This window comes from Cucurbita pepo, chromosome 16 (assembly GCF_057944985.1).
Source record: "Cucurbita pepo subsp. pepo isolate OVF chromosome 16, ASM5794498v1, whole genome shotgun sequence".
Classification (NCBI taxonomy): domain Eukaryota; kingdom Viridiplantae; phylum Streptophyta; class Magnoliopsida; order Cucurbitales; family Cucurbitaceae; genus Cucurbita; species Cucurbita pepo.
Window position 1 is genome coordinate 1,807,115 of NC_141813.1, and position 70,167 is coordinate 1,877,281.

The window sequence follows — 70,167 nt, forward strand, 5'->3', positions numbered from 1 at the left end:
CATCGCATCCTATGACGTCGTCTCTTAACTCTATCCGTGCAATGGTTTGACTTTATATACTCAGTAACGTACTCTTTTATTGGAGTTAGATATTGCAAGATCCTACGTCAGTTGGAGAGAGGAACAAAACATTTCTTATAAAGGTATGAAAATCTCTTCTTAGGAGGTGCGTTTTAGAATCAAGTTTGAGATTTACAAATGGTATCAGAGTTAGACATCGGGCGGAGTGCCAACGAGGATGTTGGACCCTCAAGGGGGTGGATTTTGAGATCTCACATCGGTTGGAGAAGGAAACGAAACATTTCTTAGGAGAGTGTGAAAACTTCTCCCTAATAGACATGTTTTAAAATAGCGATACATAACGAGCTAAAGCTGACAATATCTGCTAGCAATAAGTTGAGTTGCAGCAATAATAACCAAAATTAAGGATCAATTTTTTTTTTTTTTTTTAGATCGGCCCCTTGCTCATAATTTGCTCCAAGTTAGGATTGTCTAACTTGACTCTAATTGGCACATAAGAGACACGACCACCTAATGTTGTGACAAAGAAGATGTGTGTTGCCGGTCTATTCACGACCTAGTCAAAATCTTTGTTTATGTTAGTTGTTGGTATAGTCACTACAAGTGCAGTCGGTAATCAGAAAGAGAGGAGGCGACATCTAGTCACCATTTGTATATGCTAGAATTAGCCGCTATGTAAATAATTTGTATCTTAAAGTAAATAATTTTTTTTTATAAAAAAAAATACATTAATAAAACACGATAGCTCTAGATTATCATCCATCAAAGAATAAATGAAGTCCCACTTAGAGTAGCACATTGTTGCATAAATGAAACTTGATTCTTCTTTAACGTGACATTTATTACAATTCGAGATTATGTAGTGATAATTTGAACAACATGTTTTTTTCATATCTTCCTTGAAATTCGTATTGTGTGATTGAGATATTTTGATTCATATGGGATCCCTCAATCTCCTCTCGCGGGGACTTGTTCCTTTCTCCATTGGATACGGGATCCCTTAATCCCTTCCTTTGGCGCTCAGTCTCCTCTTACTGGCGCTCGTTCCTTTCTCTAATCAATGTGGGATCCCCCAATTCACTCACTTTGGGGCTTAGCCTCCTCGCTGAAACATCGCCTGATAGATATAATTTGTGTAATAACCCAAGTCGACCGCTAGCAAATATTGTCTTGTTTGGACTTTTCATCAAGGCTTTAAAACCCGTGAAAAGGTTTCCACACCCTTATAAAAAATGTTTTGTTCACCTCCCCAACCGATATGGGATCTCACAATCCACCCCCTTTGAGGCCCAGTCTCCTTACTGGCACATCGCCTTGTGTCCACCTCTATTGAGGCATTTCGTTCTCCTCCCCGATTGATGTGGGATCTCACAATCCACCCCCTTTGGGGCTCAACCTCCTTGCTGACACATCGCTTTGTGTCCACCCCCTTTGGGGTCCAGCCTCCTCACTGGCACATTACCTCGTACCCACCCCTCCGGAGCTAGGCACATTCGCCGGCACAATCCACCCCCTTTGTGTCCCACCCCCTTCGGAGCTCAACCTCCCAGTTTCTAGCTCTGATACCATTTGTAATAGCCACCGCTGACACATAAGATATTGTTCTCCTTGGGCTTTCTCTTTCGTGTTTCCACTCAAGGACTTTAAAGTAATGTTTCCACATCTTTATAAGTAGTATTTTGTTCTCCACGATTGAAAATATTTAAATTAATAAAAATAGAGTAGAAAAAATAATGAAAACAAAAGACTCAAAATAATTATTTAAACAAGACATGCAAGGCCAAGGGTGACAAAGAGAGAGAGAGAGAGAGAGAGAAACAAAAAAACATCATTAATTTGTGTAACACTGAAGCTGAGAAACCGACCAGAGCTGAACCAGAACAACAACAGCAGCAACAACTTGAAATGAAGAAGCAAGAAGAACAAGAACAAGAAGAAGAAGGATGCGACATAGAAGCCATAGCAATATGCTACAAGATCCAAACCCATAACCCCAAATCCCCATTTCTCAACATCTTCTCCACCGCCAAACCCACCATCCGCCACCGCCACCGCCACCTCCTTTCCGATGTCAATTGCCAAGCCAAATCCGGACAAATCCTCGCCATCGTCGGCCCTAGCGGCGCCGGAAAATCCACCCTCCTCCAAATCCTCGCCGGAAAAACCACCCCACACGGCGGTTCCCTCCTCCTCAACCACCACCCCATCAACCCCTCCCATTTCAACACAATGTCCGGTTACGTCCCTCAAAACGACACCCTCTTCCCTCTCCTCACCGTCGAAGAAACCCTCTCTTTCACAGCCAAGCTCCGCCTCACCCTCCCTTCTTCCGATCTCACCGCCAAAGTAACCTCCCTAATCGACGAACTCGGACTAACCCACGTCGCCCATTCCCGCATTGGCGACGACAAACTCCGGGGAATCTCCGGCGGCGAAAGACGGCGAGTCTCCATCGGGGTAGAAGTCATCCACGACCCCAAAGTGTTGATTCTCGACGAACCCACTTCCGGACTCGACAGCACTTCCGCTTTTCAAATCATCGATATGCTGAAAACCACCATGGCTGAAGCTCGGCGAAGAACCATTGTTCTTAGCATCCATCAGCCTGGGTTCAGAATCGTGAAGCTTTTCGATTCCATTCTCCTTCTCTCCAATGGCTCTGTTTTGCACCATGGCTCTGTTGAACAGCTCGCTCTGAACCTCACTCTAATGGCTCTCCATCCTCCACTCCATGTCAACATCGTTGAATTCGCCATTGAAGCCATTGAAACCATTAAAAAAACCCCAAATCTTCAAACCCAAACAATCCCCCAATCCCAATTCAAATCCCACAAATTCACCCTCCAACAGCTCTTTCAACAATCCAAAGTCATCGACGAGGACACCATCAAGAACAGAGTCAAGAACAGAGTCAAGAACAGAGTCGAAATAACCCCACCCGATTTCGCCAATTCCAGACTCAAAGAAACCGCCATCCTAATGCACAGATTCTCCAAGAACATCATAAGAACAAAGGAGCTTTTCGCTTGCAGAACAGTTCAAATGTTCATATCCGGCCTCGTTCTGGGTTCAATTTTTTACAATCTCAAATTCGATTTAGTGGGTGCAGAAGAACGCGTGGGGTTATTCGCTTTCATATTAACCTTTCTATTAACAACATCAATCGAAGCCCTCCCAATTTTCTTACAAGAAAGGGAGATTCTAATGAAAGAAACCTCCTCCAGAAGCTACAGAGTATCCTCATACGCCATAGCCAATGGGTTAGTGTATATCCCATTTCTACTAATCCTAGCCATTTTATTCTCAATACCATTATATTGGCTGGTGGGGCTGAACAGAAACGTAATGGCGTTCATCCATTTCATGGTGCTAATATGGCTGATTCTGTATACGGCGAATTCAGTGGTGGTTTGTTTCAGTGCTTTGGTGCCGAATTTCATTGTGGGGAACTCGTTGATATCAGGGGTTATGGGTTCGTTCTTCTTGTTTTCTGGGTATTTCATATCGAACCATGAGATACCAAAGTATTGGATATTTATGCATTATATATCAGTGTTTAAGTACCCATTTGAAGGGTTTTTGATAAATGAGTTCTCGAGGTCGGGGAAGTGTCTGGAAATGATGTTTGGGGAATGTGTGGTGAGAGGAGAGGATGTGTTGAAGGAAGAAGGGTATGGGGAAGAAAGCAGGTGGAGGAATGTTATGGTGATGATGGGGTTTGTTTTGATTTACAGATTTGTTTCTTATGTTGTTTTGAGATTTCGATGCTCTCAGAAGAAATCTGGTTTTGTTTAGCAGAAATTAAGAACATGAAGAACAAGATGAAGAACATGAAGAACATGAAGAACAAGATGAAGAACATGAAGAACAAGAGGAATCTTCTCTCTCTTTCTCTCTCTCTCTCTTCACGAGCTGGGTTTGAAAGATGTCGTGTTCACGTGGTGGTTTGAAGTGTACCTAAGGATTATACTGACAAGTGCTTGTGTTTGTGGGCTTTTTTTGTTTTTTTTTGTTTTTTTTTTTTTTTTTTTCCTCTCTAACTATATGTAAGATTTCTCTTAAATTTAACAATTTGGTGTTGTGATTTTAAAACTTTTTCTAGTTTGATATTGTTGCATGTCGATCCTCGCTATCGCTACGATTTTCATCTTGTTAGGTGTTTGAAATCACCAACATTCACAATGGTATAATATTGTCCCCTCGAGAATATTGTTCCTTGTTGTAAATTGTCATAAGTTCCTACGTACGACTGATGAGTCCTATTTTATGGGACTTTAAGTTTGGCTGATATTTTTAGGTTCGACCAAAGGCTATATAATGTCAAAACATCAAGCTTTGTGTGTCACATTGTATTTCTTGAGTGACATATTGGTGAGAGTCTTTGTAGTATGATAGTGAGGTATTCACTTGTAACACTTTGTTTATTAGTGATTGGTTGCTACCCGTGGATGTAGGGAAACTTCTTCTCTCCGAACCACGTAAATATCTTGGTGTCTCTTTGTGTACTTTCGTTCATTGGTGTTGTGAGTACATTTGCTCCGCTTTCGACGCACAACATTCCTTACCTATAAATTCATGATTTTTCTCTTAATTAATCAAGGTGCGATTACTTCCTTCAATAATTCTCTGAAGCCTCATAAAGTCTTCATCAACATTGTGGGAAGTTTGTATAATCTAAATGGGTGTTTTTCCTCTCGGAAAAGGTCCACTCAACTCGACTCAAATAAGAAGAATTATATGTTGTTCAAAAGTTTTGAATGTGCATATGCACATGAGTTTGATTGGACTTACAATAGTACTTTGTGTAGCGTTGGGAGGTTTAAAGTGGAATCTTATTTCAACGATACCCTCTCGGATAAATAGGTTTGAATGAGTAATTTAGGGCATCTCATACGCTCTTTATAGCATGGAGATGCTATCTCTGTGAGTTTTGAGCTTTATTTACTTCTTTTGGCTTCATTACTTGAGATCTTTCCTAATTAGGTCACTTTGTCGTGTAATACTTTTTGTTTGATCTAATTGCTTGAAATCTAGAAATTATACAAATATACTTGCAAAAATTACCATTTAAAACCGTAGTCTAAAGAGAATTTAGGCTTTAGGTTGTTGATATTAGGTTCTAATTCTTTAGTATGATAATCTAGGAGGAAAATCTCACAAGTTTTGTGTTGAAACTCGACCAAGATTCGTGTCGGAATTGGAATTTTAGGACGTCTCAAATTTTGGTAAGAACGAATGTATTAAGAACTTTCAACGTGTCTATTAAGGTACGTGGTTGGTTAAATATTATAGAAAAGTTACTTTCAATTGTAGGATATGAGGTCTATAACTCTCGTGAAGGAAGTAATTTGTTCTGGGTTAAGAATCGAGAGTTAAGAAAATGTAAAGAGGTCTGAAATGGAAAATTTTGAAAAATCAACATATGGGTAACGGATGAGCAGCGGCTGAAAGCGCATCGACCAATGGCAGTAGGAGCGTGTCCCAACTGGTCGCGGACATGCATCACACCATTGCGCAGGAACGCATCCTCCCCTGAGCAGCGTCATGCGACACAGACCTCACCTGACCTGAGGACCCGCAACAATCTGAACTCATACCTGTGCCTACAATTCGCGTCCCACAATCTGACCCAACTCGTGCACCGACCTATGACCTGCAATTGCAACTTTGCCCGCATGTGATACGTGCATGTGAAACCTTCTCCCAACGCATGAAGGGCGCATGAGTTACTATTTTATGTTGTTTGACTCCCGTTTGTCAAATTTTCATCTTGATCCCAATACTAACCTATTTGGATGTGAATTATGTCCCACCAGAGGGAATTTGAAATTTTTGGACACCTCTTTAGCAAGAAATCTACTTGAGAAGGCTCACGACAAACCAATAAGTAACCATATGGATTCTAGAAGTAATACACGTAAGGATTGCTTGGAATTGCATGTAGGTTAATAAAATCAACCCTAGGTGGCTCAGTATAACCGATGCCTAGGAAGATTGATAATTGTGAGAACAGTCACACTAGTTGAAATATATGAATTGTACCCTATATGTTGTGTTGTACGGTTATTTTACTACTTGTACATAATTATGCAGAAATGGTGAATAAGATTTTGTGTATATGGGCTCCGAGTGCTTGATGGATAATATCATCCCATTGAGCATGTATGATAGTATGCATGATTGATTGTACAATAGCAACAGATGTTGAATGTGTGATTCTCCCGATAGAGGATAGTAATAGAAACAGTTAAAGACTAAGGTGAGAATGCCAGTTTGGCTAGACTGTGACCTAGGTTCAAGCACCTCAAGAAGTCTAAGCACAGAAGAATCGTGAGAGACAATTAGAGGGTGAGACCCCTTATGTTCCTCACTAATCCCGACTCAGAGAGTCAGAATCTAAGAAGCCTGGAGACATAAAGCCTCGTCAAGATCGCCAAACCACCCTAGAGACCTAGAAAACCGCCACTACATCTCGGAAGACAAAGGTAGCCTCCTATGCCGATAGTAGACAGCTTGATGTCTAAGAAGCTTCCATTTTCCTTTCAACTCTATACAGTACTGTCAAGTTAGGTGTGGCACTAATTAGGGTTGTAGTGGATAGATCAATTGCTTTGCATGATGCATTTATCTTGTGGTTGGGCGTTAATCACCTGGGTAGTTAAGTGGTTATCGTTGTCACATCTCCTCTAACGAATTTTTACTAAGGTGAAGTTTAAATCATGGATTCCATGCTTAGGTGATCAATAAGAATATCTCCCTAGCAAAAAATGCATGAGAGAACTTAGTTGAGACTAGGGCGCTACAACTAGTGCGGTTTACATGTTGACCCAAGTCAATATGTTTCCAGTAACCTTGCACCCGAAAATCATGAGTGATAAGAGCTTTAGACTTGTGTACACCGAGAGATTGGTTTACCCTAAGAAGCTAACCTCAAATGTTTTAGAAATGAGAGCTGAGAGTTAAACTACCTAGATGCCTCTAAGAACCTAGCAGACCTCCACAACATCCAAAAATGACAAAGGTAGCCTCCTAGGCTGATAGCAGCCGGCATAGTGTATGAGGACCCCCACTTCCCTTTCCACTCTAGTACGATACCGTTGAGCTAGGTGAGAGGCTGGTTAGGTATGTGTGACTCTATGGTTTGATAGATTACCATGTATGATAAATTCGTCCTATGGTAGGGCGTTGATCATGCGGGTAGTCAGTAGATTACCTTGCACGGTGGATCCGTCCTGTGGTAGAACATTGATCATGCAGGTAGTTAGTGATTGTCGAACACAACTCTCTGTGGGAACCACTCGCACACTTTATTAAGAACAATCATGAAGATATTTACAAAACACTTTGTATCAACTACTACTTTGTGTTGCTTGGGGATTTCTTGGGATGATGAACTAAATAGGATGGAGGGGTATTTAGTCAATCTATTCCTAAAATTTCTCAACCTTTCTTCTAAAATACCTAAATCATTTTCCTAAATTTATTCATAAAATCCCTAAATCATTTTCTAATTTATTTCTAAAATCCTAAATCATAAATATAATTACTCATACAATAGTTCGGCTTAACCCTATTGGACTAGTGATGAAATTTTAACACTCGCCCTCAGCACTAGTCCTCATTCGTTGCACCATGTTGAGCTGACAGCGAAAACTCTCATGTTTGTCAGTATTCAGTCCTTTTGTAAACAAGTCTGCCACTTGATCATCTGTCTTGATCTGCTGCATCTCGATTTCTTCCTTCAAGACTTTCTCTCTAATGAAATAGTAGTGTACCTCCACATGCTTTGTTCTAGCATGAAACACTGAATTTTCTGCTAGGCGAATCGCAGATTAGTTGTCACAATGAAGTGTTATTGGATAGTCAATTTTCTGGTGTCAATCTTCCATCAAAAGTTTTAACCATGTATTTTCCTGAGCTGCTCCAGTTGCTGCTCTGTACTCTGCTTCTCGAGTTGACAATGATATTGTTGGTTGTCTTTCGTTACACCAAAAAATTGTTCTCGGACCGAGCTTGAACACATATCCAGTGATTGATCTTCTGGTATTGTGGTCTCCTGCATAGTCGACATCACTATATCCAGCTAGCTTCCAATCTTGGCTTCTTTTGTATAAACGATTGTAATTGATTGTACCTTTGACATATCTCAAGGTCCGTCGAGCCGCATCCAAACGAGGCTTCTTTGGATTTTGCATATATTGATCAATGACTCCAACTTTATTTTCGAATTTCTTCGATTAGTCCATGTAAAACTCTCTGTTTAACTCTCCATGCAAAAAAGCATTATTCATATTCATCTGCCATAATTTCCAATCTTTATTTACCGCAAGTACTGGAGGAACTTGTACGATAATGATTTTTGCCACTGGACTAAACGTTTCATCATAGTCTAGTCCATATTATTGAGAGAATCCTAGATCTACAGTCTGAGTTTTGTATCTCACGATTGATCCATCCGGGGTACACTTTATTTTGTAAATCCACTTGCAAAAGATAGATTTAACGTCTCTTGATCTTGGCACTAGTTCCAAGTTTGATTTTGCTCCACGCCTATAATTTCTTCCTCAATCGCTTTCTGCCAAACCGAGTTTTGTGATACATCCTCATATATATTTGGCTTATTAACTCCGTCTTCTACAATAGTTGCGTTGACATACTCTAGACTTGGCTTTTGGATTATTTCTAACTGTCTTAGTTGTTGAGGTGCCATTTGTTTCTCACTAGGTTTGCTTGGTTGAATCACTTCTTACTTACCAACACTAGTGTCACTTGAATCTTCAACACATCAGCACTGAAGCAAATGTGTACAGTTTGCTCCCCCATCTTCTGTGGAAGAACCTCTTCAATTTGCTCTCCCGTCAGAAGGATTTCTTCAATTTGCTCAAGGCCTGGTACTACTTCCTTCTCTGAGGGCCACCCCTCTTCCATTGCACCACTTTGATCGTCAATCATGTGGTTTGAGTATCCTGAATCAATAATCCAATCATTCTCATAATCGATATGGTCTCCCATCATTGCCATGAGTGCTAGCTCATCTTCTCCTATAACATACAGTGGCGATCAACATCATCAAGGAGAAGACAACGTCAGATCTGTTGAAGGCGCTGTCGAATATGTACGAAAAAACGTCGACTATGAACAAGGTGTATTTGATGCAAAGATTGTTCAATCAACAGATATTTGAAGGTGAATCTGTTGTTGATCATATAAATGAATTCAATATGATTGTAAGTCCACTGAGTTCGGTGGAAATTAATTTCGAGGATGAAATTAAAGCATTGATTTTGATGTCATCTTTACCCTAGTCGTGGGATACTGTTGTTGCTGGCATCAGGAGTTCTCGAGGATTTGATAAACTGAAGTTTGATGAAATTCGATATGTAGTTCTCAGCGAAAGTATTCGCAAACGAGAAATTAGAAATTCATCTGGTAGTGCTCTCAGTGTTGACCAACAGGGAAGAAGTAAACTGATGGGCCCAAACAAAGGGCGATCAAAATCAAAGAACCGAGAAAAATCTCCAAATAGACCAAAAGTAACGTGTTGGAATTGTGGAGAAAAAGGTCACTTCCGGACAGATTGTACAAGACCAAAGAGGGAGTAGAATCACAAATCTGGAGATGATGATGAGTCTATAAATCTAGCAGAAGACATTGGGATGCTCTAATTCTCAGCGTGGATAGTTCGATTGAGTCCTGGATTTTGGATTCAAGTGCATCTTTTCAATCGTCTCCAAATAAAGAGTTGTTCCGAAATTTCAAGTTTGGAAATTTCGAGAAGGTGTATTTGGAGATTAAAGGAAAAGAGGATGTCAGATATATTCCTGGTCTCAAGAAGAACTTGATCTCTATTGGTCAGTTGGACAGCACAGGTTATGCAACAGAGTGAGAGAAGAGTTCGTGGTAGATTATGAAGGGTGCTACGGTGGTAGCACGTGGCATAAATTCTGGAACTTTATACACCACTGTAGGGTGTATGAACATGGTTGTTGTTGATGAGAGTGTTTCAAATTCAAGTCTATGGCACAATAGACTTGGACATATGAGTGTGAACGGAATGAAGATGCTGACTACGAAAGGAGTTTTAGAAGGTCTAAAATCTGTTAATGTGGGTCGTTGTGAGAACTGTGTTATGAGCAAGCAGAAACGAGTTAGCTTCACAAGGACTGCCAGAGAATTGAAGAAAGTGCAGTTGAAAATGATCCATATAGATGTGGAGCAAAGTTCCAACACCACAAAGCAAGTGGGAGTTGAGCTTGAGTTGCAGGGAAACTCACCTAGTGATGTTGTAGCAGATACTCATGAAACTCCTGAGACTACTGCTGAGGAACCAGATGTGAAGAAAGGTTCCAAGACCACGAAGCAAGTGGGAGTTGAGCTTGAGTTACAGGGAAACTCACCTAGTGATGTTGTAGCAGATACACATGAAACTCCTGAGACTACTGTTGAGGAACCAGATGGGGAGCAAGGTTCCAAGAAAACAAAGCAAGTGGGAGTTGAGGTTGAGTTGCGAAAAAAATCACCTAGTGATGTTGTAGCAGATACTCAAGAAACTCCTGAGACTGTTGTAGAGGAATCAGCGGTAGAGCAAGTGACACCTGAACCGGTGTTGAGAAGATCATCCAGTACTATCAGATACAAGATATGTATGTACCTTCCTTCCTTACACTATCTATTGCTAATGAAAGGGAACTAGAGTCCTTTGATGAGACCCTACAGTTCGAGGATACAACCAAGTGGGAGCAAACCATAGATGATGGGATGTCTAGGCTTCAAAAATGCATTGTACTGAGTACGTGACAATAAGTGAAGCTGAAAAGATGACGATGTGGATGACTGACTATTTGGAAGAATCAGGCAAGAAGCAGCACAAAAAGATTCTTTATAGAGATAGTCAGAGTGTCATAGAGTTGGTGAGGAACCCAGTCTATCATTTAAAGACAAAACACATAAGACGATACCATTTCACTCGCAGGTTAGTGAAAGATGGTGATGTGTTTGGAGAAGATAAAGGGTGCAAAAAATCCAGCAAAATGTGTTGATGTTGGAATATTGAGGTTGTGCAAAGCTTCAATTGGTATGGTGCCATGAAGATGCTCATGGTCATTTGAGAATGAAATTGTTGGTTGACTAGATCAGTCTCTAATTGGAAGAATTGTTAGGTTATGGAGTCTACTGGTTATTTATAACTTACTCAACGGTTATACATAGTAAAGTTGTATATGGTAGATGACATATAAAGTAAATTGTCATAAACAGCAAATAGCTATGTATAGTAAAAAGCTATATAGGGTAGATGGTTATATAGAGTAGATGGTTATATCTGGTAAAACTATATATATATATATAGTAAGCTCAATCATATATATATCTCCTCACGCAGAGCTTTGGAAATGTACTTTTTGTATTCTCTATATTCTCTCTTATTGTGCATGTATGAAGTTATCAATATAAACCTTTAATCAATATTCTCCTTGCATTTTCTCTATCCTGTTCTTTGTGTTCATCTAGATCGAGTGTGTGCGTTGTTGTGCGATCCTAACAATATCAACGGTAATGATCCTAGATTTCTGCTAACCTAAAGTCGCTACCATTATCATAATATACTCTCTTATGCAAAAATAATCCTTTAAGACATCTTTATTAAACAATGTCATGGGCTTACATGTTTTCAAATAAATGACTTAAAGCGACGCAAACGAAATATTAAATAAAACAAAGTAAATATTGAAAGCGAACATGCCCTATATTAACGTGTAGTCTAATAATTTAAATATCATTATCCTATACATATGCCATGGTCTTTACTTATGTTGTCGTCATCATTCATACGGGGGTACCTTGCCTTCACTTGAAAAATAGAAGTAATACAGCTTGAGTACTTTAAGAAATACTCAATAAGTGACCCCACTATTGAGGTTAGGGAATACAAACACATGCACCTCATGATTAGGGACCTATCGGTAAAACCATTATAGAGATGGCCTCCAATCCAGACAAAATTGGATATGTAGTACTTCTCTACACACGACCCATACGTGCGAGCGTGAGTCCCCAGGCAGTTCGCACCCCCTAGACCCATCATAGTCGGGCTAGTTGTCCGTAGCTAGACGTTTGAAGGTCAACAAATTCTCGAATATCATGCAAGGTCTGATCATCATCATCATCATCATCATAGTGTACCCCTTCGTACTCATCATCATAAATGGGGAAGTAACCAAATGTATATGAATACACAATTTGCATGAGGTTCTTATAGTTTTCATCTTAAATCGTTCTTATGACACAAGCCTATACATCATTCACATATTACTCTAGATAATATGCATGCATTTGGTTTCATGCGTTCATCATCATTAACATCATTTAGAGTTGTCTTAGAAACTCTTCATCATACTGTATCATGTCATTTAATACATACACATTATCTTAATATGTAATATTATCATATTAAGTCATAATCGTCATCTGCCTCTTACATCATGTTATCATGCATCATCATCATGTCATAATATCATGTAACACCCAAGAACTCAAAGATTTCCAAAAAGGGGTAGTTTATACTGGGTTGTACGAGGTTCGGAAAACAAGAAACAAAAAAAAATTGGAAAAGAAAATGAGAAAATGGAATTTTTCAATTTTTATTAAACTTCCTCCGTTTTTTACATTTTATTAAGATTTCCAAGATACTCACAGAGGAAAAATTAGTCAAGAGGAGGTATAGAAAATTGTAAATTTTTCAAGAAAAACAATATTTAAATAATAAAAATGACAAATTACCAAAATGCCTCTAAAAGAATGGATAATCACACAAAAATGCCACTCGAATCAAAATCAGAGTATCTACAGTGACCATCTGCACAAAATTCTTCGAAACTCAAATCTCAGCCGTTGGATCTCCTCCAAAATTGGATATGATCTAAAACACTCACAGATCATCACTTCCAACAGCTAGTATTCAAAACCAAGGTCGGTAGGACCCTGGTTGAAACAGATAATTTCAGCGAATGATCTAGAAAACTCAAGAATGGAATTGTGACGATTCTAGACGTTTCAATGGCAGTGGATCATTCCTCTACAAATTACGGAGTTTAGCAACTAATAGCTTAACACCACTTCTTAAATTTTAATTTTACCTAAGGAGTCCCACAATCATAACTTAGAATTCTATTTAATTTATCTATATTAAGTATGGTTAGGTTAATATTTATAATTAGTCTAAATAATTGATTTAGAATTTAAACCTAGGTATTTAATAAATTTTTAATTTTTTTCATTTAGATTTAATGTTTCTTTGAATATAAATATGCTTACTAAACATAAACATAAACATACCATTCATTAGATACTATAATTTAATAACGTACTTTATGTAAATAAAATATATGTTTATTATAACTATTTATTATAACATTATATTTCATCGACTCCTAACCATTTTTTTCCGGCCATGGATTGTGACGTGATTTTCTAAAATACGTAAATTATTTTTATATTTATTTTTCTAACCCAATTCAACTTAATTGTAACAAAATTGATGGGATTTCCATAAAAATGGAATTTGGAAATAGACTTACCCGAATGGATTCCAAAGACGATTCCTCCTTCATCGAGGTTGTGACGTCCAATAGAAACATTAATGATTCTGTCTGCGGGAAATTTAAGGTATAAGAGAGAGAGAAAGAACGGTGGGGAAATTAGGTTTTTAACCCAACTCAAATGGAAAATTGGATTTTTTTTTAACTCAACTCAATCTAATTCATGCCATAACTCCGAACAAGTTTTGAGTGATTTGGTAAGTCCATTGAAGAGTTGTTTCTCTAATAGTTTGGTAAGTTCGTTGCGGACGAGTATAACATAATTTCCTTTGCAAGAACTTTGTATCTAGTAAGTGAATGTCAAGCTCCACATGCTTGCTTCTTCAAAGGAAAATGGCTAGAGATTGTGCACTCAAGTTACCACACTAAACCCTAAACCCTAAACCCTAATTAGCATCCGACTAAGAATTAATTTGTAACCGATCTGATTTAGCTATACCGAAAATTCTTATCTATGATTGTAAACTAGTTCAACAAACTAAAGTGCATATTTTTTTTCATCATGAATAGCTAAATGAAAGAAATTGGGTATAAAAAGAGTAAAATTTTGAAGAACCTAAATGTGTTTTTGCATTTTTGTGAGAGAACGATAATTTTTACCCAAATTGCAGTAAAAATGTGCCTATAATATAAAATAACTATTAGGAATCACGACTCTGTATGATATTGTCCACTATGAGCATAAGCTCTCATGGCTTTGCTTTGGATTTCCCCAAAAGGCCTCCAATGGAGATAGTATTCATCACTTATAAACCCACTGATAAACCCATGATCTTCCACTAAATTAATCAACGTAGGACTCACTCTCAATAATTCTCAACAATCCTCCCCTCAAACAAAGTCCACTATAAGCCTCCCCTGAGGCTTATGGACCTCTCGAATAGCCTCTCCCCTGAGGCTTATGGCGCTCTCGAATAGCCTCCCCTTAATCGAGGCTCGACTCCTTTCTCTGGAGCCCTCGAACAAAATACACCCTTTGTTCAATACTTTAGTCACTTTTGACTACACCTTCGAGGCTCACAATTCTTTGTCCGATATTTGAGGATTCCATTGACATAGTTAAGTTTAGGGCGTGGCTCTGATACAATGTTAGGAATCATAACTCTCCACAATGGTATGATATTGTCCACTTTGAGCATAAGCTCTCATAGCTTTGCTTTGGGCTTCCCCAAAAGACCTCATACCAATGGAGATAGTATTCCTCACTTATAAACTCATGATCTTCTACTAAATTAACCAATGTGGAACTCACTCCCAATAATCCACGACCATAACTAAGACCAAATCCCTTTATTCACTGTAATAATGTTGAAGACAACTCCTCACAGATTTCAAAAGAAACTCTATGCCTTCAAGTCTGTAAAAGCTGGTAAATTAACTCTCTCTCTACCTCATAGCCCTGTTGCTTTGAAATGCACTCGAGAAGCCTAACATGGATGAATATAAAAATACTTCGTAAGTAGTCTCATTTGCTAGAACAAAGTGTTGTAAAGATTTAAGTCATGGACTCTTGATACTTAATACTCATTCGGCTCCAAACATTCATGCATAATAATTATCTTGAAACATAAAGGTCGCATTTCTAGGCCTAGCTAGTCTAGGTGTGCAACTAGCTATTTATTTGCTTAACCAACTTAGATACATATGTGGGATAATCATAAAAAAACTCGCTGCTACTACAAGTTAGTCAACGGCCCTCTAGAGCTTCATCATAGTAACCTCATAACATTATAAACACGAGGGCAATGACCTCGTACCTGAACCAACAAATAACTTCTAGCTACTTCAGGCTAGTTGGCATCCCTCTAGTAGTCTCATCCTAGTAAGCTAAAAAGACCATAAACATGAGGAGAGAGGTCACGTGTCAGTACCAACTAAGATAAATACGTGAGTTGTGTATAAATAACTCATCACTATTAAAGATTAGTTGACAACGTTCTAGCAGCCTCGTCATAACAACCTAATAACATAAAGAGGCACATACATAATCATAGCATAGTGGCAGGAAACAACAAAGCACGCTCATATCTAAGCTCTATATAGAAATTCATGTGTCATGCTACAAGGGTTTGAAGACGAATGATCAACAATAGATTTCATTCCTATATTTTCAATAGGGCAATAGATTGTTGGGCGTTGCTCGTTGCTAATCAACGCCAAGATTTCGGCTTTCCCTTCTCTCTCTTTTTTTTTTTTTTTTTTTTGGTACTACAATTTTTTTCCTCCTTAAAAGCTTTCATCCCTAAAAAAGTCTAGTTCTTAAACAACTTTGGGTAATTGGTCTTTATTTCATCTTCTCATTCTCAGGTTGCTTCAATAGATGTTCTCCCATAATACTTTTGCAGGTGTCATCTCCCTCTTATGCAAAGTCTTTATTTCTCTTGTACAAATTTATGTAGACCTTTCTGCATAACTCAGATCTTCCCTCAAGTGGAATAGATCCAAGTATATAATATGTGATGGGTATGCTATATATCTACATGACATAGAGACATGAAACACATCATGAAATGCAGCCATAGCTGCAGGCAGTATCAAACAATAAGCCAAAGGCCCAAGTCGCTTTAAAACCTCAAATGGTACGATAAATAGCGGGTTTAATTTTCTATTCTTCCCAAACCTTAATATCCCTTTCACAAGTGCTACCTTCAAGAACACGTGATCACCAACTATGAACTTTAAATTTTTTCTTCTTGAGTCAGCATAGTTCTTCTACCTACTCTATGCAGCTCACATTCTCATTCTGATGTTTTGCACCGCTTCGTTAGTAAGATGAACCAACTTGGGTCCTAAAAGTTTGTGCTTCCCCACTTCGTCCTAAAACACATACGTCCGACACCTCTTCCTATAAAGAGCCTCAAACGGTGTTATTTGAATAGTTTCCTGTTAACTATTGTTATAGACAAACTCTATCAACTACAAATGAATATCTCAACTACCTACAGAATCCAATGCATAGTCCCATGACATGTCCTTTATGATTTGATGAAGTTTTTACATGGCTCTAAGGATTGAATCATTTTTTTAATACAAAAAATGAAAAAGTAAGAAAATTTAAACCTCTGACCTAAAAAAAAAGTAATATATGTTAATTACTGCCAAGTTATACTCATTTAAGTTAATTACTATCTATTTATAGATAGCAAATAATACCAATTTGCAATCAATTCATGGATAGCAACAAGAGGTGCCCACATGAACTTCGTGATCCAAGAGGATCAACTTTGTAAAAGATGAGATTACTATTTATGAATGCAAATACTTCTATGAAAATGTAACCGATGAAGTCAATAGAATTTATTTGACCCATATTTTAGTGCCACCATAAATAACTTAGTGTAATTATATTTAATCAGAGAGAGAGAGGAATTACATTGACATTTAAGGTAAAATATAGAAATATTAAAAATTGTATACTAACTTTGCTTTTAAAAGTAATTTGAAACATCTAATAGTTCAATCTTTGGTTCATCATATTATTTTGTTGAACTGTAGTTTTAGATGAAACTGGTACACATCGAATTAATTAAACACTAACAAATTAGGTTGACACAAGAAAATACACAAGTTTCAAGTATAAAAATCTATTTTCTAAAATATAAGGGAATGATTTGAAAAAATGTAAGATAACTTGAATATAAGATGGCATGCAGTTAATCAAAACTCAAAATCAAAGAGGGAAACCTTGGATGCTTTTCTAAGAAAGCGGTGATCCATGCGCCACTCTCTCAAGTTGAAATTTGGTGACAAGTCCACTGCTTTAGCTGCGGCCATTGCTGATAAATATATAATGTCAATGTCAGTGTCGAAGGCATTTTTAGGAAGAAAGAAAGAAGAGAAAACAAACAAATAAAAAGCTTTTCTGCACAAAACATCACCTTTTTATACTTTTCATCAACCAAAGGATGTTGCAGAAAACCACCAAAGATGAATCACCGTTCCAACTATTAGGACTTTGAAGAGATTTTAGGATCTTCAATTTCCCTTCTGACAAATCAAGACAATAAAAATAAGAGAATTTGTAATAGAGATTTTTATGTATTTGGATCATCAATCATCATTCACTAGATTGTAATCTCGGTTGAGAAGATTATAATAAGAAAAGATCAATACAAATCTCATAAGCTTCCTTGAATGTATATCAACTCATCGAATAGATCATTTGTAAATTTACCTGTAACATGAGTTCCAATAGACTTCTTCTAACACCACGATGCTAGCCTCGGTGTCACACCACGATGCTAGCTTCAAGAACCTCTTCACTAACAGATTTATCTCGAGCTATAAGGCGAACTTGAAGGTATATCAACTCATCGAATAGATCATTTGTAATTTACCTGTAACATGAGTTCCAGTAGACTTCTTCTAACACCATGATGCTAGCCTCGATGTCCCACTGCAATGTTAGCTTCAAGGACCTCCTTCACTTGGACTTGTAACGGATTTATCACGAGCTCTAAGACAAACCTGAACTTGTGCTTAAATCAAACCTGATTAATCTTCAGACTCCACAAAAGCACAAACAGCCAACAAAAAGTATTCAATCAAATCCAGACATATGCAAATAAACTTCAAGAAGCCAAAATATTGTACCTGATAATATTTCATATGATATAATACTTGTCATAAGAAAGCGCGTAGTATATCAGAAGGTAATTGCCATAAAGCATATGACGTTACAGCCAATATATAGCGGTTGATATATTCATCAAGGTTAATTAGATGGAAGCTGAAAAGGAGTATAAAAACTTTCTTCATTATGTAACGAAATAATGCAACAACTGAATGATTTTACTATGGAACTAGATAATACAAAACTATATAATGCAATGTTATAATAATGTAACAAGAAAAACATCACTTGAAAGAGAGATGACAGTCACGAATAGTAAATACGCTTGATATAATCTGATTGTTTCGTTTTGATGAAACTTTGGACACTTTCCACATCACCATGCATGATGACTTTCCCATCTTCCATGTAGATAGCACCATCAGCATACTCGAGTTCTTCTAAGCGATGGGTCACCCATAATGCTGTAACATCTTCAGAATTGTGCAAAGAATTCCTAACTGCTTTGATCACCCCCATCTGATTTAGAAAAGAAAATGTTGAAAAAGGATAACAAAATAAGAGGATAGATACAACCTCAAAAAAGTAAATGGTTTGTTTAAATTTTATTTTGGTCCTCGGACTTTCCTACATATTTCATTTTGTCTCCTAAAATTTAAATGGTCTATTTTAGTTTCTCTATCTTTAAAATGTTCTATTTTAGTCTCCATACTACATGCAATTTATTTAGAAACTTGATACTACATTAATTTATCTTTAATAGTTTAACAAGAACTCTATTGTGCATAAAAAGGGCTATTTTACTCCTTATTAATTTGTCATAATAATAAGAACTTAAATTTGTTAGGAAGCTTTGATACTACATATGACTTCCAACCCTTGCTCGTGTACGAATTTAAGGATTAAGTAAATGAAGAAAACGTGTGTCTATATCAAGTTTCTAGTAAATAATTTATTATGCTCATGACCTACCCTACGAATCCCTAGAAAAGTTTAACCTATCTAATTGAGGTTTTGATTAATAAATTTTCGACCTTAAACCATGAACCAAATTTTGAAGGATATCTCTGAACATTCCAAGCCTATCACATTGGCCGCCTAGGGAGTGGGTGGAGACCAGATTATCAGCACAGCATGTCAAATTCTACCATTGGGATTATGTGATGGAACATTCACAAAATCTACTTGTATGATATGAAATACCTGATCCTTCTCATCGAGGAATGTGGTCAGTTCATCTAATAGAAGCACTTTACATGCTTCAGCCAAAGCACCAGCAATGGCAACCCTTTGCTTCTGACCACCACTCAGCGTTTGAACGGATCTCTGAGGAACAAGAATTAGGAACTTTCAAACTAATTTCAGCTGTTGTTTATAACTTCCTATTTTGATAAGCTACAAAACTATATGCCTTGCCTGAAGGTAGCTGGACATGCCAACCGAGCTCAGAGCTTCCAGAACCCTTGATTTAACTTCTTCATTGGTCAGATTTAACTTACCGAGGCCAAATGCAACGTCAGCTTCCACAGTAGGCATCACAACCTGGCAAACAAAAGAATTATTTGCAGCAAATGTTCCTTACAACAATACGAGCAAAAAGAAAGATGATAAACCTGTACAGCTTGTTTGTTTGCAAGAATGCATATGCATGTTTGAAATTCAATAGATTTTCTCAAGCCGGCAACTTTGTGCTTGCTGTTTCTACCATCTTCTAAGGATATATTTTAGGTCAAATTTCAAACCTAGTCCCTGAATTCAGTCGTGTTGATACTAAACTCTCAAAAGCTTCAATTGTATTCCTAAACTTTTTTTTTTATTGATTTATTAAGTTCATACCATTATTATTGGTACTAAAATATTAACATAACTTACAATTTGGATAACAAGTTGTAAATGACATGATAAAAGGAAATATGTCACCAGATAAAATAAGGATAAAGGGGCATAAAAATTTGGTGGGACGGGCAGGCTATAAATAAAAAAAAATTGACCCACCCAAACTTGTTTTATTCAACTAATCCACTCTCCCATGCTAATTTTTCCCACATCATGTTAAATAATTACTCCATTGTCCAGTCAACATGCCCAATCAACATTTAAGTACCAATGTCAACAACAAGAATTAATCAAACTCAAATTGACAGTTTAAGATGCAACACATCCTACGTTTTCAAAGATGAAAGTAATCATGTTGAATCAGTAATCAGTCATGTATTTCTTGCATTCATATCTCATAGTTACAGAGTTCAAACCCTACTTTTGCTGTACTTTATCTAACAAAGTCCATTCTTCAAATCAATGGCATTAGGCTTTGATGATGGTTTCACAAATAGAATACAGAAGTCCTCTAGAGGATGGATGAGCTGACTATAGCTAGTTAGTAGTAACTAACATAATAACTTTCAATGTGGCTCTGATGCAAAACCAACTACATCAAAATAACCCAACAATTACTTCAAGAGCAAAAGGCACACAGTTAAAGCAAAACATATTTACGTACTTTAAAAAGAGGAATTGTGCCATAACAGTAAATTCTCTTCCAAGGTGTTAAATTCAGCTGCAATTTTATCATATACCAACCGAAGGTTAAAACGATGAAGGAAGGTAACCTGATAATCGGGGTTTTGGAAGACAAAGCACTTTGGCTTCTTGACGTATACTGCACCAGTTGATGCATTCAAAAGACCAGCCAAGACCTACATAGGTGAACACATCGAGGACTTATAACTTGCATCATTTTGATCTATTGAACTACAAAAGTATGGTGAAATATTAGGGCCCATTTGATAGTGGTGTTAAATTTTGTACTATTTTGGATACTAAGAAATACGAGTCGTAAATCGCAATACCCAAAGAGTTGTCTCAATAAGAACTTGAAATGTAAGAAGATGCTTTCTGAAGTCGAAGGTTCAAGCCCCGGGCTATAAACATAATGCAATACATCCTTATTATCTCCCAAAGCTGGCATTAGAGTAGATGGAACCTCCACAGAGATTATTTTTATAGCATATTTTTCAAGTGACTTCACTATATTATGCAAAATACAAGACAGTAAGGATTTTCGGCATGTTTGACAAATCACGTTCAGATCAGAACAATTTTCTAATTTGTTTTCAAAACTGTTAATATGGAATTTGATTACGCTTTTATGGATTTCTGTTCTTCTCTTTATCAGTTTCATCAAATTTTCTGCTTCAGTTTGGTCAGTCTCTTCTGGTTTGTTTGGAATTTCTTTTCAGCCTCCAAAATCAATTTTCTTCAGATTCCCTTGGCTCCTCCCTCCTTCGATCTCTTTTGCTCGGAGCTCAGCATTCTCGACTTCTATTTCAGTGTTTTGTAGGATAATTTTTTTTCTTTTCTTTTTTGAGAAATGTTTTAGAATTTTTTGGATAATCCTACTTGGTTGCTTCTTTTTACTCCTTTGGGAAGCTTTCATTCTTTAAGCATTGGTCTCTTTTCATTAATTGAATGAACAATTTTCGTTTCTTATTAAAAAAAATGTTAGTGCAATGCACAGCGAAGTCACTATTTTCTCTTCTTTTGTTTTTCTTTTAGATAATAGTTACGAAACATGTATGGACTCAATTTTATTCTAAACAACAGAAAACTTCTTTCAAAGAGGGAAAAAAAAATGCTCAATCAGGCCTCTGTATCACAATCCAAATCCTTCAAATACAGATTACGGAAAGGGAAACGTGAATGAATCTGGATTGTACCTTCAAGAGAGTGGATTTTCCACAGCCATTAGGTCCAAGAAGCATCCAAAACTGTCCTGACGGAATCCGGAGTGAGCAATCCCTAAGAATAGGCACAATTTTGCCCTGCCGCGTCGTGATCGAGAAGGTGAGGTTACGGCCCTCAATGGCTATATTTTCAGTAAGATTTGCCCTGCATACACACAAACAGACACAAAAATCCAACAAAATAGAACGAGAGCAAATTAACGGAAAGAAAACGACTACAAGAACTGAAAATGGAATAGAATTAACACAATGAAAGAGAGAGTAAATTAAGAGAGTGATGGAACCTGGAAGGGGAGCCGGAGAAGAGAGGGGGAAGAAGAGGCGGCGAAGTCGGAACGGGATTGAAAATGGAACTCTTCAAAAGCATGCTGCTGCAAAAATGGTGGACAACAAATTCAATTGTTCGTAATGAAAGTCCTTGAAGATTGTAATCACCCTAAGAATTTTGTTGGACTCTCAATGGTAGAAGGAGCAGAACTTAGCCTCTACACCTTTATTTATTTTATTTATTTATTTATTTATTTATAAAATCATCCTCCTAATTGGGGAAGGGTAGAAATGTCCATCTTACCTGTGCTACCCGCCTCTAGCTACATTTAGAGAACGGGAGAGAAAGTGAGGAATTTTTTTTTTTTTTCAAGATGATTTTGCAGTCAAATTACCTTTGAGACACGGTCGTTAACTCAATCTTAAAAGTTGTTTTCTCGTTTTAGTATCATACCATATCCTCCGAAGATTGTACTAAGCTTAAAATATGGAAGAAAAAAAAATTACTCTTGTGGCAATGGGCAGGCGCCCGCGCCGGAGCACGCGGGCTGGACGAGGCGCGCGCACGGGAGGGAGAGGGTTGGGCGGGCATGCGCGCGGGAGAACGCGAGAGGGGCGGGGCGCGCGCTCTGGAGCACAAGGGCTGGGTGAGGGCGCACGCAGGAGCACGCGGGCGGGGCAGAGTGGGCGCGCGCGGGAACGTTCTGACACCGCCCCACCGTGCACGTTCCGCCACCGCGCCACCGCCGTCAAACGCCCTCAACCTCCGACCACCTAGAATATTCTTCATCACAGTCCCACTCTATTTAATATATATATATATATATATATATATATATATATATACGCGTCATTTTTTTCTATATTAAAAAAATAAATTAGTTAATTTTCATGCTTTTTATGATAATATTTGAATTAAAAATCCTCTCATACATATTTTAAAATTGTTAAAAGATTTCGGTGTAATATTAAAATTTGAATTTTAAATCGATAGAATATTTTATATATATATATTAATTTATTAATATTTTTATACCATTTTTAATGAAGGTTATATTTAGAATTGGAAGCTTTAAAATAGCTATTTTTTAAAAAAAATAATAAATGAGAAAAAAATTACACAGACGAGAAAATAAATGAGAAACTTCTGGATGATGAAAAATGAAATAGGTGGCAGAAATGGAGACAGAGAAACGTTTTCCCATCCACACCCTGTCCTATAAACATCCTTGCTCGTCAGTACTAAGAGGAAACTTAGTAGACTTTAGGGTTGATTCGGTTAACGTTGTCCGTAAACATAGTGGAAGCTCAAGAATCGGTAGGATCTAGAGTTGATCGAGCTCATGCTATCTAGAAACATAGAGGAAACTCAAAGATTAGTAAGCTCAATGATTGATCCAGTTGACGGTGTCCAAAAATATAGTAGCAGTTCAAGGATTGATAGGCTCTAGAGTTGTTCAAGTTGGCATTATCTAAAAACATGATGTTCAACATCATCGAGGAGAAAATCCACCGTCGTCAACCTGATCCAAAGACTACTGACCACTTCAACCAAAGGAAAAGGACCTGCAATGACAGAGACCACTGACTCTCTTCTTATTTCTTGTTTGGGACACCTAACAAGGATTAACGTTGCACAGTCGGGAATAGAGCGGTAACGGCTAATAGTTAGCCTATTCACTCAATCTTCTTTAACAGGCTCCCTTTTTTCATTTCCTTGTTTTGTCGGTTAGGTTCTCCATATTACGAGCATGGAAAGCCTTCTCCTTTATCTACACAATTTTCCCGTGATCCAATTTTATCAGCCCAAGTCACTGAGAGTTTGCCTTCGCGGGTCACTCGTTCTCAAAGACTAGCCTCGGCTCAAATGCCTTTGCCACCGAATTCTTGAAAGGAGTCGAAGTCCAGCCCCATCAGAAGAGAACTTTGTCTCCTAACCAAGGTCTACGTCAGAATCATCTGAAGCTGAAGTAGCTCATTCCCTAAACAACGTGGGCTAGGAGAAGAGTATTTCCCGCAATGACTACGACCGATTCATCTCGACGTCTCTTCTGTCATACACTTGAGTTTCTTTTTCGCATAATAATCCAAATGAGATATCCTAATGGAGCATCAACACGTTTCCATATCCAATTAATTACCTGCAAAGATAGATGATTTTAAATTAAAAACTGGTAATATATTATAAGAATGTAAATATATAAGAGCATAGAGACAGACCTAGAGGTTTAAGTAGAACTCAAAACAGTGGACAGATTACCGGCCACCAAGATTTTGTACACTGTAAACTATAGAAATTTAATGTGCAAAGGAAGGTCAAGTTTATCTGTCAATAAATTAACAAAGGGCCCGAGTATGAGATTTTGAAGGTGTGAGATCCCACGTTAGTTGGGGAGGAGAATGAAACATTATTTACGAAGGTGTTGAAACCTCTCACAAGCAAATGTCTTTTAAATACCGAGTTTTATAAAAACTTGTTCAAAATATTTGACCGTTTTAATGTTTACCATAGCTCCTAGATCAATATGTAGTACGAACGAGAAAATTCTTAATTATTTTAGAAATTTTTAACACTAAAATAGTGACACAAAATAGAACGATAAAAAATTAGTTTCAATTGATTTAAAGATTTTGTTATAAAATTGAGAGAAGTAAATTCTAATATATTTATTATCTATTTATTGCAACATTATTTTATCACAATTTATATATTTCTTTTATTTTTATAATAGTTTAAGACCCTATAAATCGTAGATAAATAAATTTTAAAATAAAATAAATTTTTTACCATCTGATAACCCAACTCGAAAATATCAGGTTAAGCTGGCTGGGTTGTGAAAATTTTCGGGTTGAGTTGGGTTACCAATCCAACAACCGGAACTTTTGGATTCCGTAAAAAAAAAAAAAAAAAAAAAAATCCCTCAACCCAACTCAACTTTTTTTCTTTTTTAATTAATCAATTAATTAATTTTGCATCATCTTATTATTATTTTCTAACAGCGAAGAGTTTAATTTATTTCTCTATGTATTTGTATATTTTACCAAACATTCATTTAAAATAATTTTAATATTTATAATATATATAATAAATTAGTTTTGTGCTAGATATAATTATAATTAAATATGTAAAAATATAAGTTTAAACTAATATTCTTTGTCCAATTTAGGGTAGGTTCCCGCGAATTAAATATACATTTTTAGTGTCTAAAGTAAAATGAATTATGGATAAAATTAATTTTTGACGGGCGAGTGAACAATTTTTTTTTTTTTTTTTTTGCCAAGTTTCGAGATGTTAATTATGACTTTCGTGTTTAATTTTAATTAGGTTCATAGAGTTAAAAAAAAAATTAATTTTAATTTTAATTATTAAGTTTTGAATTTAATTTTCATTTAGTCGTTTAATATTATTCTCATAATTTAATTTTAGAATTTTAAAATTAATTATAAAAACCTAGTTTATATTTTGAAAAAACCCAAAAAAAAAAAAATACAAAATAAATAAATTCCATTTAATTTTAGAAAAACCTAATTACTATTTCATTTTTTATTCTAAAAAATTAAGCTTATTATCTATTATATATATATATATATATAAACAAGCTGTTTTTTTTTTTTTTTTTTTAATTTAAAAATTGATAAGGAATTCACAATTAAATTAATTTTCATTTATTCTACATTGCAATACAAAAAATAATTTAAAAATTGGCATTTAAAAATAATTACTAAACTAGTGAGTATTAATGAAAAATAAATTAAAAATAAATTAAAAAAAAATTAAATTCATAAGAAAAAAATTAATATTTACAAAATTTAAAGTTCTAAAAATAGATGAGTTTTTGAATGAGTTGTTTCAAAAGAATTGGAGGGGGAAAAGAATCTGATTCTGTAATGCAATGATCATGTACTGTACATATTTTGAGGTTCTGATGGAGGATGTGGCCGCAAATTCGTGGATCTCAAGGTTTGGAAGGGCTCGTTTGGATCTTCTTCGTCTCCATGATCCCCCACCATTGCTGCTCCGAACTGTTGCACTACCAAAACTGAAGTCGTCGCTGCAAAATCCGACGAAGCTAACAAATCGCCGATTGCTCCAAGCTCTGGACATTCGCTCCAGTCTGTGAGTCCCGCGGTGAGAGGCGATATGTGAGATTCTCCTCTCCCCACGATGAACAGGTCGTGAGTATCATCCATTGTTCGTATGCCTGCTACTGTCTCCTCGCCGTTGTTCGAGACTTTCTCGTTGTAAGATATTGAATCGTTATTTGAGCTTTTTGTTCTGAATTCCTTTATGAGTTCTTCGTCCAGTTTCCTCTCTCTGTCGGCATCTGTTTCTGTAGTTGAAGCTATTGGTGTGTTATCTTCTTGGTTTGGTTCTGATGCTTCTTCTCCAGCGATGAATCGCATTACGGTTAAGCTTACTCGCGGATGTTCTGACATTCTCCATGCGTATGATAGGGCTTCTCTATCGTCTTGTCCACCGAAGAACAACATGGTTATGTTATAGTGACATTCCTTGTTCGATGCGACTCGATTCGAGCCGTTTAAGCCTCGATCCACTAGGATTCCGACGGAACAAGGGGCATTGGCTAACACATTTTGGTTTACCAATCTAAACGCTGGATTTGTGGCTTCCATTCCTCCATCCACTGTTTGTTGCTTGTGGAATGGGATGATTATGAAGGCCACACGTTTATCCTCGGCTAAATTGCAGATGTCTTCGTGCATTGTGGAGTAGGGGGAAATGGCTGTGAGCGGCTGAACTGAGATGCATTCGACGTGTTGCTCGTAGTTCTCGAATGCATTGATGATGTGATCTGATTGAGCTTGGGTTCGATTTAGGGCAGGGCGACCTGATTTTCTGGTGTTGTGGACAATGAGCATGGCAGAGGCTCGGCCTGTGAGTTCGACCAAGTGTAGAACGTAAATGCAAATTGGGGATCTTTTGGTTGGGTTTGAGGCATCAAGGAGGTTAATGATCGTTGGCACATTTCGAGGTGTGTGGATGCAAACTAATACTCTGAACTCTGAATCTGGTTTCGATGCTTGGATTGTTCGTTTCTTATACGGTAGAAACCTTCTTGTTGGCCTATAGATTATGGTAACTACAGGCGTTATTATCCCAGTCATAAAGAGGGCTACAATCACCATAACTGTGAACGTTTTATCATCCAACACCTGCACATTATGTTTACATTGATACTTTGGTGAGAATGGCATGAAAAGAGGCAAAGTTTATGACAAAGAAAAAGAAAAACAACCCAACTTCTTCTATCTGCAGAGAATTCCAGGTTAGTATGCATTCATTATTGTTGCTCATGTGCTTAATATCTAGGATAATGGGTGCGTGCGTGGTGGATAGCAAGAGAAAACTCAACCCAACTTATTAGATTTATAGGGAATTTCAGCTCAATGTATGTTGCTCGTGTTGGGAGGGACAGTATTGTTGAGGATTGTTGGAAGAGAAGTCCCACGTCCACTAATTAAGGGGTTGATCATGGGTTTATAAGAAAGGAATACATCTCCATTGGTACGAAGCCTTTTGGGGAAGCCAAAAGCAAAGCCACGAGAGCTTTTGCTCAAAGTGGACAATATCATACCATTGTTGAGTGTCGTGATTCCTAACAAAATATCATACTATTATGGAGGGTCGTGAATCCTAACAAAGTATTATACCATTGTGGAGGGTCGTGATTCCTAACAAAGTATCATACCATTGTGGAGGGTTGTGATTCCTAACATAAGACCATATCATTAGGGAGGGTCATGATTCCTAACAAAATATCACACCATTGCGGAAGGTCGTGATTCCTAACAAAATATTATACCATTGTGGAGGGTCATGATTCTCAACAAAATATCATACCATTATGGAGGGTCGTGATTCCTAACATAATACCATACCATTATGGAGGGTCATGATTCCTAACAAAATATCACACCATTGCGGACGGTTGTGATTCCTAACAAAATATTATACCATTGTGGAGGGTCATGATTCCTAACAAACTATCATACCATTATGGAGGATCGTGATTCCTAACAAGTATGTGTTGAGAGCGTTTACCTTTTGGTCCTTTCCGACGTTGAGGATGATCATTTCAATAAGGCCTTTGGTGTTCATAAGCAAGCCTAAGGTGACACCTTCTCGATAGGACATCTGATAACAAATGGAAGCAAGGAGAGTTCCAATGATTTTTCCAGCAAAAGCAAGGAGAGTGATTGATAGAATAGCTACCCAAGAGGTTGATCCTTCTATGCGATTCACATTAGTCTTAAGCCCACTTATTGCAAAGAAGAGAGGGAGAAGAAGCCCTGAAACAAAATCCTCAAGTTTCTCAATTAAAGCAACCCCAAGTGATCCATTTGGGATAACCAACCCGAACACAAAAGCCCCAAAAACCGAGTGTGTTCCAAGGGCATCTGTAACAAACCCTGAGATCATAACCCCTGTGAGGATCAAACATATATAGAACTCACTGATACTCTCACCTTCTGGAGTTTTTCGAATCATCCACGAGATCAAGGGTCGAACGATGAAGATACAAAACAAAACAAAGCCTGTACTTGACAATATAACCCATAAGGAAGCCATAGATGAGGTATCATTCTCGGATAAGGCTATGGCTATAGCTAAGAGAACCCAAGCACACATGTCATTGAAAAGGGCAGAGGCCATAGCCATCCTTCCAATCTCTGAGTTTATCAGTTTAAGCTCTGCAAGAATTCTAGCTAGCACTGGGAAAGCTGTCACGGAGAGTGCAATACCAAGAAACATAATGTAAGTGATGTTCAATTCCTCATCTGTTTTGTGCAACTGGAATGAAAAGGCAGCTCCTATGCTGAATGGAAGAATCATTCCTGCTACAGCTATTGCCATTGCCTTCGACCCAGTTCTACGAATCACTGACAGATCCATCTCCACACCAACCAAGAACAAAAAGTAGAGAAGCCCCACGTTGGCCATTGTTTCAAGCACCATTACACTTCTTAAAGGAAATACGGTGTTGGCAAAATCTGTACTCCTCCCTAGAACCGAAGGCCCCAAAATCACTCCGCCCTGTTACACACACAAACAAAGTTTAAAGCTGTTGAGGATTGTTAGTGGGGGAATCCTAGAATGATCATGGGTTTATAAGTACGAAATACATCTACATTGGTAATGAGTTGTTTAGGGAAGCCCAAAGCAAAACCACGAGAGCTTATGCTCAAAGCGGACAATATCATACTATTGTGAAGATCCGTGATTCTTAACATATATCAGAGGCATGCCCTTAACTTAGCCATGTCAATAAATTCCTCAAATGTCGAACAAAGAAGTTGTGAGCCTTGAACGTGTAGTCAAAAAGTGACTCAAGTGTCGAACAAAAGGGTGTACTTTGTTCGAGGGCTCGAAAGGAAGGAATCGAGCCTCAATTAAAGGGAGGCTGCTCGATGACTCCATAGGCATTCAGGGGAGGTTTTATGGTATACTTTGTTCGAGGAGAGGATTGTTGGTGGAGAGTCTCATATTAGCTAATTAAGAGGATGATCATGGGTTTATAAGTAAGAAATACATCTACAATGGTATGAAGCCTTTAGGGGAAATCCAAAGCAAAGCCACGAGAGTTTATGCTCAAAGTGGACAATATCATACCGTTGTGGAGATCCGTGATTCCTAACAGTTAGCGCAAGCCGTGAAAATAAAATGACAAGTACTTTAGATAAGAGATCTTAAACTCACCAAAATTTCAGAGATGACTCGAGGTTGACGTAAGGGTTTTAAGAGAAAAACCAAAGTGCGAGTCATCACAACCACCATTGTTAACTGTAAGATGAAGAGAGGGAGAGAATAATCAAGAGGGTTATCGCCTTGCCACACCCCATTTGTTGTGATCATGCTAGGCGCATAGCAAACGATTGTATCATCTGTGCTATTCGCTATCGAAGCCTGCTCATCCATGTCTTCTTCTCTTTTGCTAATCACCTCTCTTACAAACCCACCATTAACAGGTTCTCTTGATGAAACTTGTGGAAGCTATGCGAGGAAGAACGTGAAACTTTTGAAAGAAAAATGAACCAATGAACTGTAAATGCTTAGAGCTTCATTGGTTTGCTGTCTCTGTTACCAGCGAGGACCCAGCTTATCTGAATGGGTAAGGAGAAAACAGAACGAGAAATATCGAAATAATACTTGTGTTTTGAGAAGGTTGGTGATCTGTGGTCAATGATGGATTGACTATTTTCGTACCCCATATTCTTGGTGTGTTGAAAAAATAGGCCCTTTTTAGCAGTGCACATTATTAACCCATCGTTAGGGAATGGTGAGAGTTTTTTTTTTTTTTTTTTTTTTTTTTTTTTTTTTGTCCACGATTAATTATTAATTATAATTATAATTAATGTTCAATGTAAAAAAAAAAAATTATTTGTTTTAATTTTATTTGATTATATAATTTCTATAATAGTATATTAAATAATACTAATTTTGATTTATATGAGTTTATTTATTTATTTATTTATTTTGTCTCGAGAAAAAATAAATACAATGTCATGTTGCATGTGCTTGTATTTTTTACTCAAACAGCGGGATCACTTATTAGGTATTTGTATAATACTCAACACTTTCTAAAATATTTTATTTTTAAGTAATACAAGATCATCCTAGATGATCGACGATGATTGCTATACAGGCTATGGCTAGTCAGGTTCGAGTTAGTTTCGACATAGTTTTTCGTACTTTAGTTTTAAAGATCTTCTTTTATGCCAAATAAAAGCTTTAAAAATACTCAAGTCACGTGCTAACTTTATATTTCAAGTAAAGGCAAGATACCTTGCACGGTTAACAGCGACATCACATTAAAGACCATGAAACTTGCATAGGTTAGTTACATTTATTTGCGACCATGAAACTTGCATAGGTTAGTTACATTTATTTGCGACATCACATTAAAGACCATGAAACTTGCATAGGTTAGTTACATTTATTTTTCGTAGACTTTAGGTTAGTGTAGGTCATTCTTCTTCCAATATTTTATTTTAATTTACTTTAAATATTTCCTTTATTGTACTTTAAGACTCTATTTTAAATATATAAGTCCACGACAGTGTTTTATGAAATTATTTTAAATGAATTTTTCGTATAAAAGGATTATATCTTGTACATGGTAGCATCTCTAGTTCCCTTTGGAAATTAGGGTCGTTACATGTTATGACATGCTATGAGATACTTGAGATAGAAGATTTACGATGCACAACCCATAAGCTATGATTCAGGCGTGCTTTGGAATAAGCGATCTGTTACCGAGCCGTATTATTGGGAATAACAAAAGCATCTCTAAATACTCAAAGTTTCATATCGGAAGCAAGTTTTCAAGAAAATGCTCGAGTTTTAGCAAAAGCCGCCCTCCAAAGTCGTTTCGATTGGTTGAGAGGTCTGAAAGAGAACGTTGTTTTAGGAGGAATGATATCCGTTGGTACCGGAGTCAGAGAATTAGCGCACCGTTCGAGGCAACATAACAATATTCATTTAGAAACCCCTAAAAAAAAATTCGAGGGGGAAATGAGAGATATTTTGTTTCACCACAAAGAATTATTTTTTAAGGTTAGTTGTGTCATACAAATCATTTAAAGGTGAAAACTATAGGAACCTCATGCATTTTGTGTGTACATATACATCGGGTTACTTCTGCATTTATGATAATGCGTACGGACGTGTACAATATGATGATGATCATGCTTCGCATGACACTATCTAGACTAGCTCGACTATGATGGGTCTAGGGGGTGTGAACCACCTGGGGATCCATGCTCGTACATGTGGGTCGTGTGTAGAAAAGTATTACACATCCAATTTTGTCCGAACTGGAGGCCACCCCTACGATGATTTTAACGATTGGTCTCTAGATGATGTGTTGTATGTGTTTGCATTTCTTGACCTCAATAGTGAAGTCACTTAGCTCAGTATTTTTTAAAATACTCAAGCCGTGTGGTACTTTTATTTCAGGTAAAAGTAAGGTACCCCTATACGACTGACAACGACATCGTAAGTAAAGACCATGACACGTGCATTGGATAATAGTATTTCATTTTCTTACACTTACAATAGTATAGGGTGTTTTTACCTTTAATGTTTTAGTTGTTTTTATTTATTATTTCTTTATATTATTTTAAAGATGCTTTAACACGTAAGTCCATGACCGTGTTTTAAGATGAAGTTTTAAATGTTTATTCCACATAAAGAGTCTAGGTTATGACGACGATAGCGACTTCAGGTTAATAGAAATCTAGGGTCGTTACAAGAGCGGTACCTCTCCCAATAAAATAACGTTCAGGGACAAACGAAGACGGAAGCTAGTGGACATGTGATACCCGAGTAAAGGAGGGGTACATGAATGAACCGATACCACATTCAAATGAGAGCGAACTTAGGATAAGATAACTAAGAAAAGCTTAAAGGAAATGAAAGTTAGGGACGAACCAAGGTGGGAGCTGATGGGAATGTGACACCCAAATAAAAGAGGGATACATGAATGAACCCGAGACACATAATCAGAGCTATCTTGAGGATAGAATGACTAAGAAAGACTTACAATAATGACGGAGACTATTCATTTTATTTTTAAATATATTTTCACATTAATAATTAAAATTGATTTGTAGTTGGGCTTTTTCCCGGCCCGTAATAGTGGGCCTGGGCCTTTACAAAGTTCGGGTTCCTTATAAGTATCTAAAACCCTAATTTACAACCTACGAGATCGAAGTTCAGTTGCAGCAGCAGAGGGACGGGGGAACCAGCGCCATGGGGAGAAGTATTTTTCTTTCTTCTTCGTATAATGTCTTCATAGAATCCTGTGTGATTGCTTTTCATTGTTTTTGTTTTTGTATTTGATTTTGATTTTGATTTTGATTTTGATTTTGTAGGACCTGCTAGATGTTACCGCCAAATTAAGAACAAACCCTATCCCAAATCGCGATTTTGTCGCGGTGTCCCCGATCCCAAGATCAGGATATATGATGTTGGAATGAAGAAGAAGGGTGTTGATGAATTCCCATTCTGTGTGCACCTTGTGAGTTGGGAGAAAGAAAATGTGTCCAGTGAGGCTTTGGAAGCAGCTCGTATTGCATGTAATAAGTACATGTCGAAATTTGCTGGGAAGGATGCGTTCCATTTGAGGGTCAGAGTGCACCCCTTCCATGTTCTTCGAATTAACAAGATGCTTTCGTGTGCTGGGGCTGATAGGCTCCAAACTGGCATGAGAGGTGCTTTTGGTAAGCCACAAGGAACTTGTGCAAGAGTTGCCATCGGTCAGGTTCTTCTTTCGGTTCGATGCAAGGACAACAACAGCCAACATGCTCAGGAGGCCCTCCGCCGTGCTAAGTTCAAGTTCCCTGGTCGTCAGAAGATCATTGTTAGCAGGAAGTGGTATGCCCCTTGACTAGGATGTGTATTAAGTTTCGTGTGTAGTGTGTGCACTTTTCATATTCTTAGTTCTTTGACTGGGATCTGAGGAAACCTTTTTTTAGGGCCTAATTTGATTTAATGATGATTGTTCAACATTTTCTTTCTCAGGGGATTCACTAAATTCAGCCGAGCTGATTATCTTAAGTTCAAGTCAGAGAACAAGATCATGCCAGATGGTGTTAATGCAAAGGTATCTGATCGTATACTTTTTCACCGCTGTTCTAATTGTTGGGAGTGCCTTGATCTTTTTTGTTTATAAGCACAATAGGGGAATGAATCTAATCGTGGATAGGGGAGGCTACTTTCTCTTCCACTTAAAAGGAATTGCAGTGCATTAAACTAAAAAAATTACAAAGCATTTGATACAATGTCTAGTTGAAACTAAAGAAGCATAGGGCACGACTTTAAGGCCAACAGCATGGTTATTACCTTAGAATTCTTTGAATGGGGCTTCCTTCTTAGCCTGTAGGATCATATTTTCAAGTGTGTTCTAATATGTCTTGGTTGTTTATCACTTATAAGCCACAACCTCAGGATCGATATGTTTATATATTTCTGTAGTTTGTTTGGATTTGCATAGTTCTTACTTGTTATTTGTTAACTCATGATGTGGAAATTGGACTGTGCAGCTTCTTGGATGCCATGGACCCCTCGCTAACCGTCAGCCCGGAAGAGCTTTTCTATCCGAAGCTGCCTAAGTTAAGCTAGTTAATTTTCCGTTTTTAAATTTATATGGAATTAGTGTCAACATTTTTACCATTGTCTCTGTTTGAACTTTGTGAAATCAGCGATTTCCTATTTGCTGTGGCTTATTACTTTTTGAAATTTGAATGGAACTTTGTTTCTTTTGACCATATTAGCTCGTTATGCCTACAGTTTTGATTTAATACCAAGTTGCTTAACTGGGAAACTAGCCCATTTGCAAAGACTTTTTTTTCTTCTCTTGTGCAAAATCTGGGGCAGATTGGTTTCCTTTCTCTATACTCTTATTTGTTAGGTATGTTCCACTTCTCTTCTCATTTCAGTTTCAATTTCCACTGTCAGAGCATTTTTGAAACGCAACTCCTAACTAGAGATGTATTTAGATATCCGTTTCCTGTTCATGAAATGGTTAGTTCCAACTTTTGATCAAAATGAGGAGTCTTTCAGAACATAGAGTTCGGTGTCAAGTCCCAATGTTTATGCTGTTACTTTCTTTATGATTGGAGCTAGATACCTTTCCTGCTTGTTTCTCTTTCTTGCAAGTTCTTCTACCACTTGATTGATTCTTTTCTCCTTTCCTTTTGAGAATCTTGTTCATGTGGGTGCTTGTGATTTTCCCATCCATCTTTTGATTCTATTTCGTGTTCGTGCCCACTGTAGCCTTCAAAAACCATTCTGGGGACTTTTCCATTTTGATTTTCGCTCGGCATGGGTGGAGCCAATTAGTTTTTGGATGAAAAGTAACTATTCTATGTTCAATATTGCCCAGGAAAAGCATCATCTCTTAAAGACAGTATACAAAAAGGCTATTTTGTATTGAAGATGGTGTTATGAAAAACCATTATAGGTTAAAAATAGATTTATCAATACCAACATATTTTCAAGGTAATGGATAGATGCTTTATCTTCATACTCTTTTATAGTATTCGCTATTAGCTATACAATAAACAGGGGCTGTTAGAATTCGCACAAAAATGCTATAGAAGTAAATGATTATGGTAGCCATTTAAACTCCGTAGTCAAAACTTTTAAAGAGTGTCTTCAACCTAGGTGTTTTCTTAGAAGCTAACGTATTATTGTTGGTTGTTTTTGGCATGTTACGCATTATCGTTAGTTTCACGATTTTAAAAAAATGCGTCTATTAGGTAGAGAGTACGTTTTGTTCCTCTTTCTAGTCTGTGGGGTCCTCTCTCTAACTGATGAATGTTAGTAGATATTATTCACTTTGGCTTATTACGTATTGTCGCCCTCCTAATTGTAAAACACCTCTACTAGTAAGAGGTTTGCACATGTTTGTAACAATTGCTTCGTTTCTTCCTCCGATCGATGTGCGGTTCTGATACCATGTATGAAACTCAAACTCACTTTTAATAGATATTGTCCTCTTTTCAAGTTCTAACTCTTCATAATCCTTATAATCTATTTAGTACTTTTGTGATTCAAAGGATTCAAAGGGTCGGTATGTAGTACTTTTGTGATTCAAAGGGCTGGTATTTAGTACTTTTTGTGATTCAAAGAGCCAGTATTGAGGTTAGTTGTCTACCCTCGGAAAGTATATTATAGACACTCGGGTAGAAAGGTTTGGGAACCAACCGAAGACAAAGAGGGGAGGGATTCTCAATCTCATTAGAAGGCAAGTTAATATGGCAAGACTGTCATAAAGAGATCGGGAGTGGAACTTTTTTTTGTTTATATTCCCTTAAAAAGAGTCGGTGTTAATGGATTTATCCACCCTAAGGCTCATCCTCCCCTCGTTGGTTGACTAGACATCTTCAGTATCCCCCTCATTCTCATTCTAATAGAAAGGCCGAGAATGACCAGAGGTGCAAGGACGTTTACTCTGTATGCTTTTTTAGTCGAAGGCGTACATTGAATTGGAACCGTTTTATCTTAAAATATTTCAAAATTTAATATAATCAAGTTAAAAATAAAATATTTTTCTTTGTATAACTAAATTTAAAATTTAAAACACTTTTAAAAGTGCGGAATATTATTTTAACAAAAGATTAGAAGAAACATTTTTATTTAAAGGGAATATTCTCCACGCCACTCTCCAACTTTTACTCAAAGTATATATTATTATAAAAAAGAAATTAATTAATTAATTTTTTTTTTTAAAGTAACTTTTTGGTATTGAAGTAATGGCAAACTAAACTTCTTGGTTTGAGCCAAAGACCTCTTAACCTTGGGAAATCACTGCCGATCGGGTTAAATTTTACCCAATAATCATATTTATCTCGATATCGATCGAGATGTACACAACTGAGTTAGATTTAGATTAAAAAACCCTTTTGAACAAACTAACGGGAGCCACCTGAATTATAATTTTTCATTATTTTAAAAAATTATATTTATTCATAATTTATTCATAATATATGTTATATTAATAACTTAAATTTTAAAAATTATATTTATTCATAATATATGTTATATTAATAACTTAAATTTCATAAAACTCAAATATGGAGCCTTCCAAAGACACGATGTGTATATCAGTTACAAATATTAAATATTTTTAATTTTCATAATAATCTTAAAAGTATGGTAGGATTGGGTCGGGTGTAACCCTATTCTCGGTCGGGTGTAACCCTATTCTCGGTCGGGTTGACCCGTTAAAAAAATGAACCCATCAACCTACTCAAAATTTTCAATTTTCCAAAAATTCAACAAAGTACAAACCAAAAAAAAAAAAAAAAAAGAAAAAATCTAACCTAACTCGACCTTTGTGGTTTGGTTTAGGTAACCCAGATTGGCCTATCTCGTGTCATATGAATACTCTTAATTCTTGTAGTTTATTCACAAAATATCCTCGAACGTTGTAGCTAGCAGGATACTTCTAAACTTCAAAAAGTTAAATTTCAATCGATTTTACAGCTTAGACGTCACACTTGTTCCCCTCAAAAAAAAAAAAAAAAAAAAAAAAAAAAAAAAAAAAAAAAAAATCGAAATAAAATAATAAAATAAAGAGTAGAATACAAACGTATGCTTTATTCTTTTCCCTATGCTGCTGCTACCAACTTATTCCTTGCTTCTCCCCTAATGGAATTGGTACACAAATATAGCAACCTTAAGAATCCATATTCATCTAACAAACAACAACCAGGACGAGAACGAAAAGAAGAACAAGAACAAGAAGTATTCTTGAACGATGAATCATGCAACGGGGATCGTGCATGAACCTCCAAATGCCAAGTTTGAGTTCACTCCAACATGGATCGTCGCCGTTGTTTCCTCCATTATCGTTATCATTTCCTTCTCTCTTGAACGTGGCCTTCATCATCTTGGACAGGTTCGGGTTTCGTTTCATTTTGGTTCATATACTTTCAATAGCTTCTAAAACGAGCATTTTCATGTTAATTTTCAATCAAATAATACTAAATTCTACGTAAGTAAAGACGTCCTGTGAATATGTCTTCAAACATATATTTTCATTTTGTTGTCGAATATGTCGTTCTCACTAGTCATTTAGAAAAAAAAAGTCGAAATTTAGAGCTAAAAACAAAAACCGTTTAGACCCCATGTGACCCATCAACACCGTCAACCCTAAACTTTCACAATTGAATCAGTTTAGACCATGTGTGGCCCGTCAACACTGTCAACCCTAAACCTTTACAATTGTATCAGTTTAGACCCCATGTGGCCCGTCAATACTTTCAACCCTAAACACAATTGAATCAGTTTAGACTATGTGTGGCCCGTCAAAACTGTCAACCCTAAACCTTTACAATTGTATCAGTTTAGACCTCGTGTGGCCCGTCAATATTGTCAACCCTAAACTTTCACAATTGAATCAGTTTAGACCACGTGTGGCCTGTTAACACTGTCAACCCTAAATTTTCACAATTGAATCAATTTCGACCTCGTGTGGCCCGTCAACACTATCAACCTTAAACTTTCACAATTAAATCATTTAGACCCGTTATTAAAATTTCATTTAAAATCGTTAATGTATTACTTTCGCACACACGTGTATACTATAGCTACTAAGTATAATAAATCTATATAATTTCAACATATTCACGAGTCTTTTGAAGTTAATTTTTATCGTCTTTCGTTAAATAATAATAATAATATTCATCGGGAAATTTTAAATGGTTATTATTATTATTATTATTATTATTATTATTATGAGTTTTAAAAATAGGACTCGTTTATGAATGTTCATAATAAATTTAAAAAAAAATATAAATATAGAGATATTAAAATTGATAAATTAGATTATTAATGTATAATAAAAATAATATTTATATAATTTTTTTTTATCATATTTATTTTTTAAATATTAATTAATTAATTTTTTTTCTTTGATTGGTCAGTGGTTGAAACATAAAAAGCAGGATCAACTGAATCACGCCGTGCTGAAATTAAAGGAAGGTTCTTCCTCAAATTTATTATTTTTTTTTCGGATTTTTCTTTTAAATTAAAAAAAAAATGTTAAAAATAATTTTTTAATTTTGAATCGAAGAACGTCTGATATCAATCGCTCTTATTAACATACTTAATATCTTCTTATATAGTCTAACCAACGTGAGACGGTCCTAGCATTCCGAGCACTTACTCGACCCAAATTAGCTTTACTTCTACAAAGCTCGAAAAAACGTCGTTTTTTAAATTCAAATAATAAAGCTTATAACTTTATCATTAATTTTGGGGTTTTTTTTATGGGACAGAGTTGATGATTTTAGGGTTCATCTCCCTATTATTGAATGTGTTTCAAGGGGCAATTGGACAGTTCTGTATGCCTAGAGATTTTGCATACCATATGCTTCCATGCAAGAGAACTGTATCTGTTGTTCATCATTTCTCATCTCCTACGTCCCTCGACCGATATAATACTCACCGTCATCTCCTATCGACCAATACTAATTTTCAACATTGTTTACGAAAAGTAAGGGTTCGGTTTGTAGCATTCTTGTTTCTCATATCTGTTCTTAATATTATTTCGATTCTTCCATCTGATACCATTCTCGTTCTTGGTTTTTGTTTTTAATATTGTTTTGATTCTTTTGTTTGATAGCATTCGCGTTCTTCGTTTCTGTTTTTAATACTATATCGATTCTTCTGTTTGATATGATTCTCGTTTCTCATTTTGGTTTTTAATATTATTTCGATTCTTCCATTTGATAGCATTATCGTTCTTCTTTTTTGTTCTTAATATTATTTCGATTCTTTTGTTTGATAAGACTCTTGTTTCTCATTTCAGTTTTTAGCATTATTTTGATTATTCCATATGATACGATTCTCGTTCTTTGCTTATGTTCTTAATACTATTTCGATTCTTTTGTTTGATAGAATTCTCGTTTCTCGTTAACTTTTTAGTATTATTTGATTCTTCCATTTGATAGCATTCTCGTTCTTCGTTTTTGTTTGTAATATTATTTAAATTCTTCCATTTGATATCATTCTCGTTCTTTATTTCTATTCTTAATATTATTTTGATTCTTCCATTTGATAGCATTCTCGTTCTTCGTTTCTGTTCTTAATACGACTTCGATTCTTCTATATGAAAATGTTTATGAACAGGGAAAGGTTCCTCTATTGTCTTTGGAAGCTTTGCATCAACTCCATATATTCATATTTGTGTTGGCTGTTGTTCATGTCGTCTTTTGTGCTATAACCATGCTTCTAGCTGCTGCAAAGGTAATCTCGCTCACTCGAGATCAAACGAAAATTTATTGAACGTCACCGTTAACGTACTCGTAATCGAAATGGATATTTTGAAAATATATTGAGAAACGAATAAAAATTTCTTTTCTCAATTCGTTTAGATACAACAGTGGAAAAGATGGGAAGATTCTATTCATCGAGGACTTGCACATTCTCAAAATGGTAAATTATTCTAGTTAAAAATGTCATATTAGTTTCTATATTTATTCTATTTTAATCTTAATACGAATTTTGACCGTTTAGTCAAACACGTATATACATACATACATACGTACGTACACTTTGGAGCTATGGTGGCTTGGTGTGCACCTCGCTCAAGATAGAGATAATAAAACCCTCGTGAAATAATAGTGAAACCCGAGTTTATGAGATGAAGGAGAGTCAATTCATTGAATCAAAACCCTATTCTTTACCTCGTTCAAGAATAGAGATAGTGAAACTCTCGTGAACGAGAGAATAGTGAAACTTGAGTTTACAAGGTGAAGGAGAGTTAATTCATTGAATCAAAACCTTATTTACTTGTCTCGTTCAAGAATAGAGATAGTGAAACCCTCGTGAAAGAATAGTAAACCTCGAGTTTACGAGGTGAAGGAGAGTTAATTCATTAAATCAAAACCCTATTTACTTACGTCGTTCAAGAATAAAGATAGTGAAACCCGGGTTTACGAGGAGAAGGAGAGTCGATTCATTAAATCAAAACCCTATTTATTTACCTCATTTAAGAATAGAGATAGTGAAACCCTCGTGAAAGAATAGTGAAACTCAAGGTTGCAAGGTGAAGGAGAGTCAATTCATTAAATCAAAACCATATTTACTTGCCTCGTTTAAGAATAGAGATAGTGAAACCCTGGTGAAAGAATAGCGAAACCTGGGTTTACGAGGTGCAGGAGAGTCGATTCATTTAATCAAAACCCTATTTATTTACCTCATTCAAGAATAGAGATAGTGAAACTCAAGTTTACGAGGTGAAGGAGAGTCAAATCATTAAATCAAACCCCTATTTACTTGCCTCGTTCGAGGATAGAGATAGTGAACCCTGATGAAGGAATAGTAAAACCCGGGTTTATGAGGTGAAGGAGAGTCGATTCATTAAATCAAAACTCTATTTATTACCTCGTTCAAGAATAGAGACATGGAAACCCTCGTGAAATAATAGTGAAATCCAAGTTTACGAGGTAGAGGAGAGTCAATTCATTAAATCAAAACCCTATTTACTTTCCTCGTTCAAGAATAGAGATAGTGAAACCCTCGTGAAAGAATAGTGAAACTCAAGTTTTCGAGGTCAATAAGAGTCAATTCATTAAATCAAAACCCTATTTACTTGCCTCGTTCAAGAATAGAGATAGTGAAACTCTGATGAAAGAATAGTGAAACCCGGGTTTATGAGGTGAATGAGAGTCGATTCATCAAATCAAAACTCTATTCATTACCTCGTTCAACAATAGAGATAGGGAAACCCTCGTGAAAGAATAGTGAAACCCAAGTTTACGAGGTGAAGGAGAGTCAATTCATTAAATCAAAACCCTATTTACTTACGTCGTTCAAGAATAGAGATAGCGAAACCCTATTTTTTTTTATTTTAAAGTAATTTACGATTATAATTTCTACAATTATTTGTACTAAAAATCAGCTAAACTTTTTAATTTCATCGTTGCTGGTAAAGATAACGAGTTTAAAGAACGTGCCGAGGGATATTGGCTAAATGCTGCGGTCATAGCTTGGATGGTAATTAATTATTTTATTATTATTATTATTATTTTTAATTTCGAAATTATTTTTATTTTTATTTTTTAAATTTCTAACAAAGATTTAATTTTTAAAGAAATATTTGATTTTATATTATTTTTTTCACATGGTTTCTTTAATATTTTCTTAATTACATGTATGTTTAAATGTTTTTAAATTTAATATAGAAAAATCAAATAAAATAAATTAAAAATATCAAAAGTAATTTATTTTTTAAATATAAAATAATTATGACGTAAGCTCTAAATATTTAAAAAAAAAATTATATTTTAGGTGGCATTTGTGAAGCAGTTCCATGGATCGATCACAAAGTCTGATTACATTTTTCTTCGACGAGGCTTTATTAAGGTTATATATAATTTCCTTATTTATTTACCAAAATAATTTAATTTATGTATCGTTAGCTGATATTATTAGCTTTGGTTCGTTATGTATCGTTGTCAGTCTCACGGTTTTAAAACGTGTCTATTATCGAAGGTTTTCACACCCTTATAAAGAATGTTTCGGTTACCTCTCTAACCGACGTGAGATCTTACGTTTAGGGTTTAATCTAATCGATATAACTTGAAAAATTTAGGGTTTTCTTTTTTTTGCGCTCGTTCTTAATAATTTTAATTTAAGGGAGAAAATATCATTTTGGTCCCTGTGTTACGTGTTTAGTTTCCATTAGGTCCCTAAGATTTAAAAATATTACATTTTTATCCTTGAGACTTTTTGAATTTAGTCCTAATCTTTCAAATTTGTGTCTTTAGGTCCGTAAATTTTCGATTTTGCAGCTTTTTCAAATTTTCAATTTTGTGACAAACAAATCGATATTAAAGAAAAAAAAAATAATCTCTTAGACTAAATAGAATTTTTTGAATTTTCGAGATTTAATTTTATATCTAATAGTTTGTGTGATTTGAACGTGTTTTATGGTACAGAAACATTGTCCCGGGGAACCAAACTTTAATTTCTACGACCATATTACAAAGACGTATCAACATGATTTCAAGAAAGTTGTAGGCATAAGGTGAGACCCTTTTGATTTAGCATATATAATTTTCACGTTTATTAAAAAAAAATATTTAAATTCGGTAAAAATACCCTTTTGTTCTTAGGTATCTATGTTTCAAAATGTTACGGTCCGTTTTTATTCTTGAATTTTTAGTTTAATTTTCATATAGTCCATAAATTTTAAAATATTACATTTTTACCCCTTAAATTTAGAGTCGTTCAATTTCAAAATTTACATTTTTACCCTTGATTTTTTACTAAATACCCACGTTCTAATCTCGGTATTGATGTTTAATTTAAAAGAATTAAATTTGTTTTCGCAAATTTTTTCATTACTATTAAAATTAATTAAAAGAATTTACCTCGTAATTATCTTAAATTATTTAACTAAAAGTGTAAAATATTAAAATTGTGAGACAAAATAATTTTTTTTTTTGTAATTTAAAAAATTGAGTTTTTTTCCCTAAATTATTGAAATATAAATTAAATATTTTGTAGTTGGTATCTTTGGGCCTTTGTAGTGCTCTTCTTGCTGCTTAATCTTGAAGGTAAATATCATTATTTACCCTTTCAATTATTCACCAATCACTTATCTGCAAATAATTTTACTGTTTTTTTTTTTTTACTTGTAGGATGGCACACTTACTTTTGGTTGGCTTTTCTACCCCTCATTGTAAGTTCTTCGAACCGGGCGAAAATTCTTAGTTTAGATGGAAAATGAGAGAGGGAGTGGATGTTGCCGTCAATGTTAACGTATTGACCTTGATATGATTCAGATGCTACTTTTAGTGGGGGCAAAATTAGAATACATAATTACCCGAATGGCTCAAGAACTAAACTCGAGGAGAATCGATGACAGAGAAGCACAACAAAAACATGACATCCATAGATTTCAAAGACGACAGAACGAGATCAAGAAACAGGGTAGCCACCATGAAGTGAATCCCTCGGATGATCATTTTTGGTTTGCTCGTCCTTCTCTTGTTCTCATCTTGATTCACTTCATTCTCTTTCAAAACTCTTTCGAGATTGCCTTCTTCTTTTGGATTTGGGTAAGATTATTTCTTTTTAACGGCCACCGTATGACGTTTCTTTAGATAAAAAAGTTACTAAGATTTTACGTTTGGTTGAAAATATTGGCAGACAACTTATGGGTTTAAGTCTTGCATTATGGAGAGACCGGCTTTTATCATCACCAGACTTGTCCTCGGGTAATACTATTAACCTTCATTGTTTTTTACCTTTTCTTTTTACCAAAAGTAATTTTTTTTTTTTAACTATGTTCGTGTTTAGCTGTTTAAAATAAATTTCGTCAAATAATAAGAAAATTATTATTATTATTATTTTCGTAAGTATGGCGATTAACGTTTGCTCAAATTCTTCCTCTCAGTGGAATTGTCCAAGTTCTTTGCAGTTATAGCACATTGCCTTTGTACTCTCTAGTCACTCAGGTTCGTTATTTTCATTCTTCAATTGTTCGTTTAAGAGCTCGTTTGATAGCGTTTTCAGCTATTGTTTTCAATTTCTCGTTTTTTGAATAGAGAAAAAATAAAATAAACGCTTCTAAGTATGAACACGAAAATCGAAATGAACAAAACTAACGAAAAATTATATGAACGGAGATGAACGAAAAATGGATTATTTCTCGTATTTGCTTATTTTTGGTGTTATTTTTTCTCATAAACTTGAAGATGGGAAGCGAATATAAGAAGCCAACGGAAGAAGGTGAAGTGTCAGAGGCTGAAGAACAAAGAGCAACATAGAAGCAACTGACAAATCCTCCATTTTCTCTCAAATTCTTTCAAATTTCTCAATTGATTTGTATATATGAAGTGTTTAAAGATAAAAAATCACAATCGGTAACGAATTCTTCGTTACAGATCTTCACGAACATTGTAGAGGTATAAATTTAGTTGAACGATGTCAATATCATTGTGTTTGAAGTGAAATCTTCGAGCGTTTAGAATTTGCTTTTGTTCTTGAAATATCATTCCAAGCAGGTGCCGCTTCTTCGATTCTTCGATTTTGACTTCCATCTCGAAAGGAATTACAATCAAAATAATGTAATGGACTAAAAATCTATAAATTCGTGGTTGTAACTGTTAAGTATTGTTGAAATTTCACATTGACTAATTAAGGGAAAGATCGTGTTTGTGTATATAAGTAAGCGACGATATCTCTATTGGTATGAGACTTTTTTTTCGGTTGATTAAGCTAATCTTAGACAATTGGATGCTTTCAAAGTAATATTTGATCTCACGTTGAGCACCAATCTCTCAAAATCATCTTGAGGGACCCTTGACCACACTCCATTGATCAAAACAAACTCAGCTCGATTAGGTCACAACTTTGAGCTCGAATGTGTGCGTTAAGTGTCCTTTTACCTAACCATTGTCAGGCGGTCGTCAGTGTTTCACCGGTAAGTGTCCATTATTTTCACGAAGTGTTAAAATGGGTGAGACTTAGTTCCATTAATCGAGTGTGAATCTTCATCAATTCAGGTAAGATATTCTAGGATTTTTGTTTATGCAACACTGGATAATTAATACAGCTTAGATCATGGGCTAATCGTTCACTTGGCTATAGATAGAAATGACATGTTTATATCGTTTAGATTTGGGTCATATAACACACGTTATATGTTTTTGGTCATGTGTTCATGCATATTTAACCAAGTTAGGAGATTACTTACGGAATAACAATGACACATATCGTTTGCTACGTTAGCAAACAAACCATAGGGTATTTCAGCATTTGCTCAAATACATGTTTTCATTTAACATAAGGTTTGCACTCTTTACTTAGGGGCGTTAGGTGAATCATGTGGCTTGATTTCCTTCTCTATCTTCGACTTCTTCAATTGTTGCCCAAATAGTCTCTTTTTTTTATTATGATTCGTTTGAAAGCTCAATTTAGTTATATTTTAATTTCTACGACATAAACAACTATATATAATAAGAGGCAGAAACAGGAATAGAGAATGAAATAAAAGGCGGGAATAGGCACCGGGACATCTCTACGTGAATGCATCGTTAAAAGAAGAAATCAAAATATGCCCATTCTCCAAGAGAATATGCACAATTCTATGTCAAAACTTGGGCAATTTTGAACTTTCCTAGAACATTAAAATTAAAAATTTAGACTTTGTGCACTTTCACTCCCTTTTTTGACTAAATAGTAAAACACAGCCACCCATTTGTTTCCTTTTCATTGGTTCTCATAAAGCTGAAAGCTACTCAAAACAAAGAAAAAGAGACCCCAAGGGATAATCTTTGAACTTTTCAAAGTAGATCCACGGAAAACTTTGTTGAGGATTATTGGGAGTGAGTCCCACTTTGGTTAATTTAGTGGAAGATCATGAGTTTATAAGTGAGGAATATTATCTTCATTGGTACGAGGCCTTTTGGGAAAGCCCAAAGCAATGTCACGGGAGCTTATGCTCAAAGTGGACAATATCATACCATTGTGGAGAGTGATTCCTAACATCGTATCAGAGTCATGCCCTAAACTTAATCATGTCAATAGAATCCTCAAGTATCGAACAAAGAATTGTGAGCCTCGAAGGTGTAGTCAAAAGTGACTAAAGTGTCGAACAAAGGGTGTACTTTGTTTGAGGGCTCCAGAGAAAGGAGTCGAGCCTCAATTAAGGGGAGGCTATTTGAGAGCTCCATAAGCCTCGAGGCTTATAGTGTACTTTGTTCGAGGGGAGGATTGTTGAGGATTATTGCGAGTGAGTCCCACATTGGTTAATTTAGTGGAAGATCATGGGTTTATAAGTGAGAAATACTATCTTCATGAGTATGAGCCTTTTTGGAGAAGTCAAAATCAAAGTCATGAGAGCTTATACTTAAAGTGGACAATATCATACCATGTGGAGAGTCGTGATTCCTAACAAAATTTATTCATTCCTAACAAACTTCACAATAAATTCAGAAATAAGTAGCCTGATATCTACAGAGGCCTCTCACATCATCTCCTTTAATTCAAACCCACGATTTTCTATGAACAGCTATTCAATCTCAATCAGTACAAAGATTAAAAGAAAAAGCCCTTCAAAGCTATGGAAGAAAAAGGGAGTTGGAGTAAGATGTTAATACCTAAAATTTGGCTGATTTGATTGAGAGTGAGCGATTTCAGTTAAAGCTTGAAGAGCGGCTGCTGCATCTGCCCTGCAAGTAGTCCTCTATGGAGATGGTTTGAATTCCACTGCCAAGAGAAAGTGAGTCATCTTCCAAGCCAAGCAAGGCTAGGTTAAGGTGTGATTGAATGTTAGTAGGTAGAGGTTCTCCATCACTCGCGTCGAATTCGTCGCATTCATCGATTTGTTGTCTTGCCCATGTTGTTATTTCCTCATCTCCTTGGAGAAGTTTCAACACCTGCAAGTTTTGAAAAAAACAACAAATGAATGGGTCAAAGGGAAAACGACCATTGATGACACAGACAAGCATTGACACAAGTGGAAGAGGCTGATAGCGTCGTGCATTTCGTAGTCAACTTACCAGGCTGATTTGAGGACGGAGTCTCGGTGCTCGTCTAATACAAAGAGTAGCAGCCAAAATCATTCGACCTATTTGATCGTCATTGTAGTCGCTGCCTAGGCTTGGATCTAGTAATTCTGAAACTTTGATTTCCTTCAAAATTGGTTTTGCCTGTATTGCATATGCACATCAGTGTTAGGAATCACGACTCAGTCATTTTTTACATCTTTGAGACTCACAACTTCTTTGTTCGACATTTAAGGATTCTATTGATATAGCTAAGATAAGGGCATGGCTCTGATACCATGTTAGGAATCCGACTCTCTATAATGATATGATATTGTCCACTTTGAGCATAAGCTCTCGTGGCTTTGCTTTGGGCTTCCCCAAAAGGCCTCGTACCAATGGAGATGTATTCTATACTTCTAAGCTCATAATTATTTCCTAAATTAGCCAATGTGGGACTCCCTCCCAACAATCCTCAACATCATACACATTGTTCTGACCTTCATTGTAATGGATGGTAATAGGAAAAAACTCGACACTTACCCACATGACAAGGCTCTCCTGCCCCTTGGGACAATTGTCGGTGATTGGTTTTCTACCTGAAAGTAGTTCAAGGAGTACCACACCGAATGCGTAAACGTCGATTTTGTCACTCACCTTGCCGTGCATGAAATACTCAGGAGCCAAGTAACTGCCATAAAGGAATGAAGCATGCTCAAAACAATACATTATCAAATATCGCGTTTAAGAACACCAAAATCTTCATAAAAATAACGAAAAACATGAACTGCGTGACATCGAAACAGCGGAGAAGAAACTGCATACCCAAACGTTCCAGCTACGTCAGTACAAGTGATTTGAAAGCACGAGGATGCCCAACTAGCAAGCCCAAAATCGGAAAGCTGAACGGGTCGTAAAACATAACCATCAGTAATCAATCAGATAGTGGAACCCTTTGAAAGATACAGAATATGAGAAAGGAACATGTCATGAAACCTGAGGTTCGAAATTCTCAGAAAGCAGAATGTTAGAGGATTTCACATCCCTGTGAATCACAGGTTCCTCCCTGCAATTATGTAAATAATCTAGTGCCTCAGCAACACCAACAGCAACCTTAAACCTCTCTTGCCAACCAAATGAATTCACATCCTTCTTACAACCTTAAATAAAACAACCAATTGATAGTAAGAACATAGTTAACAAAAATCAAATCAGTGTTCTTCAAAAGTAGTATAGATCTTTACCGTGAAGATTCTCTTCCAAACTTCCTCTTGAAAGAAAACCATAGACCAACAGTAAATTATTGTCCTCCAAACAAAAACCCATTAAAGATATAACATTCTTATGAGTTGAAGTCGCAATGATCCCAACTTCCTGAACAAATTCCTTAAGAACATTTTCAGATGGCTTCAGAACTTTAACAGCAATTTCCTTGCCATCAGGAAGAAGCCCTCGGTAAACATAGCTACTACCTCCTTTACCAACCATATTTTCTAAAAGACACACACATAAATACTTGTTAGAGAATCATCCAGTCCCAAAATCACGAGGAAATTGAGAAAAGATAGATACAAACCAGGCATAAAATTAGACGTTGCTGACAAAAGTTCCTCATAAGTAAACAATCTGCAGGTGGATGAGTACTTATCCTTCAAATCCAATACCTCTTTAGGAAGGCTTCCGAAAATGTAGCCGGACCCATATGGCACAATTGCACCACACTCCCTATCAATGGTGGAACCCTGATCCTGATCAGAACTGTTCTGTTTCTGATCTGGATAAACCAAGGCTGAGGAGGACGACGACTGGATGTTTGGAACGTGCAATACGCCTTGGAACATAGAAAACTTCTTTGAAGATTTCTCTACATGCTGCTTGGACAAAAATATACGTCGTAGAAGCGGCCAACTCGATTTCCAATGTGATGATTCTCGGCTCACAATGGAATTCGACTTCAACGATCCCTGAGGCTTATGAAATGGTACTAAAGCTAGTGAATTCCCCACAGCATTTTCCTCAGGTAACTCATCAACCAAATCAGTCCCGGAATCATTCCGTTCAAGCGAAGATGGAGTACCCTCAACGGAGTCCCTCTCCGTTTTATCATTACAACCAGAGTCAGATTTCTGTAAACAAATATGACTGTCGATAAAGTTTGTAGCCAACCCAACAGCTTTTGCTTCATTAGCTACATCTACAATGGCAGCACAATTCTTGTCCCTACCCTTGTCTGCTAAATTAGGCAAAAGAAAAAGGGGGAAATCATGATCTAAGCACTAAACAAGAACTCACAACCTAAAAGCAAAAAAGAAAAGTGAAATAATTGCAACCTCGAGACTGGCATTTAGTTGAGAAAGTCGCTAATCTCTGGAAAATGACTTTGCCACCATTAACTGCTAAAACACTGAATCTGCTCGGCAATTTTCTAGCGCAGTACTTAGCAACCGAGGCCGACGAACGGATTCTATGGTGAGATTTGGAAGTACCGAGAATTAGAGAAGCCTCACCGTACGAATCCACTTCCCGTCTAATGATTTTCCGGACCGGCGATCCTCGGCAGACTTTGAGCTTCAAATCAATCTACACAAGCAACAATTCCACGCTCAAATCTTCAGCAAAAAAGGAAATAAAGAACTCTCGATTCACAAACATTCTAACCTGCTTCAGGTTGCAGAATCCTTCATAAGCGGACAACATAGAGTCAAACGACTTCACAAGAGAGAGCAAAGTCAACTTCCCCTCATCAACTACAACAGAAAGCCAAAGAAAACTCCACACTCAGTACTACAAAGCAAAATCAAACCACGGAATGAAGCGAGAGAAACAAGGTCGCAAACACAAAACAATTACCAGCCGCAGAATCAAGAACATGAAGAGCAATGACACAATCGCCAGGCTGAGCAACCTTAACAAGCGCCCAAGTGAGCAATTCCCGACTCTGTAGTTCCATTCTGACCCCGACGACGACCACAGAGCCGCCATGGCCAGCGGCAGGGTCAGGTAGCAGCATCGTAGGCGCCGTCGTAGTGGAGAAGAGGAAATGGAGGGTTTCAAAGCGAGGGAAAAAGTTTAGGCGCGAGAGAAGCCATTAGAGCACGATAAAAGCTTAAGCATATGCAGTGGAAAAAGGAAAGAAGCGAATCATGGGGAAGATAAATCGAGGTTAGTGGTAACTGTATGCCAAGGCTTTGTTCCTCTGCTTCTCATATATATATATATTTATTTATTTATATATTTATATATATATATATATCCCATTTCCCTCTCAACCGTCCGATTCACTTATTTTATTTATTTATTTATTTATGCTAAATTATAAAATATTGTGAATATTTGATATGAGATCTCCAGAGAGGAGAACTAAACATTTTTTTTATAAGGGTGTAGAAATCTCTACTATCAGACCCATTTTAAAAATGTTGAATGGAAGTTCGAGAGGGAAAGTCTAAAGAGGACAATATCTGCTAGCGGTGGGCTTAGCTGTTGGGTTGCGAAATCTATTCAAGATGCTCGGGTCACCAATTCAACCAAACCAAAATTTCGAGTTGGTTCAAATGGTTTTCTCAATCCAACTAAAAAACGACTGTTGAAGTTATAATATTATATTTTTATCTCTTATAAATATCTGGGAGCTATCTTTAGGGTAAGTTATCTCAATTAAAAGTTTCAAAAAGTTTAGGGATGTTCAAATGAATCGAGAATTTGATCCATTATGACTATCTAACCCAAATCATGAAGGCGGGATTGGGTTAGATTTTTTTCGGTTTGGGTTGGGTTGAATTTTTTAAAAAACCTAAAATTCGGGTCAGTTCGTGGGGTTGACATATTTTTTGTTGGAGGGTTACAACCCAAACCTACCATATCGTACTCTTAAGATTATTATGAAAATTAAAAATATTCGACGTTTATAATCAATGTTAGTATTGCAGTGTGACGAGTAACTGTTTCATATTCGAACATTGTGGATAAGCAGGTTTTTATAAAAATTATTAAAAAAAAAAAAAAAAACCTGACAACCCATTTCATCTTGAAAAAAATAGAGGGTTGGATTGTGAACTCTATTCAGATTGCATCATCAATTCAACCGACTCGAGATTTTTGTCCTTAGAAAATTTCGAAATAAAAATAATTTAATAATTTTATTATTGCAAATTAAGCTAACTATTTTTGTTTTAAGAAATACCATAACAATAAAGATTTGCATTAACAATACTCCAAAATAAGTGAATTATTTATAAAATATTAATTATCATAAATCTTATTAGTTATTATTCCTTATTAATTATATCTTTCCAAATAATTTTTTTTTTTTGGAAAATCATAATTAATTATTATGCACTTATAAAAATAAAATAAATTTTTATAAATATGGACTGTTTTTTTTAATTATTTTTAATTTATAATTGAATTATTCGTTTTACGTGTACCCATGTTTAATAATTTAACTAGATTGTACCTTAATTAATAAATAAATAAATAATTTATGTTAAATTTATTATATATATGTTTTAATATTTAATTATTTTATGCATCAATATGATTTACCAAAATAAAATATTAGTATTTATTCATGAATTTACAAAAGACATGTGGTCTTATAAATCATAATTCATCATTTAATACAAACCCAAATTCTTTTAAAATAAAGTGTAAATAATAAAATAAAAATAAAAATGCTTTTTTTTTTTAATAAATTAAGAAGTCTAAAAATTAAAAATAAATTAAAAAACGACACGAATTCTTTAATACGTCATCTGATATGATTTCTGCAACGTAATATCTGGTTAGTATATACTTTTTAATACTTTAGTAAAAATTTTAAAATATAATAGATATACTCTTGTAATAGCTCAAGCTTACTGCTAGTAGATATTATCTTGTTTCAGCTTTCCCTTTCGAGCTTTATCTCAAAGTTTTTAAAACGTGTCTACTGATGAGAAGTTTTCAAATCGTTATGAAAAATGTTTCGTTCCTCTCTCCAACCGATGTGGAATCTCACAATTCACCCCCCTTTGAGACCCAACGTCCTCGCTAGCACTCGTTCTTCTCTTCAATTGATGTGGGATCTCACAATATTAAAACTAGGTCAACCATCTCACAATTTGAAAATATATGTAGAGATAGATACTGAATCCCTTAGCAGATGAGAGGTAGAGGAAAAGGATCTAGGACGAACACGACTTCTTCTAACGCTAGAGACCACTGGAAAAAACTCGGGACTAGAGCATGTTGTAATGGTATGAAAAGAGAGGTCTTGAGTAGATTTTTGACCAGAAAACGGGAGAATTCTTACTATCATTGGCAGATCACCTGGGTCGTGATAAGGAAACTCTAATCCTCAGCCCAACGATTCAACCTTTTGTTGAAGCAAGAACCCTTGAATCAAAGTAATTAACACCTCCTTATACGAAATTTGGATCAACCAAGAGATAAAGCTAGAATTAGATTATCTCTTATGATCGAAGATCTAGAAGAAGCAAGATTTGGAATCTTGTTCTAAATTGAGTCACTTCACAATCGAACTTGATCCATGTTTGATTGAATGACTCGGATGCAATTCTACCACAAGAATTGCTTGAAACTTAGAAATGACAAAATTGATGCTTAGATTTCGAAGGAAAATGTCTCAATTCGAGATCTCAATTTCATTCATCCACCAATCTAATTTTCACCTAACATATTGTGGGTATTTATAGTCTCTTGACAATAGACGTTTGTGGCCGGGATTCAATCCCGATCCCCTTTAATCTCCACAAAAGACAAAGTCAATTTTGACCATTTGACCATTACAAAATGAAAACGAAAAAAACAATGGAGTCTTCTCACAAACGTTTATATGTTTGAGTGGGGAAGGAGATTTGGGCTTCACGTTCAAACCTTGTTTTTGACATTTTAAAGTTTTCCAACTTCAACCGTGCAAACATTCATTTCTATGGTTGAACCGAACCGATCCAATTTTGTAGATGAATAGGTTCATTTGGAACGAATCTTCTTGGCCTTGGATCGTGTAATAGGGTTGAATCTTCTTGGTCTTGGCATTGGATCGTATAATCAGTCCATTTGGAACACCATGATTCTTATCGGGTCGTGAGCGTGGTGAGAACAAACTTCTCCTCGTAAAAGAAACAATAAAATAATGAGAATGTCACAATATTAAATTGGACCCAAATGATGGAGGAGGGCCTTTTGTTCGCATGTAATTATGAACGTAACATTAGAACATGATTGCACATCTCATTTTCGGACCCCTAAATATTAATTTCTTTTCATAAACTTTTTTCCACTTTGATTGGAACGTGAATGTGGCAGAATTTGTCCCTTTGAGTCAATATTCTATGTAATTTTTATTTTCAATCCATCATTTTTTTTTTCCGACCGGTCGAAAAGTAAATGAATTTAAATACGAGTTTTATCAAAAGTTGTCTAAATGTTCTAACATTTCGAGAAGGCTTGGCTCGACTCCTTTGGAGTCTTAGTCATTTTTTACTGTCTTCGAGGAGGCTTGGCTCGACTCCTTTGGAGTCTTAGTCATTTTTTACTGTCTTCGAGGAGGCTTGGCTCTAATACCATGTTAGACGAACACGACTCTCCACAATGATATGATATTCTCCACTTTGAGCATAAGCTCTCGTGGCTTTGATTTGGACTTCCCCAAAAGGCCTCACATCAATGGAGTTTAGCACTCCTCACTTATAAACTTATAAACCCACACACTCCTCACTTATAAACTTATAAACCCATGATGTGGGACTTCCATCATCCAACAATGATTTTAGTAGACGGGATGAACTCTAATGCTTTTTCTCCCTCCTATCAACTTTCACCCTCATCCATTCATGGCTGCCACCACCACCACGGCCACAACAATGATTGGTTCGGGTTACTGTAACTACCCTAAATTTCTAGGGTTGGTGAGTGGAAGACTTATAACTTAGGCTACTATAACGACTCAGATATTGTCCTCTTTGGGCTTGGGGAAGGTTTCCACACCTTATAAGTCCTATATTGTCCTCTTTGGGCTTGGGGAAGGTTTCCACACCTTATAAAGGGTGATTTGTTCCTCCTCCCCAACCAATGTGGGACATCACAATCCACCCTCTTCGGGGCCCAGCGTCCTCGCTGGCACTCATTCCTTTCTCCAATCGATGTGGGACCACCACCAAATCCACCCCCTTTGGGGCTAGCGTCTTTACTGGCACACTGCCTCGTGTCTACCCCCCTACGGGGAACAACGAGAAAGCTGGCACATTGTCCGGTGTCTGGCTCTGATACCATTTATTACGACCTAGATCCACCGCTAGCAGATATTGTCCTCTTTGGGCTTTCCCTTTCGGGCTTCCCCTCAAGGCTTTATAACGTGTCTGCTAGGGGAAGGTTTCCACACCCTTATAAAGGGTGATTTGTTCTCCTCCCCAACCAATGTGGGACATCACAGCTACAGTCCACGATAGGGTATGAAATTGATACGTAGTTCTTCCTTGCAACATGACCTTTAAGTTTCATGAAGAAATCGAGGAGAGAAAGCCACTGCAAGAGATTGTGGAGGTCGAGTTTCAGAGCTATCGATGAAAGGGTTGCGAGTCCGAAGGAGATGATGGCATGACTAATTCAATTGAATCGCCCAAGTCAACTAAAAAATGACCTTCTCAATTTTTTTAAATTTTTTTATGGTTCCAGAAACTAGACTCAAAGATTGATCTACCAAAGAAAATTTGGAGCAATTTGGATACTGAAAACTTGAGAAACGAGGACCGAAACATCAACGAAAAGGTAAGTAGTCAATCAGGACTTTTATTAAGACATACTTAATCACTTAGATTTCAATACGAACCTTAAGTTAAGTAAGATTTAATGGATTATGGAAGAATCAAGTAAAGAACCGTGAGTTAAGGACTTAAATCGAGTGTTTTGCTCGAGAACTAAGTAACGTTAAAATAACCCATTAAATGAACTCCGTTATGACATATTAAGGTTATATATAAAATTTGGTAGTCATTAGATAAGGTTAAGTAGCTAAACTAAGCAATTATGTAAAATTTGGTAGAAGAATGTTAGGTATCACTCAAGAATTCAGAACAAAGGTCCTCGAACTCAAAATCTAAGAAACTCCTAAACCTCTCACGGTACAAAATATTCATGACTCGACTAAATCACTTGGAATGTAAGGAGCCTTGAATGTAGATTTTCAAACTACATCACTTGGAACGTAAGAAGCCTTAGATGTAGGTTTTAGACTACACCGCTTCGAATGTATGAAGCCTTGGACTATGTCGTTTGGAACGTATGAAGCCTTGAGTATAGACTTTTAAACTGCATCGCTTGGAATGTATGAAGCCTTGGTATATGTTTCATATTGTATCGTAAGGAATGCATGAAACCCTAAATGCAGGTTCAGACTACGTCGCTTGGAACATAGAAACCTTGGAGGTAGATTCCGACTATATTGCTTGAGATGCATGAAGCATTGGACACAGATTGTCAATTTCATGTCTTGTATCGTAAATCCCAAGGAGTGTCTTAGGGAATAGAACGAGAAAAGATCAAAACAAGAACTAAGAACGAGACTAACGACAAGAATAAGAATCAAGAACAAGAACTAAAAACTAAAGATAAGAACTAGAACATGGATCAGGATCAAGTTCTTAGAACTAAGAACCTAGAACCTTAGAACTAGGATCCTTAGATCAAAACCAAAGTTAGAACTCCGAACCGAATACCAAAAACATCGGGCTAGGTTAAAAATAAATTAAGGTTGTCCAGCATCGGTTAGGTTGAGAAATTGGGAGTTGGACTCCAATATGAAAGTGAGACCCTCGGCTTACTGAGTCACAACAATTTCTCCATTCATCCCACTTAGACAGTTCAGAGCCAGTTGTAGAATACATTTTCTAACGACTTTAGTTTGGCTTCTCGGTTGATCCAACGAGTTTGATATATTCGAACTCTTTCCTACTATTTCTTTTACTGACGCCTCTAGATGACCCCCTCGTTAACCATGTAGCTCAAAAACACTCCTCTACCTTGAACGATGAATAGCAGTCACCTACAAAAATGAGAAATGAGAGTTATTATAAAAGTACTTAGTGTTTGTAAGTATTTTTCTCTCCTATCTATTCTTAATAAAACTCCACAAATGAAAATTTAAAAATAAAAGAATTAATTCTAGTCGGGCTCCGACATTACAATAAGATTGACCGTTCAACATCAACCAATACCACCTAATGTGCATACGTTCTCTTTTATACATTGATTCTCACTTATTAGAAAACACATCACGTACCCTACGAGCTCTACTTTGATTCATTCCCGAGCCACACCATACCGTTACGATCACATTACTAATTGTGAATGGTACCGAAACACGAGGAGGATGGGGTCGACCAATCGTATTGGTTTTGTCATTGTCCTTAGAGAATAAAGGAAAGAAATCCGACATTGATGATTAATATTAAAACATAGGAGTTCGAGGATATTTCATGTTCCTGTTTACGTGTAATAAATGCATGGACATGTGGGGCTGTCTGCCATTATGGGAATAATGGTGGGCACAAAATGTCCCTTTCTTTCTCCTAAATTTTAGTGTCCTTTGTGTATATATATATATATATATATATAGATATATTATTGCGAGTATGGACCCATCGTTCGGTTCACACGCCTCCTGGGCTCCTTTTTGTTCGACCAAACATTCTCTGGTAGCTGTTGATGCCGAACACCAGTTAGGAGTAGCAGCCGTCACAATTACATTATGGTAAACATAATGATCGTTTCCTTGCTTTATAGCGTACGCGTGCGTACTATCGTTAAGGAATAGGGGTATCCCCTGATGCATGAGGTCCCAACATTTTTTTCATTTTAATTATCATTGTTACAACCCCATTTCTCATATCATTTATCATAATTCTTATGTGTATGCCGAGGTTGTATTTCATGTTAATTCATCGTTTTACATGTCAATCATATCATATCATTCATGTCACATATCAATCATATCATAATGTTTTCATGCTTGCAGACATAACAATCCATATTGTGCAGATATCGTATCATATATCATAACAGTCACACAAATAATCCCGAGCATGTCATCAACATATCATATCATAACATAACATATCGTAAAACATATCAATTCATCAAATATAGCATAACAATCACGCAACATTTGCATATCATTTCATAACAGTTCGCATATGGCCTAAGACAAGTGCGAAGCCATGGGCACGTGTCATCATACAAGACACAATTATACCCAACGACGGCAAGACCACTTACTTGGTTGGCCTTAGCCGACATTCTTCCTAATCCGAGTACGTTAATGTTGGTATATGGAGCATGATATCTATTTATAGTAAAAGATCCGGTAAAAATATATATGGTAGATATTTCATAAAGATCTGGTAGAGATATATATAGTAGATATTTCGTAAAGATTTGATAGAGATATATTCTATATCTCATAGTTTAAATCTGTTAAAGCTATATTTAGTAAACGGAAACCATATATATACCCATTCGACCGTACTTCCAAAATGTACTTTTCTTCATTCTCTATATTCTCTTGGTGTACGTACGTGAAGTTATCAATAAATCTTTAGTTAATATTCCTCCTTGAATTTTCTCTCTCTTGTTCTTTGTGTTTATCTAGATCAAGTGTCTGCTTTGTCAAGCGATCCTAACAATGAGTATCAGAGTTAGGCGAAATTCACCACGATCTATGAAAATGGAAATTTCAAAGATTGGAATTGAGAAGTTTGATGGATCCAATTTCAGTTTCTGGAAGATGTGGATTGAAGATTGTCTGTACTAGAAAGGTCTTCACGAACCCCTATTGAGGGTGAAGCTAGATACTATGACCACGAAGCAATGGAAGCTCAAGGATCGTCAGACCTTAGGGTTGATCTAATTGACTCTGTCCAAAAATGTGGCGTTCAACATCATCAAGGAGAAGACAACGTCAGATTTGTTGAAGGCGTTGTCGAATATGTATGAAAAATCGTTGGCTATGAACAAGGTGTATTTGATGCGGAGGCTATTCAATCTACAAATGTCTGAAGGTGGTCTATTGCTGGTCATATAAATGAATTCAGTATGATTGTAAGTCAACTGAGTTCGATGGACACTAATTTCGAAGATGAAATTAAAGCCTTGATTTTGATGTCATCTTTACCCGAGTCGTGGGATATTGTTGTTGCCGCAATCAACAGTTCATGAGGATTTGACAAACTGAAGTTCGATGAAATTCGAGATGTAGTTCTCAGCGAAAGTATTCGCAAACGGAAAGTCAAAGATTCATCAGGCAATTCTCTCAGTGCTGATCAAAGGGGAATAAGTAAATCAAATGGCCCAAACGATGGGCGATCAAAATCAAAGAACTAGGGAAAATCTCCAAACAAATCAAACGTAAAGTGTTGGAGTTGTGGAGAAAAGGGTTGTTGACTCTGGCAATTCGGAAGACAGTGTCGACGAAAAATTGGCCGAAGGTTTCTTCGAAGGAAAAATTAGCGGAAGTAAAAGGAGAGAGAGTGAGAGATTTGCTGAAATTGCTGAAGACTCGATGATTTTATTTTACTTCAGTTGAACGGTTTAAATAACAAATCTAATTACAAAAATAGAAAAACCAATTATACAAAAATAGAATAAGTGGATGAAGACTTCGCCCAAATTGCCAAAACAATGGCTCCTATAATCACGCTCCTCCATTCGCGTGAATTTAGATGTTTTACAAACCTAACTAAATAAGGCATGGCTTTTATTTAACAATCTCCTCCTAAAAGCTGTACCTTATTATTTGAACTCCGATCTTTGAGCGTAGTTCTTCGAATTTCACCCGCGCCAGGGACTTGGTGAAAATGTCTCCAAGTTGTTCCTCTGTTCGGATGAAATCAATCTTGATGAGCCCTCGATCTGCACATTCTCGAATATAGTGGAATCTGATTTCTATGTGCTTGCTCCGGTCGTGCAAAACTGGATTTTTGATCAGGGAGATCGTAGCTTTGTTGTCTACGTATAGCATTGGTGGATCGCTTTCTCTCCCGATGAGTTCTTCCATTAGTCGTGCAAGCCAGATCCCTTGTGTTGCTGCCATCGAAGCGGCGATGTATTCTGCTTCGCAGGAAGACAAAGCAACCACCTTCTGTTTTGTTGATTGCCAGCAGATCGCGCCGCCTGAGAGAAAGTAGATCATTCCGCTGGTGCTCTTACGATCATCGACGTCACCGGCCATGTCACTATCACTGTAGCCGACCAGCTTGAGTTTCTCCTTTCCGCTCCCTGCACAATATCTTACACCCCAGCCTCTGGTTCCGGCTACATAGCGCAGGATGCGCTTGACAGCCACTAGATGCTCCTCCCTAGGTGCTTCCATAAACCTGCTCACATAGCCAACAGAGTAAGCAAGATCAGGACGAGAGTTTACCAGATAGCGCAGACTCCCGACAATGCTGCGGTAATTGGTGGAGTCGACTGTCGTCGTAGTGCCGGCCTTCCTTAGTTGAAGTCGGGCCTCCATTGGTGTCCTGGTAGGATTACTGTCCACAAGCCCAGTTGTGTCCAGCAGCTTCCTCGCGTATGCACTTTGGCAGATGGAGATGCCGGAAGAGTTCTGTTGCACTTCGATGCCGAGGTAGTAGCTGAGCACACCGAGATCGCTCATCTCGAAGTTTTTCGACATCTCCTTTTTGAACCTTCCGAGGACTCCCACGTCGCCTCCAGTGATTATGAGGTCGTCGACGTACACTCCCACGATCAGTCGCTTTTTGCCGTGGCCGTATGTGTACATGCCATGCTCAGAGGCACAACGTTTGAAGTTCAGTGACAGTAGGGTACTGTCGAGCTTCGCGTTCCAGGCTCGTGGGGCTTGTCGAAGCCCGTAGAGTGCTTTGTGCAGGCGCAGTACCTTATTAGGGTTGTCGTTATCCAGGAAGCCAGGTGGTTGACGAACATAGACGGTCTCCTTCAATTCTCCGTTAAGGAAAGCAGACTTTACGTCCATATGGTGAACCTCCCAAGAGTAATGTGCCGCAATTGCCAGCAAGAAACGAACAGATTCTAACCTTGCTACTGGCGCAAATACCTCTTCGAAGTCCACTCCTTGCTTCTGGACGTAGCCCTTCGCCACCAGACGAGCCTTGTGCTTCACAACTTCTCCTTTTTCGTTGCGCTTCAGTTTGAAGACCCATTTGAGCCCTATGGCTCGGTGTCCCGGTGGCATATCCTCCAGACTCCACGTCTGGTTCTCAGTGATGGATGTCATCTCCTCCTGCATTGCCTTCCGCCAGCACGGGTTCTTTTCTGCTTCGGCGAAGGTGTTTGGTTCATCTGCACTGACGGCATGTAGTTCGGCCACTTCTTCGAGCTCGCGCGCTGCTAGTCCAGGTGGTTCACCTCCTCCCACTAGGTCATCCATCCTCCGGTACCTAGCCTCCAGATCAGTATCGTGATCGGCATCCAGCGTCGAATCCGCAGTCCGTGGTGTTGCGAATTCCACTGGTTCAGGTGGTGCACCTGCTGGCGGCGGTGACGTCTCATGATGCTGGGCTCCTCCTTCTTCAGGCTCGGTGACGAGGCACTCCACCGTGAATTGATTTGGATTACGGTCTGCCTCGATCACGTCATTCCACTGCCAGAAGGTGCTTTCGTCAAAGACGACGTCGCGAGACACGTGAGCTCGCCCCCCTACAGGATCATAGAGTCTGTACGCCTTGATCCCGGGTTCGTAGCCGATGAAGACGACCTTCAGCCCCCTGGGATCGAGCTTGGCGAGATGGGGACGTGTTACCTTCATGTATGCGACGCAGCCGAACACGCGAAAATGATGTACTGTTGGTTTTTTGTTGTACCAGACCTCATATGGCGTCTTCCCGTCGAGGCTCCGGGTTGGTGACCGATTGAGGAGATAGACAGCCGTCACCAACAATGACCTTGCTGTCCCGACAATGGTCTGATTTCGGCGCTCTACCACTCCGTTCTGTTGGGGGGAGTAGGGCGCCGTTAGGTGCCGTTGTATGCCGATCTCGTCGCAGTACTTACTAAAACTTGCCGAGGTGAATTCTCCGCCTCGGTCTGTGCGCAGCACTCGCATCTTCTTCTCACATTCGGCCTCCGCTCGAGCTTTAATGCGCTTAACCGCCTCTGCCGCCTCATTTTTCGCTTGCAGCAGAGTCAGCCACATGAAGCGGCTTTTGTCATCGACTAACAGGAGGAAGAGACTCTTACCGCCTGGGGTCGCCGGCTTGATGGGCCCGCAGATATCGCCGTGTACAAGCTCCAACGGCTCATCGGCTCGGTAGGCTGTTCGAGACGGAAAGGGTGTGCGCCTCTGTTTGCCGATGAGGCACCCATCGCACAGCTTGTTCACGCCTTTGATTTCTGGCAAGCCGTGCACCAACTCCTTCTTCTGCAGCTTTTCTAGGGCAGGAAAGTTTAAGTGTCCGTACCTTGCGTGCCACCTCCAAGATACCTCTTCGGTCTTGGCCGAGAGGCTGACGGGTTGGTCTATATCTCTAACTCCAGGATGTAAAGACGGTTTGTCGTGCGCCTTGCCTGCGTGAGCAACCGTCGTTGATTATCGCAGATTTTGAGTAGTCCGCGCTCGATGGAAATGAAGCAACCTGTCTCATCGAGTTGACCCAGGCTCACAAGGTTAGCCTTGAGCCTCGGGATGAAGTAGACGTCGGTCAGCTTGCGATGCTCGCCTCCCTTACTGACGAACAGGATGGTGCCGCGCCCTTCGATCTCGACGACGGAGCCGTCGCCGAATTTCACCGTCCCACGGATCCCCGAGTCGAGCTCGGAGAACGTAGATCTAGCCCCGGTCATATGGTTTGTTGCCCCTGTGTCAAGGATCTATTGCCGGTGCTCGTGTTGCTCGTCCCTCTCGCCGATCTGAGCGAACACTCGCTCCTCCTCCAGTTGAATTGGCTCCCCAGCTGGTGCCATCTTTGCTACGCCCAACTGGAGCTCTTTCTTGGGTTCGAACACTCGCTCCTCCTCCAGTTGAATTGGCTCCCCAGCTGGTGCCATCTTTGCTACGCCCAACTGGAGCTCTTTCTTGGGTTCAACATCGTCGTCGGATTTGGAATCGAAACTGGGGACGCGTGCAGTTACCATGAAGAGAGCTGGCTCGTCCTCCTTGGATTGAGCCACATGGGCCTTTTCGGCCTTCTCCTTATTCCAGCAATTTCTGCTCAGGTGTCCTCTCTTCCCACAGTTCGAGCATTGGATCGGCCTGCCATTGGTCGACTCCTTCTTTTGATTCCCATCTTTCCCACGCGTGCGCCCGTGGGACATCCATGGCTTCTTGCCGCCTTTGCGGCTGGAGGAGGACCCATTGCTCTCGCCGGTGTTGTCGCGGAGCTTTAGGCGTGCAAGCCATTCCTCCTCCGTGAGGAGTAGACGGCCCTCCTTGTCAACAGCTGAAGTGGTATTCTTCTTCCGCTGCTCAACGTTACGTAGTCTTCCGGTCACCTCTTCCACTGTTAGGTCGTTCACGTCAAGCAATGTCTCGATTGAAATCGCGACTTGCTCGAGGTGATCGGGGACGACCTGCAACATCTTCTTCACGATTTCTGTTTCGCTGATACCACCACCGAGGGTGGTGATGCTGTTGGCGAGCCCCGTGATCCGCATTGAAAAATCATCGACGGATTCGCCGTCCTTAAAGCGAATATCCGAGAGCTCCTTTCGTAGTTGCTCCTCCCGGTACTCGATCGTTTCTTCTTCCTCTGGCTCGACAGCGTGCCATAACCCTTGCGCCTGTAGGTTGACGCGCATCAACAAGGCCCACTCGTTGTAGTTGGACCTTGTCAACATCGGGTACTGAACGACGGCGATCGTTGTCTCCCTGATCACTCGCTCAACGACAACTCGACGCCCGTCATCACGGCGTCGGCCTCTTCGTGGTGGTGACGGAGATGCCTGCACTTGACGGCGGCGTGGAGGAGTGAGCGAGCCTGCTCGGGATGGACCCCACGATGTGCTTATTTTCGCCCTTTGCATTTTCTTTTACTCGAACCTGAGACCTGTGTGTTGTTAGGTCAACACTCTAACCACTTAAGCTATTCAACTTGATTGTTGATAGGTTGGCTCTTCTGTGATGGTATACTACCGATCGCTTCAACGAGGCTCTGATACCACTTGTTGACTCTGGCAATTCGGAAGACAGTGTTGACGAAAAATTGGCCGAAGGTTTCTTCGAAGGAAAAATTAGCGGAAGTAAAAGGAGAGAGAGTGAGAGATTTGCTGAAATTGCTGAAGACTCGATGATTTTATTTTACTTCAGTTGAACGGTTTAAATAACAAATCTAATTACAAAAATAGAAAAACCAATTATACAAAAATAGAATAAGTGGACGAAGACTTCGCCCAAATTGCCAAAACAATGGCTCCTATAATCACGCTCCTCCATTCGCGTGAATTTAGATGTTTTACAAACCTAACTAAATAAGGCATGGCTTTTATTTAATAAGGGTCACTTTCAGGCAGATTGTACAAAAACAAAGAGGAAGCAGAATCACAAATCAGATGATGACAACGATTCTTTACATTCAGCAGAAGACATTGGGGATGCTCTAATCCTTAGTGTGCACAATCCGATTGAATCCTAGATTTTGGGTTCAAGTGCATCTTTTCATTTGTCACCAAATAAAGAGTTGTTTTGAAATTTCAAGCCTGAAAATTTCAAGAAGGTGTATCTTGTTGACAACAAAGATTTGAAGATTGAAGAAAAGTGGGATGTTTTCATAAAAACTCCGACAAAAAATCAATGGACATAAAGGATGTCAAATATATTCTTGGTGCCATGAAGAACATGATTTCTATTGGTCGGTTGGATGGCACAAGTTATGCAATAGAGTTTGAGAAGAGTTCATGGAAGATTTTGGAGGGTGCTATGGTGGTAGCACGTGGCACAAAATCTGAAACCCTATACACCACTGCAGGGTGTATGAACATAGCTGTTGTTGCTGAGAGTGCTTCCAATTCAAGTCTATGGCACAACAGACTTAGACATATGAGCGTCAAAGGAATGAAGATGCTGGCTGCGAAAAGAGTTTTGGAAGGTCTAAAATCTGTTGATATGAGCCCTTGTGAGAACTGCGTTATGAGCAAACAGAAACGAGTTAGCTTCACAAAGACTGTGAAAGAATTGAAAAAAGGCTCCGAGACAATGAAGCAAGGGGGAGTTCACGTTGAGTTGCAAAACAATTCACAGGGTGATGTTGTAGCAGATACGCAAGAAACTCCTACGTCTATTGCTGAGGAACTAGAGGTGAAGCAAGTGAGAGTTGAGGTTGAGTTGCTGAAAGATTCACCTAGTGATGTTGTAGCGGATACTCAAGAAACTCGTGAGACTGTTGCATAGGTTATGCAACAAAGTTTGGGAAGAGTTGATTGTGAAGGGTGGTATAGTAGTAGCACGTGACACAAAATCTGAAATCTTATACACCACTACATGGTGTATGAAATATGAAATGTTTTATATAAAAATATAATCGGTATCAATAATAACGACCGTGAGTTTGACTCCCTGATAAACGTGTGTTACACACGTTCTCATCCCTCGGCCTCTTCATGAAATTTTTTAAGCTCTTCACCTCGAAACGGTAGGTTCAAGAATCACATGAATCCATCATAATTCAAATATGATTCCTCTCCTAAGTCATCTTGTCTTAAATCGAAACTCACCACGAGCTTCGCTATCTCTAATGAACGAACGACCTTGCTTTTCACTCCAAGATCGTCGATGTTCGTGCAAGAATTTGACAAACGAAATCATCGGGCAAAGTGGGGTTGGTTTCTCAACTTGAGTAGCCCAAATCCTCTCAATACAAGCTTGTTCCACCTCACATCGCCCCTAATCTTGCCTTGAACTACTCCAATTCTGCCTAATCACGTTTTCCAGAAAAAACACGAGATTTGGTTTGATGTAAACCGCAAAAACTTGTGATTAGAGATAGGCGATAAAGTATTTCTAAATGTAACACCGACGAAAGGTTTGATGTTTAAGCGTAAAGGTAAGTTGCCCATGACCCTTCAAAATTAAAGATCGAATTGGACTAGTGGTGTATTGACTACCTCTGTCGCCATCTCTTATTGCAGTCGATAACGTGCAATATGCATCCATGCCTTACAAGTGCGTGACCTACCAGTCCCATGTGATAGACTACGAACCTAGACATTAAACGAGAGTTTGTGTCGTGAGCAAAAGCTCGTACAAATTCTAGCCTGAAAAGTAAATACCTTATACGTCGTTAAGACTTCGCTAAAAAGAAAGCCAACGAGAAAAGTTGTACAATTTTAGGTAAGAAAAGAGGAGTTACGAGTCAAATCGTTGCATGATTGACCTGACTATTATTTTTTATTTTAGAAAAATTAAACTTTTAGTCGTTAAAATTTAGTTTAGGTTTTATTTCAATATCTGAGTATTATAATATTAAATTACATAAACATTTTTTCCTCTCTTCTTCGTCTTCCCTTCTTTAAATCTTCGTCCTTCTCAAGTTGATTAAATGAAACTTTATAGATTAGATCCGAGGGGTGTACATTGTCTGGGTTGGATTAGATTGAGAAATTTTTTTGACCCAACCCAAAAGTTCGGGTTCGGGTTGGTTGGATTGGTAACCCAACCCAACCCAACCCAAAATTTTCTAACCCAACCCTCTATTTTCGGGTTGGGTTCGGGTTGGATTGTCAGGGTGTACATGGTCAGGGTTGGATTGGGTTGAGAAATTTTTTTTGACCCAATCTAAAAGTTCGGGTTCAAGTTGGTTGGATTGGTAACCCAACCCAACACAAAAATTTTTAACCCAACCCTCTATTTTCAGGTTGGGTTGTCGGGGTGTACATGGTTTGGATTGGATTGAGGTGAGAAATTTTTTTGACCCAACCCAAAAGTTCGGGTTCGGGTTGGATTGGTAACCCAACCCAACCTGAATTTTTTTAACCCAATCCTCTACTTCAGGTTGGGTTGTCAAGGTGTACATGGTCTGGGTTGGATTGGATTGAGAAATTTTTTTGACCCAACCCAAAAGTTCGAGTTCGAGTTGCTTGTATTTTCTGGCATCGAACTTAGACATGAGTGTCCTTAGATAGGCCAAAGAACCACGACAAACCCATTAATACAGAAAGATTCTTAATATATTTATATAATATTTTTATTTGGCTCGGGTCAACTCGAAAGTTTTACCCACGAAATCGAAATGAAACCAATTCAGTTCGGGTTCAGAAAAATGAACCTAACCCTACCCAAAATACTAATCCAACCCAACCGAATACTTATAGTTGGAGATGGGTTGGTCTGAGTTTTTGGATTGTCAGGTTGAATATACACCCTCCTGTTAAATTGATTAATAGGTTTTTAAAAATTAATTTTAGTGAACAAAAACAATTCAAATTTATTGTTAATTTTTTCTTTTGGTTAGATACAATTATATATATTTACTTCAACTTTATAATTATTTTGTTGATTAGTTAATGTTAGTAATTTTTAAAAATAAATAAATAAATATTTTATTTATTGACATTTTATTTTATTAAAAATAAATATTTGACGAAAGAATTATTTAAATAAAATAATTGGGTCGAGTCAACATCCAACATATCAAAGACAAATTTAAGCTAAACGACAAAAATGTCCCTTTCCATTATTTATTATTATTATTTTATTATTTTATTATTTTAAAATTTTAGAATTTTAGAATTTTGTTTTTAACTCTTCTTGTTCTTCTCGGTTTAGGTTTAGGGTTGGCTCTCTGACTTCCATACTCCCCGCCCTCCACCATCCACAAGCCGTCGTCGTCTCCGCCTTTACCGGCCTCCACCAGCCAGACCTCAGCGGCAGAAGTCGTCGCCACTGCTGTCGCTACCGCCTCTGTTCTTTCTTCTATCTCTATCTCCCTCTCTGCTGCAACCGACGTCGGCGCCAATCAAAACAATTATTCCTAATTAGTGGGGTAATCTTACCTTTATTCCAAACTGGTTTGATATTTGCTTTTTTTTTTTTTTTTTTTTCCGATTATTTTGTTTGAATCTTTTATTCAATCGGTCTTATGTTTTCAGCATTGAACCGTGTCCTGTTCGCAGGCCTCACTGTGGCAATAGGATCTCAGCAGGGTTTCGGCATTAATCATGGGGGTGGAATTGGAAAACGGCCAAGCTCAGTTTCAGGATATGGAGGGTGTTAATTTCACAGATGATCAGTTAGTTGATTTCATTAGGGGGTTTCTTACTTCAGTGTCGCTGGTATTGTTCTATTAAGATCATTATTGCTCCTTACTTTTTAAAAGATATATAGATATAATATATATATATGTAGAGAGAGAGAGAGAGTTCATATAGCAATCGAATTCTGAAGTGCACTCTGTTAGTTTATTATTTGGATATATATATATATATATATATATATATATATATATATATATATATAGAGAGAGAGAGAGAGAGAGAGAGAGAGAGAGAGAGAGAGAGAGAGAGAGAGAGAGAGAGAGAGAGAGAGAGAGTTCATATAGCAATCGAATTCTGAATTGCTCTCTGTTAGTTTATTATATGGGTTGGATATGCTTCCGAGTTCTCACTCATAATCATGTTGTGTTTGGAAGAATAACCGTTGTAACCTTACAATAGCTCTTTAATTGGTGTAGGGAAATACTGATGGGTATCACCAGCTTGTTGGTGTTATACACCACAGAGATCGATTATCCCCTGATGAGGTTGCCTTGCTCGTGGTATGTCCTTTAGATCATAACTGTTTTTGACCAATGATACGAAATGTAATTTAATTCACTTGATGTGCTTAACAGACATGTTTGAAGGCGCTATCTGGAGCAGTTTCTTGTATTGATGTCGTTCTCCACGAATCTCTTCTTGCTGCAGTAAGTTTATCACTAAACTCAAGAGTCATTATCCTGCAATCTTGTTGTTGTAATGGAAGTTCTTTCTCAGATTTTTAAAATGAGCTTGTGGGATTATGGACCTAACGTGATGGATGCCCTGATTGAACTAATAACATCCCTGGTATGAGCATTTTATGACAATAGAACTTTCACTCTTTCTCGAGGTTCACCTTATAGTTCCATGCTCGTCTGACTTTTTGTCTATTTAATGTTTCAGGCTGTTTCGAGTGGAAAATATGTGGATTCATGCTTGGATATGCTTGTAACTAATTTCATGCCGCCCCATTCCTACAAGGATTTCCTGAAGAAGCCACATGGTCTTACAAGAAAGGATGAAGTTCTTTCTCGAGTGCACACAGCTCTAAAAGACATCTCGGACTTGGTTCCTCTTGCACCCTTGAGATTAGAGCTCATAGTTGTCCATAAAATGCAGAGAGTATTTTTCAAAGAATCTGTGAGTAAAATTTTCCCGGCTAAAAGTTGCCAATAGAAATCTTGGTGCAAATTGTGTTTATTTCTTACTGACTGTTATTGTTATTTTCATCTGTCATGTTTTCTAAAACAGTTATTTCTAATTATTAATTTTTTTTACCCATCTTTTTCTTTTTCATGACCATCTATGCAACGACTATTGGAATTTTGGTGTGAAGCCGAAAGCCCATTATTTGTTTGCATGCTTTGGCACATTGATCTGAAGTATTAGATGCCTCGATTTGAATCGTTAAAAGACCCTATGAAATATAGTTCGAAGTAGAACTACCCTGATTATGATTTATAGTTGAAATGCAGTGTATATTCGCTAGATGCTACAGTTATACAATCTTTGAAACTACGAATTCCTCCTAAATCTTGTGGATAAATGTGTTCATATGAACCAGATAGTTTAGGCCATTAAACGAGTCAGAAATCATAAAGATGGTTACATTTTCAAAAGCCCTGACCTATTTTTATAGATGTGCTTATAGGTACTTCTTGCTTGATTAAAAGAGAGAGATTGCTTTGATTTTTTTCTGGAATATTCTTTTAAAGAAATCATTGTCTGTTTCGCCTTCAAATCATTTACTCTTTGTTAGGACTTTGTTTTGTGGTTGTCTTCCACTTACATCTGTTGAACCGCTCTGTAGTTGACCACGATATATGTGGAGAACATGCTGAGGTTGGAAAAGGGTGCAATGAGTGAATTTGTTGGGAGGAAAATCTTAACTGCACTGGTGGATAAGCTTTTAGATTTGGATGTAAGTCAAAACAAATGTTTTACTCTGCAATGACGTTCGTTTATGTGATTACTTTGTTATTATTATTATAATGCGCTCTAACCTTCTGATAGGTGGAGATTGGGTGGGATGATATCCTACAAGACGATTTCAGTAAAGGAATTTTTGAGATTGAACTTGAAGATGAAAATGAATCTACTGATGATATTGATGAGGATAATAGTGAGGTATGATATTTAACCTATAGGCTGGATAAAATTATTTCTTCAACTAAGTTGTGATGGTTTAATCCCTTTATTAGCTTTTCTTGTCCTTTTTTCTGGACAATTATGGTTGGTGACCTATGTTTTAAAAAGCTATTGAGGCTTATGCCTTGAGGTTTGCCTCGAGGCAAAACTCTTACTTTGTGTCTCAATATCTGTGCCTTCGTTGAACCATAAGAGGCTTCTTCCTTATGTGATTTAATATCGCTGCTATTATGATTAATATAATTGTAATAGCAGCGAGAAATTCTTATAAAAAAATAATAGCAGCGATATTATAGATATCCTTTTCTTTTTTTTAAGTAGCAGGGGGGGGGGGGGGGTGAACTTTTTGATGTCATTATTATGTTTAACAATGCTTGTTCATGCCAATTTGGGGTTTGTAAAATTTTTTAAATTTAATTTGAGGCTTACGCTCGAGGTGTGCCTTGCCTCTTCAACCTTAAGACTGCATTTGGTCTTTTAGAACATTTTGGCATTCGTATCGTTATATTTTTTATGTTTAAATTCTTGTATTCTGGTTTATGAAGTAATGGATCTGAAGTATAGTCCATGGTTGGAAGCAAAT

General features: G+C 37.4%; 7 protein-coding genes and 1 long non-coding RNA gene across 11 annotated transcripts in view; 5 read left to right on the top strand and 3 right to left on the bottom strand.

Annotated features, from left to right (window-relative positions):
- Window positions 1-1,821: 1,821 nt before the first annotated feature.
- On the top strand, window positions 1,822-4,138 carry ABCG5 (ABC-2 type transporter family protein). Its single transcript, XM_023656581.2, has one exon. The coding sequence runs from the start codon at window positions 1,927-1,929 to the stop codon at window positions 3,814-3,816; it is 1,890 nt and encodes a 629-aa protein (XP_023512349.2). The 5' UTR covers window positions 1,822-1,926; the 3' UTR covers window positions 3,817-4,138.
- Window positions 4,139-18,352: 14,214 nt separating this feature from the next.
- ABCI10 (ABC transporter family protein) lies at window positions 18,353-22,392 on the bottom strand. The gene is made up of 6 exons (XM_023656618.2): window positions 22,217-22,392; window positions 21,906-22,077; window positions 20,799-20,885; window positions 19,606-19,731; window positions 19,393-19,515; window positions 18,353-18,708 (listed from the first exon to the last, which is right to left on the bottom strand). The coding sequence occupies exons 1-6, from the start codon at window positions 22,297-22,299 to the stop codon at window positions 18,496-18,498; spliced, it is 804 nt and encodes a 267-aa protein (XP_023512386.1). The 5' UTR covers window positions 22,300-22,392; the 3' UTR covers window positions 18,353-18,495.
- A 3,581-nt stretch (window positions 22,393-25,973) lies between these two features.
- CHX15 (cation/hydrogen exchanger 15) lies at window positions 25,974-30,192 on the bottom strand. The gene is made up of 3 exons (XM_023656636.2): window positions 29,920-30,192; window positions 28,264-29,256; window positions 25,974-27,374 (listed from the first exon to the last, which is right to left on the bottom strand). Exons 1-3 carry the CDS (start codon window positions 30,136-30,138, stop codon window positions 26,097-26,099), a joined length of 2,490 nt encoding a protein of 829 aa, XP_023512404.2. The 5' UTR covers window positions 30,139-30,192; the 3' UTR covers window positions 25,974-26,096.
- LOC111777174 (uncharacterized) lies at window positions 27,055-30,335 on the top strand. Its single transcript, XR_002812352.2, has 3 exons — window positions 27,055-27,193; window positions 27,292-27,487; window positions 30,189-30,335. It is a non-coding gene; the product is annotated as an uncharacterized LOC111777174 (long non-coding RNA).
- A 2,525-nt stretch (window positions 30,336-32,860) lies between these two features.
- LOC111777157 (large ribosomal subunit protein uL16) lies at window positions 32,861-34,490 on the top strand. The gene is made up of 4 exons (XM_023656622.2): window positions 32,861-32,983; window positions 33,096-33,597; window positions 33,745-33,826; window positions 34,266-34,490. Exons 1-4 carry the CDS (start codon window positions 32,974-32,976, stop codon window positions 34,332-34,334), a joined length of 663 nt encoding a protein of 220 aa, XP_023512390.1. The 5' UTR covers window positions 32,861-32,973; the 3' UTR covers window positions 34,335-34,490.
- Window positions 34,491-37,437: 2,947 nt separating this feature from the next.
- On the top strand, window positions 37,438-44,715 carry LOC111777123 (MLO-like protein 13). The gene is made up of 14 exons (XM_087118328.1): window positions 37,438-37,627; window positions 38,655-38,712; window positions 39,009-39,226; window positions 39,862-39,978; window positions 40,107-40,167; window positions 41,669-41,730; window positions 42,025-42,099; window positions 42,675-42,763; window positions 43,246-43,295; window positions 43,380-43,420; window positions 43,524-43,799; window positions 43,891-43,958; window positions 44,138-44,198; window positions 44,439-44,715. Exons 1-14 carry the CDS (start codon window positions 37,487-37,489, stop codon window positions 44,508-44,510), a joined length of 1,389 nt encoding a protein of 462 aa, XP_086974454.1. The 5' UTR covers window positions 37,438-37,486; the 3' UTR covers window positions 44,511-44,715.
- Window positions 44,716-46,673: 1,958 nt separating this feature from the next.
- On the bottom strand, window positions 46,674-50,421 carry LOC111777115 (protein kinase STUNTED). Of its 2 annotated transcripts, none has more exons than XM_023656565.2 (10): window positions 50,082-50,421; window positions 49,890-49,978; window positions 49,562-49,811; window positions 48,808-49,464; window positions 48,476-48,724; window positions 48,228-48,391; window positions 48,057-48,133; window positions 47,775-47,922; window positions 47,247-47,396; window positions 46,674-47,123 (listed from the first exon to the last, which is right to left on the bottom strand). In XM_023656565.2, exons 1-10 carry the CDS (start codon window positions 50,239-50,241, stop codon window positions 46,881-46,883), a joined length of 2,187 nt encoding a protein of 728 aa, XP_023512333.2. In that variant the 5' UTR covers window positions 50,242-50,421; the 3' UTR covers window positions 46,674-46,880. The 2 variants fall into 2 exon arrangements, with proteins under 2 accessions (XP_023512333.2, XP_086974438.1); XM_087118312.1 differs by having other exon boundaries at window positions 48,808-49,461; window positions 50,082-50,420.
- Window positions 50,422-66,971: 16,550 nt separating this feature from the next.
- LOC111777116 (uncharacterized) overlaps window positions 66,972-70,167 on the top strand; it is a 6,506-nt gene continuing 3,310 nt past the window's right edge. The window contains exons 1-8 of one of the 3 annotated variants that reach the window (XM_023656568.2): window positions 66,972-67,183; window positions 67,290-67,472; window positions 67,871-67,954; window positions 68,030-68,101; window positions 68,172-68,243; window positions 68,340-68,576; window positions 69,247-69,357; window positions 69,450-69,563. In XM_023656568.2, coding sequence (XP_023512336.2) covers window positions 67,359-67,472; window positions 67,871-67,954; window positions 68,030-68,101; window positions 68,172-68,243; window positions 68,340-68,576; window positions 69,247-69,357; window positions 69,450-69,563 — 804 coding nt within the window. In that variant the 5' untranslated portion in view covers window positions 66,972-67,183; window positions 67,290-67,358. Of the gene's footprint in view, window positions 67,184-67,289; window positions 67,473-67,853; window positions 67,955-68,029; window positions 68,102-68,171; window positions 68,244-68,339; window positions 68,577-69,246; window positions 69,358-69,449; window positions 69,564-70,167 lie in introns of those variants that run through there. The other 2 variants (XM_023656566.2, XM_023656569.2) reach the window with 2 other exon arrangements.

What these genes read in the sequence shown, in the direction of transcription:
- ABCG5 (XM_023656581.2), top strand. Translation starts at nt 1,927, where the DNA reads ATGAAGAAGCAAGAAGAACAAGAACAAGAAGAAGAAGGATGCGACATA.
- ABCI10 (XM_023656618.2), bottom strand. Translation starts at nt 22,299, where the DNA reads ATGCTTTTGAAGAGTTCCATTTTCAATCCCGTTCCGACTTCGCCGCCT. An exon ending in GAAAATCCACTCTCTTGAAG is followed by an intron (nt 20,886 to 21,905) that starts GTACAATCCAGA and finishes TCACCTATGTAG; the next exon opens with GTCTTGGCTGGTCTTTTGAA. An exon ending in GCATGTCCAGCTACCTTCAG is followed by an intron (nt 19,516 to 19,605) that starts GCAAGGCATATA and finishes CTTGTTCCTCAG; the next exon opens with AGATCCGTTCAAACGCTGAG.
- CHX15 (XM_023656636.2), bottom strand. Translation starts at nt 30,138, where the DNA reads ATGGATGAGCAGGCTTCGATAGCGAATAGCACAGATGATACAATCGTT. An exon ending in GAGTCATCTCTGAAATTTTG is followed by an intron (nt 29,257 to 29,919) that starts GTGAGTTTAAGA and finishes TGTGTGTAACAG; the next exon opens with GGCGGAGTGATTTTGGGGCC. An exon ending in ACGTCGGAAAGGACCAAAAG is followed by an intron (nt 27,375 to 28,263) that starts GTAAACGCTCTC and finishes CATAATGTGCAG; the next exon opens with GTGTTGGATGATAAAACGTT.
- LOC111777157 (XM_023656622.2), top strand. An exon ending in ATCATTGTTAGCAGGAAGTG is followed by an intron (nt 33,598 to 33,744) that starts GTATGCCCCTTG and finishes TTTCTTTCTCAG; the next exon opens with GGGATTCACTAAATTCAGCC. An exon ending in CAGATGGTGTTAATGCAAAG is followed by an intron (nt 33,827 to 34,265) that starts GTATCTGATCGT and finishes TGGACTGTGCAG; the next exon opens with CTTCTTGGATGCCATGGACC.
- LOC111777123 (XM_087118328.1), top strand. Translation starts at nt 37,487, where the DNA reads ATGAATCATGCAACGGGGATCGTGCATGAACCTCCAAATGCCAAGTTT. An exon ending in TGCTTCTAGCTGCTGCAAAG is followed by an intron (nt 39,979 to 40,106) that starts GTAATCTCGCTC and finishes CAATTCGTTTAG; the next exon opens with ATACAACAGTGGAAAAGATG. An exon ending in ACTTGCACATTCTCAAAATG is followed by an intron (nt 40,168 to 41,668) that starts GTAAATTATTCT and finishes TTGCTGGTAAAG; the next exon opens with ATAACGAGTTTAAAGAACGT.
- LOC111777115 (XM_023656565.2), bottom strand. Translation starts at nt 50,241, where the DNA reads ATGCTGCTACCTGACCCTGCCGCTGGCCATGGCGGCTCTGTGGTCGTC. An exon ending in GATTCTGCAACCTGAAGCAG is followed by an intron (nt 49,812 to 49,889) that starts GTTAGAATGTTT and finishes TTGCTTGTGTAG; the next exon opens with ATTGATTTGAAGCTCAAAGT. An exon ending in AGGAGAGCCTTGTCATGTGG is followed by an intron (nt 47,397 to 47,774) that starts GTAAGTGTCGAG and finishes TATGCAATACAG; the next exon opens with GCAAAACCAATTTTGAAGGA.